At 35.5% G+C, this 61479-nt stretch overlaps 1 protein-coding gene across 1 annotated transcript; it reads left to right on the forward strand.

Annotated features, from left to right (window-relative positions):
* Positions 1-34064: 34064 nt before the first annotated feature.
* On the forward strand, positions 34065-42267 carry LOC149849136 (NADPH--cytochrome P450 reductase 1-like). The gene is made up of 18 exons (XM_089998665.1): positions 34065-34920; positions 35971-36030; positions 36132-36208; positions 36300-36357; positions 36448-36531; positions 36637-36673; positions 37832-37901; positions 38055-38249; positions 38341-38433; positions 38979-39207; positions 39313-39396; positions 39481-39632; positions 39716-39812; positions 40606-40755; positions 40860-40937; positions 41336-41458; positions 41539-41652; positions 41823-42267. Exons 1-18 carry the CDS (start codon positions 34579-34581, stop codon positions 41901-41903), a joined length of 2124 nt encoding a protein of 707 aa, XP_089854791.1. The 5' UTR covers positions 34065-34578; the 3' UTR covers positions 41904-42267.
* The last annotated feature ends 19212 nt before the right edge of the window (positions 42268-61479 follow it).

Consider the following 61479-nt stretch of genomic DNA (forward strand, 5'->3'; position numbering starts at 1 on the left):
AACCAGACCCTGACCAAATCCGGTAAAGTAATAACTTTTGATCTTTTTTATAATTGAAAATTTTGTGAATCTTAATTGAAATTCAGGTCAGGCCTGGGTCTAACATAAAATTTCACAAACCATACCCAGCTTCATATATTAACCAGACCCTTCAGATCCAACCAGATTCTAATTGTACCTTCTTGTTTATCACCAAACCATGACCTATAGGGTATGTTACGGGTCCGATTTGGGTCAAACCCGACTCATTGACACCCCTAGTTATAACCAACATGGAAGCATTTGGCCATCCAAATTGTGGACTAAAACAAATGGCCAGTTTTGAGAGAAGTTGGTTATGTGTGTGTGGTGTGTTTGTGCAGAGAGAAAACACGCCACCACCAATGATTCAACGCATCAGACGCCAACCACACAAGGCTGAACCCACCTAGCAGGTTTGACGACAGTTTCTGGAGATGGAAGAACTGGAGATCTCAGGTTTTTTGAAATTTTCTACTACTATTATTAAATAAAAAAAGGATCCTTGAACTTCATTTTTTTACCTTTTTTTATTAGTATTAATGTTAAATCCAGAAAGATCCTTGAAAATGCTGATTGTGGGGATTTAACCTGTTAGGGATTGCTGTTTATATGTGCAACCACTTATCCTTTGTTGGGAATTAGTTTTTTTTTTTTGAAAGAAAGGTCACCAAGAGAGAGAGACTTTTAATTTTGCAATAAAAAATTTGTTCGTCGATGACATTTTAATGCATATAAATGCATTTTTAGTGAAATATTAATTAAAATTATTAAATTTTAAAATTATTAAAATAATATTCATACGTGTCAATGTCCATGTCGTGTCTCAGTACTGCAATGGCGTGTTCTGTGACAGATTTGATCACCAATCAGCAGTATCACCCAATGATAGGTGGTTGCATTCAAGCACCCCCTTAGGATAGGGTATTGCATGTTCTCCCCCGAACACCCACTGTAGCTACACCTGACTGAGCACCACGTGGCGCTCAGTCGGGACCCCGAACACGCACTGTAGCTACAGTGTGTTGGGGGGTGCACATATAACCTGCCCCGCCCCTTAGTGTCAAGGGGTATATGCTCCAACAGCTAACAAATTCCAAACTTTTTTGAAATACTAAAGTATAAGCTTGATTAGCAGCAGCTTGAGTGGTGCTACGAAACTCTTTTCATGGCACACAAACACACTCTTAGGGCACGTTGGAAGACAGAAAAACTATCATAGAAAAAGAAAGTTTTGCCTACTAAAGTTTTTGATACGAGAAGTTTTACAAAAAAAAAGTGTTTTGCTTGTTTATGTAGCATGAGAAAAGCAGAATGAGAAAATATGAAAAAATTAGAGGATGGTGGGTGGTGGTGATGGTGAGATGGTGAGATGTGGTGAGATGGGTGGAGAGTATCAAAATAAATTTTCTCTTGGTAGGAAACATTCCTCCGTACCCTCTTAAAGAATATTTTTTTATCAAAAAGTATAATTTTCTCCCAGAGAAAATGTCTCGTTTGGAAAGGTCAAAAAATTCATATAGATTTTTTATTTTGCATCACCTTTCCTACATATTTTTCGCTTTCAAATGTGCCCTTAGAGCTCGTTTGATGTGCTGGACAAATGCTAGCCAGACATCGTGGCAGTGTTTTCTCTATAATGCATTAGTTGCGACTAGAGCATCCCTTTAGGGACCGCATTGTCATTGCATTTCAAACGCAGTATACACGCATGCATGCTAGGACCACTTTTCCCCCTTGTGAGTTTGTACCGCGATTCAAACACGACCTTAGCGATAATGAAGGGTAATCTTTCGTGCTGCTGAATATCCGAAATGTTTGAGAGCTTGAATTTATGGTTTTTCAGTTATTCAAATATTCAAGAAGTTCTAGGCTTTTGATGGTATGGTAATTAAAGGCATTCTAGTCACGTTTAACGAAGGATAGTTAAGTTAGTTGGTGTGTAAGACAATGAATGAAGAAGTAAGCAATCTAAGGTCCACATATAATAAACTAAAGTTAGGATCCGGTTGGTAGGATGTGTACCCTTTGTAACGCAAGGTTAAATTTATATTTATTTATTTATTGATTACATAACCAACATGTTTGATTTGATTCTTGGTGGCTCGAGCGAGATCATCCAAGTTAGTCTTTAAATTATGGTTTTTTTTTTAATTTCATGTTCATGCACATTGGACAAACCCCTCCTTTGAAAGCTATCAACACACCCATGCACCACCTCTGATCGCACTTCTTATATATATATAATTTATTTATTTATTTAAAGTCACTAAATTAATTATATGGAACTATTGAGATGAAAATTATATGTTCTAGTTTTGTTTTTTGTAAATTAAATCTTATGGATGTAATCTAAAATGTTTGTTTAGTGGGAAATGATTTTTGAATCATATGATTGTAATACATAAGCAAAGTTTTTAAGGGCTTCAAAAAAATGAATGGTTTATAATGCACTAAAATTTCATGACTCAAAAATCATATTTTCAAATTGAAATAACACAATCCAAATTCATAAGCAAACAAACCTTATTAAACATATAAAGCTTCAACTTATGATTTTTAGCTCGGTAGTTCCATATATATAATTTAGTGTCTTCAAAGGCACCACATATTAACTCATATGTGTGCGTGTGATCTATTCACATCCTGATCCCATCTCGATTTGAGAGAGGATCAGGTGAGAGGTGCCTCTGATTTTTTTTTTTTAGGCAAGCTAGGGTTAGGCAGACCCCTACCAGTTGTACAACTATACCATTAGGTTTTGAACCTGCAACGTCCCAACACAAAGTGATATGCACTGGCTGCTCCTACCAGACAAGCCGAGCCCCCATTGGTGAGAGATGCCTCTGATGGTTACACTATCAGAGAGGCCTTGGATGCCGTTCATCTTAAAAGTTAAAGACACCCATCAATCAGAGAATAAGGCTCACTGTGCATGCAGATGTCGTCCATCCGAAACACGAAAAAATGGTGCCCATGCATCCAAGTGATGGGCATCTCATCCATACATGTTTGGATGTCATTCATCTTGAGATCAACGGCATCCAAATGAGCTCTGGTGGTCACATTGGGAACCAGCATTTCGAATATGCTTAATTTGGGATGAAGAAAAATGTGTATTTTTAAAACAGTAAATTCTGAAATGTTTATGGTCATCAATTTTTTAATCGTCGGAAAGAGCTAATTATGTGTTAGAAGTAAACCTGACAAGTATCAAGTTCACGCGCAAGTTGGTTGTGTTTCCATCTGTGATGAGGTCCAATGGAGCTATTGGCAATTCTAAACACGTTTTCCCAGCCACTTTTCATATGTCAATTAATTAGTGTTTTTTCTGTATCAGCATTTGAACGGATAGCAATGATCAAATAAAAAGTTTTTGTTTATCGCAATAGTTTATCAATTTAATACCTAAAGATGAATGTGGGATTATGCTAAGTTCTTTAAACATTTATATCTTTTTAATTCCTAATTAATATCATGACATTAATATTCCAAACTTCTTCAAAATATAAATAAATAAATAAAATGTCAGGTTAGGTTAGTGACAAGAGTGTGAAAGATTTGGAAACCAATGTCACAAACCTCATTATCTAGATTTTCTTGGTGAGGAAAACAACTTGTGATACTTTCAAAAAAAAAAAACTTGTGATAAATGAGAATTTTCAATTTCTCTTGAGAAATTCTTCAGAAAAGATGGGAAAATATAAAACATCAAAATAAAAAGTGAAAATTTCAAAGTGTTTTCATTGAGTAAATATTGCATTAATACTACAATATTTTCAAAATAGTGACATTTCTCATTTGCCAAATGCCACTTGGCTGGGATGTTAGAGATACAAACTGCACCAAACTCTAAAGATTCTGTTTGGATGCCCTAATAAATCTTCAATTAGGGTGCATTTGATTGGGTTTGTATGTGGGGGGCGGGGCGTAACCTCCCACATGTAAGAGTGGTGTCAAGAGACTAAAAAACGCCCCCATTGGTTGGGCCAAAAGAGCCCCCCCCTATCATGTATCATTGTTCCTGGGTTTTTCCACGACCACCAATTAAAAAAAAATCTACAATATTGTGGTGGGAAATGATCCCTTGGACCCTGGAAAGGAAAAACAAGAAATGTGTGTTGCTTCCTCCTAAGCCTTCAAAAAAACAAAGAAATAAAAAGTAAACAATAAGTAACGGATCGTTTTGTTAATGGGAGGGTCCATCCTTAGAAATTCCAACTCTCTGTCTTACATCACGTGTGCATGTATGTGTTAAGATACCTTTCAGAAGAATTTCCTGAGATAATGATAAACCAGGACTCAAGACTCATGATGGATCAGGACTCTCTGAGAAGGATCGATCAAAAGGAGAAGTCCCTGCTGATGCAGGACTTTCTCAAAAGAACCAGCTATTTGTAAGAGTCCAAATCAACACTCAAGAGACACAAGAATAATGATAAGATTGTAATCAAGGAATCTCATTGTAGAGAGAAGTCCAAAATAATTAAAGTGTCCAAAGATGAGAGTCAAAGAGAGGACTCCTTTGTGTGATCCTGAAGGCTCCTCAAATGCTATATTGTAATCACTATAAATGATAAATAAAGAGATCCATGGCTTTCACGTTGAGTTTGTGAATGAGCTTTTTACCCCTGGATGCAGGCACTTCAAAGTAAGCGAACCACGTTATATTATGTGCACTTGTGTGTTCTTTTAGTATGGTCTATATTTAATTAAAAAAAAAACAGCACACTAGATGCAAAAACTAGGTGCTCTCTAGTACTGAAGTTACCACTATGTTAAGGTTGTTTTGAACTTTTGATATTGAAACTAATTAATCACTCACTAAAAGTTTTCAACTTATATATATATATATATATATATATATATATATATATATATAGGGCAATGTTGTCGGTATCGGTATAGGCCCTGAATCATTTGGCCATTGATTCAGCTCTATCGATCGATATTGATACTCAAGTGAATCATTTTTTATCGACCATAAAATAATAAATAATTTTGATGTGTCAATCATATGTTAAAACTATTAAATTAAAAAATAATTTTAGTATTTTTTGCATTTATTTAAAAATAGTTGATTCTTAGGTAAAGCGTATCGATTTTCTGCCGATACACACTGATAGTGATAACATTGGAAAGGGAGACCATCCAACCAAAAGAAGGTCCAAAATCTATAACCAATGATAATTGATGACATTCATTTTCTAACAATCAAGTTTTTCATTGATCAGACTTGACATATTGGAATTTTATCCGTCCACAGTACTTTGTATTATAAAATTTTAAATGCATTGTGAGCCATTAATTTTTATGTTTCAAAAAACATGCCTATATGTCGTAAAGTCTTTGTGTAAAGCATATTTCCTACTAAATAAATTATAAGAACAAATATATGAGGTCTGATTGATGAGATGCTCAAGCATTGGAGAAGGAGAGTCGTCTGATCATTGTTAATCATAGATTTTAGACCTTTCTTTGGTTGGATGCTCTCCCTTTCTTATATACACATTGTAAATGGAAGGTCCAAGCGCTTGTGCCTAAAAAATCATGTACGTAGATTCCATCTCAATTGCTCATATTTTTAAAACCAGAAAAAATCATCCAAAATGCTGCAAAATTGTTTTCTTATGAAATTTCATCTCATATAAATGATGTCTTGTTTCTCAACCCTTTTTTCCATCCAGATGCCCTATTTTCGCAACCTTAGGGTTCTTGTGGTCCCAATCCTTTTGGTGACATTATGATGACATTCAGGAGAATATGTTGGTGGGCGTTGATTTTACAAAAATACCTCAACGGTGGTAGTTCATCGGCAATGCTTCACTGTTTGTGGAAAACCTCAAATTTTGGCCCCCCTTTGGGTGATTTTTTGACAAATCTCCTATAAATATTTTGGTAAAACCATTGGTAGCAACTTCATCGGCATCCCTCAACCAAGGTTACCGACTGCTAGGTTTTTCGATAAACAGTTTTTTACTATTGTTTTTCTAGTAAAAATAGATTTTTTTTTGTCAATATTTATCTCTATTTAATTGGGGTTAGGGTTGACTGCACAAAAGCATTCAATTAGTTAGATGTGATTGGGGTTAATTGTGCACAATATTGAATAGGGTTTATGGGGGTATTGTGGTTTATTATGGGTTGTTGGTTTTCAGATTTGTTAATTGAGTGATATATTGTGTCGTAGAGGTAGACAGTTAAGATAGTTGTTGAAATGGTATTTGTAAATTACTGTAGCAGTGAACAACCTTTTTGGAGATCTATAGTGGTCTCTAAAAATAGCAGCTATAAGGAATTTGTATCATTAATGTCTCATAAAACCGGATATATAGAAGACTTAATGGCCCTCCAGTATAAGTGCACTACAAAATTAGATGGTGTAGATATATGGATACATCTCTTGGATGACGATGATGCACAATCAATATTATATAGGAGCAACATTTACTTAGTTGCTAGTAAAGCTACACGAATTGACAATGTTTGTAAAGTTAAATAAGAAGTTAAAAAATGCATGATCAAACATCAAGTAGCGATTCGAAGTGATGTACAAGATATGGTTGAAAGTGATGTACAAGAATGGAATGATAAAAATCTTATGGATAATGTGCATCTATCTCAGTCACTAACTATCACTACAAGAAAATTGTTAATTAGCGACAAAAATTTGCGACGGATTTTTCTCGTCGCTAATTAGCGACAGATTAGCTAGAGAAACAATATGTCGCTAATTCGTGATGGATTAGCGAGGAAACAACGTTTATCGCTAATCCATCGCTACTTAGCGACGGATTAGCGACTGCAATTTTTTGTCGCTACTTTTTATTACACGAACACCATTTTAGCGATGGATTTAGAGAGGGAACTCTGTCGTTGCTAATTAGCGACGGCGTAGCGACAGAATATATTCCGTTGCTTTTTTGGTATTTTGATTTACGACGGCTTAGCGACGGAATTATTCTGTCGCTAAGCCGTCACTAAATGTCGCGTAAATCCCTAATCTCATCCCTCTTTCTCTTTTTTCTGTTTCGCTGTCTTGCTCCCGCCCGCCGCCCTCTCCCTCCCGCAGCCCGTAGGCTCTCACCACCGCCCGGCCGTCGCCGCTCCCCGTCCACCGCTCGCCAGCCGTCCACCGCTCGCCAGCCGCCGCTCCCCGTCAGCCTCCCGCCACCACCCGACGACGCGCAGGTAATCATTTCCGATACGGTAAGTCATCTTCATTCTTATTCTTATTCTTATTCTTATTCTTATTCTTCTTCTTATTCTTATTCTTATTCTTATTCTTCTTCTTCTTCTTCTTCTTCCTCTGATTCCTCATCTGCATTTTCTTCTTCTTCCATTAATTCTGTATAAAACAGAATAAATAAAAAACAAAAACAAGATTAGGTATAGTTGTTGAATTTCATACACTAGGCCTGGGTGAACAGCATGTCTTGGATCAAATAGACCCGAACCGTAGGCAAATTCTGCATCCTCATTCAGCCTTGGGTCCATCATCTTTGCTGGAAATGAGAAAGAAAAACGGTTAAAGATATGGTATAGGCACCTTTGAATCTTCAGACATAATGGGCTATCTGGGTTAGCAACTTCCAAGGTTAGGCACATCTAGAGCAGTTACGGTCATGGGTTGTATTCAATCCATCTTGTACATCTCACTTGGAAACCATGAGAATGTTAAAGCGGGGGGCCATACATAGATAGCTCCATCAAGTGAGATGTGCAGTTGCGATGAAATATAACATCATATAAAATAGCATGACAACTGCCCTCGTTGCAACTATTTGTAAGCACCTGCCATGGTTTTTTTTTTTTCCATATATTGGCAAAAATAGGCACCTACCATGTTGAGAATTGAGTATTCATTTCAATGGAGAGAGCAGAGACATTTTGCAGATTATTTTTATGAATTGCAATATAGAACTATTGGCATGTTATTTGGCTAATCTCTAATTATATTTTTGTTTGCAAAAGGCAAATCAATGGATTTCCAAGTTCACACTTTTACAGACCGATGCAAATTAAAAAAAAAATAGAGAACAACACTACTATTTTGATGCAATCTACCAACTATAGAATTCTTTGAGTGAAGTAAAGGATCAAACTTACGAAACCAAAAAGACAGATATATACATCTACAATCAGATACTAGTATGTATTTTATTTGTTTTAAGGCATCATTGTCAATGCAAAATCTTCTTCTTCAGTATTGCATTACCAGCTTTTCAATTAATTGTTGATTAGGTTCTTCTTCTTCTTCTTCTTCTTCCATTAATTCCATTAATTGTTGAATTTCCTGCTTTTCAATTGAGTCGGTTTCTGTTTGCTTTCTTTTTCAGCATTGCATTATCTGTTTTTCTTTTCTGAATTTTCAGTAATTTTCTGTTTGTTTTACTGTTTACATTAGGTATAGTTTTTAGTTTTCTTTTCTGTTGCTAATTGTTCCTGTTTTTAATTTCTGGTTCTAATTTCTTGTTTTTAATTTTTACCTGTTTTCTTTTCTTTCATTCAAAATTTTGTTTGTCCAGTTTTATGTTTCATGCTTTTATCTGATTTTTTTATGTCTATTTCATTCAAATTTTATTTTCCTGAATTTTTTTACAAGTTTATTTTTCTGTTTTCCTGTATTTCAATTTACAATTGTGTTTTTCTCGTTATTTTCTTGTTTCATTTTTCTGTGTTTGCTTTTCATCATTGCATTTCATGTTTAGATAATTCCTTGTCTGCATTTCTTGTTCTGCTAATTTTTGTTAATCTTTTAGTTTTTCATTCTTGTAAAAGTTCTGTTTAGTCTTTTTGCTTCCTTTGCATAAGTGTTTGTATTTTCCTAATTAGCTTCAATATTCATTGCAGTACATTACTTGCACACTTTATTTCATCGCATTTCATCATTAGATATATCATCATCAGTTTAGTTGTTTTTTGCATTGCATAAGTGTTTGTGTTTCCCTAATTAGCTTCAATATTCATTTTAACACAGTGTTTTTTGTAGATTTCTCAACGGAACTCGCTTATGCCCTGCCACCCGTGGTAAGTAAGTGACAAAAACAATGCAAATATGGTAAATACCCGTGGTGAGTAAGTGATGCAAGCGCATCACATGTTATTTAATTTATTGAATGTAACACTTTATTGTTCACACACTCACTTAGTTGTTGATATCTAGGACTGCTTTGTTGGAGTTCGGACATCATGCTGAGCATGATTTTAATGTATGAATATGGAAGTGTTCTTATTTTTGGAGTACGGAGTCCATGCTAGGCATGGTAGTAGTTAGTGGGATATTGAAGTGTGTTTGCTGCAGGTACATGTTTGACATTTGTTTGATATGAATTATTTCGATGTATTGCAATGTTTGATGTGATTGTATTCATGCTTACATGTAGTTACTTTCAATTTGATTATGTCTTCCATGTGAAATTGTATACTGAAAGCATGCTTCAAATGAATGTATCGTGTCATGAATAGTTTGCACATGAAAATATTAAGTTATCAATGCATGCATCATAATTCTTGTGATTGTATGACATTATATATTGCATGATAAATTTGATATTTTCTTCATTATAGCATTCTGATGGTTCTCTTTTAACTAGTTAGGATACTATTCGTAACATCATACGACAAAATGACTGCAAACCGTGAATGGATGTACCGTAGGATAGTGGACAATGAGTTATCGCATGAATATATGGATGGTGTTGACAGTTTTATTGAATTTGCAATGGCAAGTGTCAGTACAATAGATCCCACAGGTCGGATTAGATGTCTTTGCAAGATTTGTAAGAATAATCGATTTGTAGAACCTCATAGTGTTAGACATCACCTATACAGGAAGGGTTTTGTGAGTGATTATCAGAACTGGATGTTTCATAGAGAAGAATTTAGAAACAATTTTGATGCACGGGTGAATGTGGTGCACGATAATCCATATACGAATTTGATATTTGATGCCGCAGGAACAGAACTGGGTTCTGCTATGAGTTCTAGTGATGTAAGAACTGCCGTAGATGAAGAATCACCAAACGATGCAGCTAGTAGATTTTATGATTTACTTAGAGATGCTGATGAGCCACTTTGGAACGGTTGTGAGAGTCACACTATCTTGTCTGCAGTTCTTCAACTAATGAATTTGAAGTCCGAGTATAATTTGAGTCAATCATGTTTTGACCGTTTGTGCATGATTGTGAAGAGTATGTTGCCCAAAGATGAGAAATTGCCACAAAATTTCTATCGTGCGAAAGTTATGGTCAACGCTCTAGGTATGGGTTACAAAAAGATTGATGCTTGTCCAAATCACTGCATGTTGTATTTCAAGGAGCAGGAAAACAACATATCATGCCCGTCATGTGGGCATCCTCGGTTCAAGCCAAAGACAAGAGGCAATGGTAGCACGAGATCAAAGGAAGTTTCATACAAGTCGCTTCGCTACTTTTCTATCACTCCTAGATTGCAGCGATTGTATATGTCTTCAAGGACAGCTAAACACATGAGATGGCATGCAAATAAAGTTCAACACGATGAAAACAAGATCACACATCCTGTTGACACTGAAGCTTGGAAGCACTTTGATCGTACTCATCAGAACTTCGCAATGGAAGTGCGAAATGTTAGACTCGGTCTATATACAGATGGATTTAATCCATTTGGAGGTAGATCAACTCCATACTCATGCTGGCCAGTATTTGTAACTCCATACAACCTTCCACCAAGCTTGTGTATGAAACGTCCAAATCTTTTCTTGTCTCTGTTGATCCCTGGTCCGACCTCACCTGGCCAAAATCTTTATGTATATCTAAGGCCATTGATTGATGAACTAAAAGTACTGTGGGATGACGGTGTTACCACGTATGATGCCCACAAAAAACAAAATTTCAACATGAAGGCCGATGTTCTATGGACAATCAGTGACTTCCCTGCATATGGTATGTTATCTGGTTGGAGCACACATGGGAGGTTGGCTTGTCCGTACTGCATGGAGGATTCCAAAGCTTTTAGATTGAGGCATGGAAGGAAGCCTTGCTGGTTTGAGTGTCATCATCGATTTTGACCCAGCGATCATCCGTTCCGACGTCAAAAGAATGCATTTAAAGCAGGCACAACTGAAACGGAAGGTCCATCCTCAAGATTGTCCGATATAGAGATTCTAAGAAGATTGCGATACTTTCCAGATGTATTAACAGATGCCCGCAGTCCTACACCCTTCCGTGGATTTGGGAAGGATCACAATTGGACGAAAAAATCTATTTTTTGGGAACTATCGTATTGGCCGACCCTATTGATATGACATAATTTGGATGTGATGCATGTAGAGAAAAATGTGTTTGATAATGTGTTCAATACAGTAATGAATATTAAAGGAAAAACGAAGGATAATCCGAAGGTCCGTATGGATTTAAAATTAATATGTAAAAGACCAGAATTGGAACTCAAAGAGTATAATGGCAAAGTACTGAAACCAAAGGCGAAGTACGTGCTCAGACCTGATCAAATAAAACATGTATGTCAATGGTTGAGACAACTGAGATTTTCAGATGGATATGTCTCTAACATTGCTCGGGCTGTGAAGATTGACGATGGACAATTATATGGGTTGAAGAGCCATGATTGTCATATCTTTATGCAACGATTGATACCCCTAGCATTCCATGATATGTTAGACAAACCTATATGGGGGGTATTGTCTGAGTTGAGCGGATTTTTCAGAACATTGTGCGCATCGGAGGTCATTGTATCAGATGTAAAGAATCTCGAGGACTCTGTCATCACCACTGTTTGTCTGCTAGAAAAGATATTTTCGCCAGCATTTTTCGATGTTATGGAACATTTGATCATACATCTGCCATATGAACTAAGGGTTGGTGGCCCTATGCAATATCGATGGATGTACCCATTTGAAAGGTATATGTTTTTTTATATTTGTCTCTTTAATGACAGATATTTAAAATTTGAAATGTATATTCTTGTCAGATGCATGTTCGACTTAAAAAAAAAGGTTCGTAATAAAGCAAGAGTAGAAGGCTCTATTTGTGAGGCGTACACTTTAGAAGAGATTTCAAATTTCTCATCTATGTACTTCGAACCTCATATTCCAACACGTTACACATGCCCGCCCCGTAACGATGATGGAGAACAAGTAATTGTAGCTGACAAGCTGTCGATATTTCAACCACTTGGGCATGCATTTGGTAGTTGCTGATCAAGGCTATTGACAGATCGAGAGCAAGATGCATCACACATCTATATTCTTTTTAATTGCTCAGCGATCGACCCATACATCGAGTAAGTATATGTATATGCAACTCAATTATAAATCCTTTTATGTTCTATATGTGGATACATGGCTCGGTAATATAAGTATTTGTGGTTTGCAGACGATTTGATCTAGAGTTGCAAAGCGAAGTTTTACATCTCACTGATGCAGAAGTACAAAAAGAACGTGAAACTTAGTTTGTGGAGTGGTTGAAACAGTTGCTAAAGAAGCTAACATAAATTTTGTACTTATAAACAACACTAAGTTACTTAATTGATCGTGATCACAATCATTGTTTATGTCTATGCGTAGGTTCGCCATGGTGATGTTAAAGATCAAGGAATATGTGATTTAGAAAATGGTCCGACCAAAGTTGTGCAATGCTACAACGGGTATATCGTAAATGGTTATCGATTCCATACAAAAGACTACGGTATAAACAAATCAACGATAAATAGTGGCATGTGTGTCAAGGGTAGCATCTACGGTGAAAATGAACATGATTACTACGGTGTTATAGAGGAAATAATGGAGTTGACTTACTTAGGCATGAATAACAGGGTTACGATATTCAAGTGTCATTGGTTTGATCCAACTGCAACAAGACTCAACAAAGCTTCAGGCATTGTGGAGGTGAATCATAAATCCATGTTTGAAACATATGAACCATTCATATTAGCCTCGCAAGCTCAACAAGTTTATTATACTTCATATCCGAGTATAAAAAAGTCAGATAGAAATGAATGGTGGGCAGTTTGCAAGGTAAAGTCCAAACTATACCCCGAGTATGATCAGTTACAGGAAGATGAGTTAGCTGAAGACAACGATTACTATCAATCAGATGATGTCTATGACTTCGCTTATGGTCACGATGTTGCGCATAATATGCATGTCATATCTCCATTGGCCGATGAAACATTCATAGAGGAATGTGATCCAAATGATGTACCAAGTGGATGGGCAAACAATGAAGAAGAATAAGAAGAAGAAGAAGAAAGTCAAACTAGTGACGAGGAAGAATTCTCAAGCTAGTGAGCAAAATCTTATACTACAAACATATAAAGTTTTTTTGACTGCCTTAGAACACATATGAGCATGATAGAATCACATATAAAGTTTTTTTGACTGCCTAAGAACATATATGAGCATGCTATAATCACATATTCAGTTTTTTGACTACCTAAGAACACATATGAGCATGTTATAATCACATATTTAGTTTTTTGACTGCCTTAGCACACATATGAGCATGATAGAATCACATATAGAGTTTTTTTATTGCCTTAGAGCACATATGAGCATGCTATAATCACATATAAAGTTTTTTTGCCTGCCTTAGAGCACATATGAGCATGTTATAATCACATATTGAGTTTTTTGACTGCCTAAGAACACATATGAGCATGTTATAATCACATATTCAGTTTTTTGACTACCTTAAAACACATATGAGCATGCACAAATCACATATAGAGTTTTTTTACTGCCTTATAACATATATCATTTATGATAGAATCACATATAAATTTTTTTGCTTTGCCTGCCTTAGAGCACATATGAGCATGCTATAATCACATATTCAATTTTTTGACTGCCTTAGCACACATACGAGCATGATCGAATCACATATATAGTTTTTTGCCTGCCTTAAAACACATCTGAGCATGGTAGAATCACATATAGAGTTTTTCTAACTGCCTTAGAACACATATGAACATGCTATAATCACATATTCAATTTTTTTACTGCCTTAGCACACATATGAGCATGATAGAATCACATATATATATATATATATATATATATATATATATATATATATATATATATATACTATATATATATATATATATATATATATAACTTTTTGTCTGCCTTAGAGCACATATGAGCATGATAGAATCACATATAGAGTTTTTTTATTGCCTTAGATCACACATGAGCACATGATAGAATCACATATAGTGTGTAATTTATTTCATTATATTTTGTTTATCAATACTGACTGTTCTTTTCTTGTGTAGGCTGCTAGCGATAATCAGCGTAGTGGAGCTGAAGGGACAGATAAAGACAATGAACAAGAAGACGCACAAAATCTTGGCGATGATTAGAGAACTGTGTTGAAGAAGTTCCATTTTTTTATGTTTCCTAATTGTAATTGTTGAATTGTAAATAATTAAACTTGTTAATTTTAAGGTGGAACGATTAATTGTTGTAGATTCTTGTTATATGGAATTTTTTGTGTGGTTTGTTTTTTATTTACAGGAAATATAAATTGTATAGGAAATATAAATTGTACCGTTCTCGGTATTTAATTTTCAAATAAATTTTTTTTAATTTTTTTTTGTGTTTGCGACGGATTAGCGACGGAACCATCCGTCACTATTCATATAAATCTAACGACGGAAGTAAATCCGTCGCCAAGCCGTGGTCGCCGTTTAGTACCGACGGATTGGCGACGGAATATAGCGCTCGTTAGTCCGTCGCAATTAGCGACGGACCTGGCGACGGAATAAATCCGTCGCCAGTTAGCGTTGAAATATTCGCGACGTAAGCATATCGTCGCCTCGTTGTCGCTAATCCGTCGCTAACATGCGTAGCGATGGATTAGCGATGGATTAGCGACGGAATGTGGTCGTCGCTAATCTACTGCTTTGTTGTAGTGTATTGAGCTCACTTTTCTGGCGAACATTCCACTATTCCTAGCAGTTAATGTTGAGAGGATTACTGCAAACAATGTGGATCCACTTTGACTAACCAGTGTTAGTGATTTTCATCGCAAGATGTATGACAGTCAACCTTCCAATGCAAATGATAAATCTAGGTAAAGGTTGATGATCTTTCTAATTTATGCTTGAACTGAAGGTATTATTCTTTTTGTTAATCTTAGAAGTTGAGAATGCATGAATGACGCATTTTTTGAAAGCAAAGAGACTCATATATGTGACAAGTCTTTATTTACTTTATGTAGTCATTTTGTACTAGCAACAATGATGGGCGTAATACAAAATCATATAATAGCAATGATTTTGAGTCATGACATGACTTTTATCTTTTGAATCCTTGGCAAAACTTTCCTCATTTTCTCTTATAATGATGATTTTATTAGATGACTCAAGCACAATCTCATTTTTTGAGACTGGATAAGAAGCATTTTGGACTTGAGTCTCACATTCGTAGACTTGAGCGCAGACTATAGTGGTTCTCACCATTGTGATGCTCCTTTCTGATCAGCAAAGTCAATGTAAACTCTGAGAATTATGACAAAAGTTTTTAAAATTGGTTCAGCTTTGCAAATCATGTGAGATTCCTCATCTTAAATGCAATTTGGTTCCTCCTGAGCCTCTTTACTTTTCAAGATTAGTTTACCTTTGTCGATGTGCGCCTGGATTGACTTTACGAAATTTTGGAAGAACCAAATTGTGTCCAAGATGAAGAACCAAGTAGCAACATCGATCAAATCTAAGGTCTCACACCTTTGAGTGACTAAGAGACCCTTGAGGGGTTTATTGAAGGTGTTCATGATAAAGGTGATGGCATGAAACTCCTAGATTAGATTTTTCATGCAATGATATACTGATCTCCACTTTGTGATGAAATCTTTCGCATTCTTATCCTTCTTCTATCTAAGATCATAGAGTTGGCTGATTATTGGCACATCATCTATGTTGTACCATAATAGCTTAATAAACAAGTTCATGAGGGGCTAAAATTGTTTGATCTGATGGATGTCTAGAGTTGACCACCAGGACAAAGCCTCACCTTCAAGACTTGGGAACTATTGGATCAAGGCCCTGTTATTATTGAGTCAATCGAAGCAGGAATCCAGGAATAGAGCAATATAAGTTTTTGGATTTCTTGTCCCATTTAACTTTACAAACTTTTAGAGAGTGATCCTATAGGCTCGTTATCTTAGCCTAGGACAAAGTCTTGAATTTCATAAGGCCTTCTTTCCCCTTTGGCATTCTTTATTTGCTAGGTCATGTTTCTCAATTCTTTTTCTAAATTTGAACCCACTCTTCATACTCATTGGGTTGCATATTCAAGATCTTGACAATGACTTTTGGAAGTCTGATAGACATAGCCTTCTTGGGCTGAATGGTTGTACTTTTGCAATGGTATTTTTAAAATGATATTTTCAATAAAACTTTTGAAAAATCATCAACCAAATTATATAAAAACCGATTTTTCACTTTTGTGGTGAGTACGGATTGAATCCATAGGGAACAAAAGAGGCAACAAAAATAAGCTCAAATTTCTCTCTTTATTAATATTCCAGAAATAATAGAGATTACAATAACTACAATAAAAAACAAATTGAGCAACGACTATAAACAATTCTAAAATATGTTGCAGGCCTTCAATGAATTTTAGAATGTCATTGGAGATTGTTACTTTAAAGCACTTCTCGATGTGCTTGAAAGATCTGTCAACAATCTAAAGGACGCAGTTAATACTTAAACAATAAACTAACTATAACAAACTCACTGATTCATGAAACAACCACTGCATTATGCTAAGACGATGCATAAACTAACAACAACAAAAAAAACTAATCATCAAGTGTTAAATTAAACTAGCTAAATGACTACACTACTTATTACACGTGAAAGGCCAATCGAGCCAGATTCAAGAAAACCATGGATTTGAGTCTGCAACTAAGGTCAGATTGACGTAGAGCTTGGTTGAAACAATGTTGCAGTCCGCTGAAACCAAACCCAAGTGCAGCACTAAAAACTCCACCGAGATTTATAAAAATGCTTTTTGAAATACAAAACTACCCCTTTGATCACAAACGAGAATGTTGTAGAAACATAACACCCTACTACACACTATACCGAGATCTCAAGTCAAGACTTGATCAGTCAATACATAAAATGTTGTGCTCAGGTTCACTGCAATGATGAGAAGCTACTTACTCTTAATCACAACAAAATGACTGAAACAACTACAAAAAATGGTCAATCTAAACCTTGATTAAGAACAAGACTTAGATGAATTCTAGAATTAAGCAAACATAATACACTCGGGACTCAACTAAAGCTTATACTAGACACTACATTAAATGAACATGAGACAAGGAATTACACATGACAGTAGTTGCAACAGAATGCACACAAAATTAACGCTACTTTAACAAAATTACTAATATTACTAATACCACAAACTTTGAATTGAATGAATACACTACTTACCAAAAAACCATGGGACCAATTGAAGAATGCACATACGGTTATGAAGGAGATGAGTTGGAATTTAGATGTTCACGTACACAACCCCATTACTTAACTAGGTATTAATTGTAAAAGGCATTAATCAATAACTAAAAAAATTATATTTAGTCAAAAAACACAAGTCAGCTATTACCATAAAGCTAGGTTAAGCTATGCAAAGGAACTAACTAAGGTAGCCTAAATGCTATTTCCTAAAGAATGAAATATTAAATATACTTACCTAAACAAGGAGATGCTGGTCAACTTCCTAAATGTAAAAGATTTCAATAAAACAAAGGAGGTAATTTAGTTGAGCTAGACTAACCTTCCACTTATGTGGTATTAAGAGAAAAACGTTAACCCTTGGGCCCACACATTTCGTCTTAATTCCAAAAAGGAATCAAAATAATTTCCAATCCAGTGTAAGTTTAGTAAGTTGGCTGAAAATTTAAGCCACTTACCAAACTTAACACAAGATGTCCCCCCTTAGGCTGGCGTATTGAAGGAATAACACCACCATTTTCTTAATTGAGTGGGCTGAAAATCATCAGTTACGACAAGGAAAGATTGCCCACTCTCATGCGTTAAAAAACAAGACTACCCCAACTCAAAATTCACTTTTCTATGGCTAGATCTACTTTATTGCACCAATCTTAACCTCATGACATGCAGACTACCTAACAAATGCTGAGTAATGCATAAAAAAATAATTTACTGATAACAGAAAGCAAAATTAGCTCCTTACTAGACAAACCTTTAATCGGCTAGGCCGAGTAGCCCGGATCTAGCCGATTGAACTTTTTTTCTCTCTTTTTTTTTCATTATGACTGAACTACAATCAATTCTTGATGTTGCAAGAACTTGATCAGACCCCTAAAACAAACCTTATCTGTCATGAAAATTTTTTGTAGCAATACCTACTAAAAAATTTCCAATGAAAATGCAATTCTAGATAGACTATGAGAATGGGGGTTCGAAAATGACGTACTTATTGGTTCATCCAACGAGGTTGGAGGGAGAAAGAGCGATAATCTGCTTTGGAAGACTCACCCACGTGCTTCCAAAGGTCTGCTATGTCTGCAAGTGGCTGCATTCGTGTAGGAGGTCGATTGATGTTAGAGAAGAACGGTGGGTAGAAGAATGATGAAGGTCGATTGGGAGAGAGGCTTGGTCGGTCTTCGGTGATGTAGATGGCACACCAACACGAAGGACACCTCCACACGATCTGCAACCTATACAAATATGACAAACACAAAGAAACACAACCCAAAGAAATAAAAAAGAGAAATGAAAAAGAAAAAAAATAACAAAAAAAGAACAAATTAGAGAGGGGGAGAGAGAAAGGGGGGAAGGAATAGGGGTTGGGCGTTTTCTCCAAAGCAAAAAATGTCAGCCCCTCTTTTTCAATGCTATTTATATTACACAACTAATACCTAATTCAAAAGCCTACCTAAAATTTAATTAACTTCTACTTAAATGCACAATTATGTCCTATTTACACCCAACTACCTAAAGACTTGCTAAATAGGGGGGTTTTGAAAAAGTGTTCAAGGATTACATTATGGATCGTGTGGGATTACAAATCTTTAGGGTTTGGGTCCAACCTATGGTCCATACTTGAGCTACTAGATCAGATTTAGATTCGAATGACCTCAAAATTTGCTCAAGAGCCATAAAATTGCATTATCTTTCTCATTATGACTCTGATTCGAGTGAAATTCAAATCATAGTTCCTTCACACCCAAATACGCAATTGTATGTATTTTAATCCTTCAAACTACATGATTTTGCATGAATTTTGTATAAAAATGATGTGCATTTCATGCATCATCAAATACCCCCATGCTTGAATGTTTGTTAGTCCCTTAACAAACTAATAAAGAAAATCTAATATGCTAAGAGCTATAAACCAACAATGCATGCAATGAAGTCAAATGAAATACAATTTCTAACTCACTTTCGTAGGAATCACGGTTGCATTTAGCACATGCAACAAGCCCTTTGAACCTCTGAGATACCCCATTGGACGAGTAAGGTCTCGTGAGGGTTTGTAGTGATGCTACCCACAAACATCTATGTCATGCATGAATGAGATTTCTTTTTCAAAAAGAATTAGGCAATTAAAAATTGAGTTTAAGAAAATATTTCATGTAATTTTCATTCTCATAACACATTTTGGAATTTTATGCCTCCACAGTAGAAACCTTTTCCTTTCACTTTTCTAAAAATGTCAATTATTTATTATTTCTCCTTAGAAAATCAAGTATTATCATGTTGTTCATTTTTCATCACTTGTATACTTTCTGCACAGTTTTTCATAATTACTCATAAGCAATGAATTTTTGATTAAGCTCTTATTCTTTTTCTTCAGATTTTCAATTTTCATTTCTTTCATTTTTTTTTCAATTAAGCATTATTTTAAATTTTCAGTTTTCGTGACCCATGTAGTGAGCTTTGGGTCAGTGACTCCCAGGCCAGACGATCTTAGGACACTAGATACAGTATATCCCTCAAAGTTACTTGCTCGAGTCACTAGACCTTTGATTTTCATAGTTTACGTATAGTCTCATTCTTGCCACGTGCAATATCTATATCTATTAGGCTTTCTATGAAGTCCATGTAACGAACTTTCAAGTCGGTAGCTCCCAAACCAGATGGCTTTAGGGCACCAGGTGTAAAACACCCGTCAGACTCTACTTGTTCGAACCAAATAGGCCACAGATATTGACTAGATAAAGAAGTGATTTCCTTTGTTATCCTTTTCGTCATGAGACTCAAACACTTCAACTCGTGTCTGAGCTTCAGCTACTGGGAGTACAAAGACATCAACAACTAAAAGTAGGCTCTTTTTTCTTTTAATCTCATATTTCTTTCTATTTTTCATTTGCTTAGTAATTCAACAACATAATGTGCATACTTATACTTTGTGTGTCAAAACAAACTTTCACATTCAAATACAATTTTTGCTTTGAAATTCACATAAATAACTACTTTTTTAAATTAGTTTAAAAAAAAATTCACATGGGGCTTAAAATTTTCTAAAATGTCAGATTATGTCAAAAACATTCATATATGCTAAAAACTTGTTTCTTAAAGGCCTAATTTTATGAGTCTTTAGCTACCTGGACAAAAAAAAAATTGTGTGTGCATCTAATCCCATCCCCTAATGCTTCAATGACAATATCCCTAGTGGCATACAAAAATATAAACATACAATGCAGATGCGCACTATAGAACAATAAAATAAATATGGGAGAAAAGAAAGATACAACCTGATTGTGCTCAATGCCTCTTGAGCTGATGATTGCCTTGACTTCACACCACCACTATGCATGTACAAATGAATAATTTTCTATTGGTCTGGCCAATGGTATGCTTCTGAATCCATGTCCTTTTTCTGGTAACCTACAACTCATACACTGAAGCGTCAAATATACCTGCATGACAACAAAGAAGAACCAAGTGAAAATAGACTCAAAACAAATAATGAAAACACTAAAAACTAAAAATTATATTCCTACTATATACATATGATACACATTCTCTGCTCAGATCTTATCCTATTCCTCTCTTAGGCACACTATGCTCGAGCACACTCCCCTCCTCTAACACAACAGAAGACATCTTAATAAAATCAATATCTAGGCTATCTTCTACTGTATAACCTACATCAAACGGATCTCTAAACAACAACAAGTCTGAGTCTTTTTCCAATAAATTTTGAACAATATCTACATGGAAACAAGACTTATCTCTGGCAGGTCCCGTCACAGCATTAAAGATATTTAGTCTCACCTTCTTGTTGCAAAAGGATAAATCCATCGCTCTGGTATGACATTTGATACATGCTTTGGCCATTGCCAAAAATGATTGGCCAAGAATGATTGGAGTCTAATGATGGTTATTTATGCCCTCCATATCTAGGATGATGAAGTCATCTGAAAAATAAAACTCATCAACCTTGACTAGCACGTCCTCTAAAATTCTTCTCGAAACCTTGACAGTACAATCTGCTAGTTGCAAGGTTATAGGTGTCAGCTTCATTCCTCCTAACCCAAAAGAATCATAGAAATATGCAGGTAGGATATTCACACTGGCCCCTAAATCCAACAATGATCTCTTGATTTTGATATTTCCAATAACACCTGAAATGATCGGGGTGCCCAGGTCCTTGAGCTTAGGTGGAGCTTGGTGATGAAGCACCGAACTCACCTGCTCGGTCAGAAGGACCTTGGTAGGAACTTTTCCTCTAGATTTAGGATTCTATTTACATAGTTTCTTCAAGAATTTGACGTACGCCGGCACTTGCTGAATGGCATCCAACAAGGGAAGGTTGATCCACACTTGCTTGAATACTTCAAGCATGCCCTACATCTTAACCCCTTGCTTGTTGATGCCAATGAGCGATTCTAATGCTTTAGGATATGGTGGTTTAGGGATGTATTATGGGGGTTCCTCCTCTTGCTCAGGAGACTCACCTCTATCCTTTTTCTCATCAGGGGGGAATGACTAAGCATAAGTAAATGGCATGATCTCTCCGAGCTCATCGGTCATCTCTCTCGGGGCTACATGATACTCGTGTCCGCTCCTAAGGGCCATAACTACTTTGGCCTGCTGTTCATGACTATCAATCATATGAAGGACAAACATGGGTTCCTTGCCCTTGGGGTTTATGACAGGTTGGCTAGGTAAAGTACCCTTAGTTCTCCACGTTAAGGCCTCTGCTAATTATCTCATTTGCATCTCGAATTTGGTAATAGACTGCGTATGGGTATTCAACACTTGATTGCACTTCTCGAAGGCATTTTGATTAGAAATTTTTACCTTCTAAAATGATTCGAGAAGTCTTTCCTCAAAAGATGACTGCTCTGGAGGTTCTTGAGGAATAACTGCGGGATAAGTAGGAGATGACTGAGGGTAACTAGGTCTCTGGTATGTCTACATAGGAATATTAGGCCTAACCTATTGAGTGGGAGAAACAAAAATTGATACTTGTGGATTTCTCTATGATAAATGAGGATGGTTTCGTCAACCCGGATTATATGTAGAAGAATATGTGTCATTAATGGAGTTGGTGAACCCCTGAAAAGCATGAACTTGTTCATGAACAAATTCAGGGTACTGAGTTGTCGAAGGGCACTCAGTGACAACATGTGCCAGACTAGCACGCAAAGTGCACACCTGATGTGGTTGGAATGGGCCCGCGAGAAGTTGATCTAACTTTTTGAGAAAGCATATCAACCTTGCTTTGCTGCTCAGTAGTCAGACCAATCTCTAAGATACCACCCCGCTTTGCTCTGCTAGGTGTGACTCTCTAAGAATGGGAGGACGAGACATGCTGCAACAAATTCTTCGCAAGAGTATCAAATAAACTCCATGCCTCGTCCTTGCTTTTTAGCATGAATGTCCCACCACATGAAGAATCTATCATGTGACGATTCTTGTCAGATAATCCATCATAGAAGCTCTACACCAGCTGCCATTTCGACACATGATGATGGAGACATTCATCCTCTCCCAGGTCTCATGAAATTGCTCGTCATCCAGTTCAGAAAAATTGGTGATGGCTCACCGAAATTGATTGGTCCTACCTATGAGAAAATACTTTTCCAGGAACTCCTTCTGTAACTGATTTCATGACCCTATCTCTATAGTGTCTACGGATTTCAGTCAATACTTGGCTTTATCCTTCAATGAAAATGGGAAGAGGGTCAACTTCAATGCATCATCCCAAAAAATTTGAATCTTTGTTGTGGAGCAGATTTCGAGGAACTCGTCTAAATGCCTATAGGGATCCTCGTGACTAAGGCCATAGAATGATGGCAGCATCAAAATAACACTGGCCTTAATCTCATAATGCGGCTCCCCGATATTGGGCCTCCTGATGTAGGACGTCTGGGTATACTTCGTGAGAAGAAAGCACTTCCTCAAAGGACGAGTGGGAACGGGTGGATCAATATCACCCATTTCTCTTGAACGCTAAGGAGAATGTAAAATTCTCTTTGGGTCATCGACAAAAGGGTGTAAAGGGGTCACCTAAAGCTCTTCCCCCTTGCATACACTGGTACTAGGTTCAGATGTACGCACATGAACCTAATCTATCTAACTAAATCACATAAAATAACAAATAAAAAGAAAACATAAATATGAGCGATAACCTAGTCTAAGCAACTTCAGACTACTTTAACTATTCTAAGAAATTTCGAATAACAAAATAAATCTAAATCACAAAAATAGCATAAATAAAGGAAGTCACAAACTATGTTCTCTAAAACTCACATGTCTAATCACTCATTGGAATGAACATTCAGTGAATCCTTGAAAAACAGTATGTGAATCCTATATCTACTAACTAAGTGACAACCTGAATCTTTCTAGCTATGTTAAAAGCTAACTACACATATACTAATAAAGCAAGAATTTGAACTATTTGTCATTCGTCATTTTTCGGCAACGATACCAAAATTTGGTTGTACTTTTGCAATGGTATTTTTAAAATGATATTTTTAATAAAACTTTTGGAAAATCGTCAACCAAATGATATAAAAACTGACTTTTCACTTTCGTGGTGAGTACAGGTCAAATCCACAGGGAACAGGAAGAGACAACAAAAACAAGCTCAAATTTCTCTCTTTATTAATTTTCCAGAAATAATAGAGATTATAATGATTACAATAAAAAACAAATGAAGCAATGACTATAAACAATTCTAAAACATGTTGCAAGCCTTCAATGAATTTTAGAATGCCATTGGAGATTATTACTTTTATGCACTTCTCGATGTGCTCGAAAGACCTGTCAACAATCTAAAGGTTGTAGTTAATACTTAAACAATAAACTAACTATAACAAACTCACTGATTCATGAAACAACCGCTGCATTATGCTAATACGATGCATAAACTAACAAAAAAAAACTAATCAGCAAGTGTTAAATTAAACCAACTAAATGACTACACTACTTATTACACGTGAAAGGCCAATCGAGCCAGATTCAAGAAAACCATGGATTTGAGGCTGCAACTAAGGTCAGATTGACGTAGAGCTTGGTTGAAACAATGTTGCAGTCCGCTGAAACCAAACCCAAGTGCAGCACTAAAAACTCCACCGAGATTTATAAAAATGCTTTTTGAAATACAAAACTACCCCTTTGATCACAAACGAGAATGTTGTAGAAACAGAACACCCTACTACACACTATACCGAGATCTCAAGTCAAGACTTGATCAGTCAATACATAAAATGTTGTGCTCAGGTTCACTGCAATGATGAGAAGCTACTTACTCTTAATCACAACAAAATGACTGAAACAACTACAAAAAATGGTCAATCTAAACCTTGATTAAGAACAAGACTTAGATGAATTCTAGAATTAAGCAAACATAATACACTCGGGACTCAACTAAAGCTTATACTAGACACTACATTAAATGAACATGAGACAAGGAATTACACATGACAGTAGTTGCAACAGAATGCACACAAAATTAACGCTACTTTAACAAAATTACTAATATTACTAATACCACAAACTTTGAATTGAATGAATACACTACTTACCAAAAAACCATGGGACCAATTGAAGAATGCACATACGGTTATGAAGGAGATGAGTTGGAATTTAGATGTTCACGTACACAACCCCATTACTTAACTAGGTATTAATTGTAAAAGGCATTAATCAATAACTAAAAAAATTATATTTAATCTAAAAACAAAAGTCAGCTATTACCATAAAGCTAGGTTAAGCTATATGTAAAGGAACTAGCTAAGGTAGTCTAAATGCTATTTCCTAAAGAATGGAATATTAAATATACTTACCTAAACAAGGAGATGTTGGTCAACTTCCTAAATGTAAAAGATTTCAATAAAACAAAGGAGGTAATCTAATTGAGCCAGACTAACCTTCCACTTATGTGGTATTAAGAGAAAAACATTAACCCTTGGGCCCACACGTTTCCTCTTAATTCCAAAAAGGAATCAAAATAACTTCCAATCCAATGTATGTTTAGTAAGTTGGCTGAAAATTTAAGCCACTTACCAAATTTAACACAAGATGTCTCCCCCTAGGCTGACGTATTGAAGGAATAACACCACCATTTCCTTAATTGAGTGGGTTGAAATTCATCAGTTATGACAAGGAAAGATTGCCCACTCTTATGTGTTAAAAAACAAGACTACCCCAACTCAAATTTCACTTTTATATGGCTAGATCTACTTTATTGCACCAATCTTAACCTCATGACATGCAGACTACCTAACAAATGTTGAGTAATGCATAAAAAAATAATTTACTCATAACAGAAAGCAAAATTAGCTCCTTACTAGATAGACCTTTAATCGGCTAGGCCGAGTAGCCCGGATCTAGCCGATTGAACTTTTTTTCTCTCTTTTTTTTTCATTATGACTGAACTACAATCAATTCTTGATGTTGCAAGAACTTGATCAGACCCCTAAAACAAACCCTATTCAATCATGAATTTTTTTTGTAGCAACACCTACTAAAAAAATTCCAATGAAAATGCAATTCTAGACAGACTGTGAGAATGAGGGTTCGAAGAAGACATACCTATTGGTTCATCCGACGAGGTTGGAGGAAGAAAGAGTGATAATTTGCTTTGGAAGACTCACCCACGTGCTTCCAAAGGTCTGTTGTGGCTGCATCCGTGTAGGAGGTCGATTGATGTTAGAGAAGAATGGTGGGTAGAAGAATGATGAAGGCCGATTGGGAGAGAGGCTCGGTCAGTCTTTAGTGATGTAGAAGGCACACCAACACGAAGGATACCTCCACATGATCTGCAACCTATACAAATACGGCAAACACAAAGAAACACAACCCAAAGAAATAAAAAAGAGAAATGGAAAAGAAAAGAAAAAAATAACAAGAAGAGAACAAATTAGAGAGAGGGAGAGAGAGAAAAAGGAATAGGGGTTGGGCGTTTTCTCCAAAGCAAAAAATGTCAGCCCCTCTTTTTTAATGCTATTTATATTACACAACTAATACCTAATTCAAAAGCCTACCTAAAATTTAATTAACTTCTACTTAAATGCACAATTATGTCCTATTTACACCCAACTACCTAAAGACTTGCTAAAGAGGGGGGTTTTGAAAAAGTGTTCAAGGATTACATTATGGATCGTGTGGGATTACAAATCTTTAGGGTTTGGGTCCAACCTATGGTCCATACTTGAGCTACTGGATCAGATTTAGATTCGAATGACCTCGAAATTTGCTCAAGAGCCATAAAATTGCATTATCTTTCTCATTATGACTCTGATTCGAGTGAAATTCAAATCATAGTTCCTTCACACCTAAATACGCAATTGTATGTATTTTAATCCTTCAAACTACATGAAAATGCATGAATTTTGTATAAAAATGATGTTCATTTCATGCATCATCACTGAACATTCTGAAATGGATTACTCCAGATTTTTTGCTTATAACTCTGCTTGAACTTTCTCAATTGAGTGTCGTTCTCTTGAAACCTCTACTGTATCTATTGCATCAAGGTTCTCAAGGTAGCATTTGAATTCCTTTTCTCTTCCAAAGCAGATCTGTCTAAAAGTTTATAGGCTACTCTTTTGCCTTGGTCTGTTTCCATATATTGGACCCCATCATCTTCCTCTTCTTCTTGATCTTCAGATTTTACTTCTTGTCTGATTAGCTGATCCAATTTTTTATTCATGAGATGACCAAGGGATCTAAGCAGAAAGGCCCCCTTAGTTTTTAAAATGCATCGTCCCCAATCAAGGATGGAAATTCCTGAGATCCTCTAAGTAGCTTTTCTAGATTTCTATACGAATTTCAGGTTGCATACTCAGGTCGGTTAGAGTTCTGAAAACCTTGACCTATCTCAGTGTTCAGATTTATGTTTGGATTCATAAAATCCTTTTACAAAACCAAGGATTAGGATTTACAAAAAAGCATAACTCCAAATCAATCAAACAATACACAAATCAAGATTTCAAAAATAAAGTCCTTAAATCTCCTTGAAAGCTCTGTGAATTTGTGAGGTTATTCCAAATAGGATCTAATAAGATAGACTTTCTCCATACCAAACTTTTCGCGATATACCCAAACTAAGATTCTTGATAGAGAAAGCGGGTTCGCGGTCTCCTTGATCTACCACCAATATACCCAAGCTAATAACTTCTAGTACTAGTGGAGGGATTCGTAGATCCAAAATGTAGGACATTGATAGGGTTTTGAAAAACCAAATAGAAAACAATGGCTCTACAATCAGAATTCTAAGACATAGAGAATAAAAATAAGAAAGAACAAGCATGAAGCATGCAATATCTCAATCATGTTAAATTTCTTAACTTGTCGGGAGTTAAAAAAATTTCTATAAAAAAGAAACTAGATGATATTTCATTCTTCGACAAAGATTTCTATGTTAATCACACTAAGAATCTAAGATAGAAAAGAAAATACCAAATCTACCTAAGGTTTCTTCCTAAAATAGAAAAAAAAATCACAAGAGAAAATATTGTGGTTTTGTATTGAAAAGGGGTTTTATGCACAAAAAAGAAAAGCATATAGAATCTTGGATTTAGATATAGATCTTATCCAAAAGATATAATTGAACCCAACGACACAAACAACACACAATGACAAGGTGAAAACATGGATTTAGGAAATTGGGGCTCCGAAATCCAAAAAAAAAAAATTGACCCAAGAAAAGAAAAATTTTCATGAAAATCTCCTAAATTTGAAAAACAATAGCAAACGTAGCTACTTATTTTCAACCCAAAAAATGGTAGATTCTGGAAAAATTCCCAACAAAGGAAAGACATCAAATTAAAATACCTTTACAATGGTGTATGAAATGATGAAAAATGATAGGAGGGTGCCGAGATATGGCCCCAAAAGCGATCCTAAAACATGCACTGAACATGTGCGGAATGCCCCTATTTCAATTGAAACTAGCTATTTTTAGGCACTTATGTCAGAAATCAGAAAAATAGTAAAAAGAAAAGAAAAAAAAATCATTAATCACAATGATCTTATGAGCATTTGAGGAGATAAGCCTCCGAGAAGGCAAATCGGCAGACTATTTCACTTTATAGAGAAAGAAATTGTACTCTTTTGAGTTAGAAAAACAAAGGCTCCAAAGGAGGATTCTGCTCCGTCCCAAAAACTAATCATACTTAGATCTATTTATGAGCTTTCCAACAAGCCTAAAAATACAGATTTTTATTGTCAGATTGCTGAGAAACATGAAAAAGAACAAACCACTTTGATGAAAAAACAATCGCATAAATGATTGTTTTTCAATGTTCATGCCTATTTTCAGAGACTATAATGACATAATCTAAAAACGGGCCAAACATGTGAAACCAAGCCCTGCTTGTTTACTTTCAAACGATCCTAAGAATATAAAAATAGACTTAAAATGAGAGAGATACACCCTTGTCATCGTGATATGGTTTGACAGGATAAAAACAAAATGACTGAATTTGGATCCAAGGTGAATTCATATATGAAAAGACACACCAAAAAAAATAAAGGTTCTGACTTCGTAATGCCTATTTTTCAAAAACTCAGATCTTCAAGTTAATTGAACGTTTCACCATGATGTCCATTCTATGGATCCTTTAATATTTAAAAGGTTTAAAAACACAAGTTTTTTGCCAATAAAAATATTTTAAGATAAGGGTCTGGAAAACCGGATACAAATTTAAGAAAATATGGGATATATTCTTCAAGGTAAAGAGCCTTTCCTCCTCCATTGAGCAGGGATCAGCCAAACCAAAAAATTTTGATCTTTGTTTTTGGTATGACAACATTGTGAAAGCTCGTACCTTGTATGCAATCCTATGAAAAATATGAGTTTGGTGGTGGAAACTACCAAAACTTGAAAATCACGTGAAACAAGCAATATACGAATGTTAAGGCTATCAAAACTTAGGAAAGCGCATAAAATAAACAAATTACAAATTGAAAATAAAAAACCAAATCTTATATCGGGCTTAGGTAGACCTTTCTACAATCGACAAGCACGAGAGAGCATGAGTGACACTTCAGCTAGGAGCGAGCTTAGATTGAGGATCTGGGTCCTAGGCTAGGACAAACCTTGTAGAGACTTAAGCAAAATGATGATGTATACACAAATAAACTTCAGATGCTGAAATAGGGGGATGCCTCCCTATTTATAGTTTTTTAAGCAGATCTGAATATGTTTCCTTCATATCCAAGATCCATCTAGATGGACGGCTCCTAAGTTGTTGCCTTTGAACAAAAAGGCTGAGATTGCATGGCTTACCCTAAAGAATCATTTTGAAAGATTAATAGGTTTATCCTAACATTTTGGAAGTCCTAAACTCGAGAATCCATGCTTTATATAAGTTGGTTTGGGTCAAGGCATATTTTGTTAGGCGAAACAAGTTTGAAATGACATGTTTAAAATTTATGGTTAACCTTAGACAAATTTTACTATTTTGGCAATAAATATGTTAAGAGCATCCATTTCGACCCAAATTTGTTTTGTTTGAAAGGTAAGGCATTATAAGATATTTTCTCTTTTTAGTAAAATGTCAAAAATATATTTTTGTGGGTAAAAGTCACTTTGCAAGTCAATTTTGTCTTATTTTGAACATGAAATGATCCATTTAAAAAATCTAATCCAAAATCTAATTTACCTCGAATCCAAATGGATCAAAATTAGGGTGTCTACACCATATGAACCGGAAAGGACGAGTTCAAAAGGTAAATATTGGCTACTAATAAGGCATGAAACTAATGAGTAGAAATCACTTTTTTCTTCAAATTTTTCCTTAGTATAAAACTTGTTTTGAATCATGTAATTATGATAAATAATTAGATTTTTAAAAGGTCAAAAAATCAATGGCCCACATTGTGTCAAAATTTCATAACTCAAAAGATCACATTTTTAAACCCAAAAAGCACGAACACGGATTGATACATAGCAAACAAACCATGCCTATCCAACTCGCATCTAAGATTTCTAGCTTATTGGTTTCTTACCTTGATTACTAGCAAATATTTTTCTTATATATATATATATATATATATATATAGAGAGAGAGAGAGAGAGAGAGAGAGAGAAGTGGACTGACCATGAGTCAATGTGGTTTCATTATCGTCTGCATCAGTCACTAATGGCATCAGAGTTTTTGGGTTGCATGGTGGCAGAGATGGGTCCAGATTGAGCTGGCCTGCCTTCCCGGACCTCTCCTGCCAGTTTCGCTATCTTTTTCAATTAAGATGGCTTACCTCATCAATATGTCCTTTTTCTAACAGGCTTGACTTGAACGAATATCTGGTCAAAAAGTAAACACAGGCTGGGCTCTCGGCCTGGCAGTTAAAACTGGATTGACCTTCAAGCTGGGTCATAAGTCCATGCCCTCGCAAAATCTAATGTGGATGTGGGCCATATCCGGATTGCCAGTCAAAACCTGGTTGACCTTCTGGGATCCCTCGACCTACCAGGAGTTTAATCGGACCACCCGAGTCAAACCATGGTGGGTGGGCCTGGGTTAAACCGTGGCATGAAAACGCAAGCTTGACCCAACACTATATCCAACTTTTAAACAATGGAGAGAAAAAAGATCCAGATCCAACTTGAATCTTATAATGGAGTCCTAAATGGACCAAATGCTGGATCTGATGAACGTAAGCCAAGTCCAACGATCTTCATGCGAAACGTAAAACAGATCCAACTATATCCAGCCGTAAATAGTACTGGATCTAACAACATGGTCCTGGGAAGAGAGACAGCCGTAAACAAGTTTTTTTTTTTATATTTTATAAAGACCCGAGTCACTTAATGGACCTCCCTGCAAGGTAAAACTCCCGCTTATAAAGAGCCGGCTAGAAGTTGCAAAATAGGCTGAGCAGTAATAAATAGTCTTAAATGTATTTTCTCTTATAGTATAGCTAGAATAAGTGGTTGAACTCTTAGTTTTCCAAGTAGGAGGTAAAGAGTTCAAATCTTTTTGGTTGCTTTCCAAGCTTGGGTTGGACTAGCCTCAAGCGTGAAGCTAATCTCCAACAAGGTTGTTAAATGCGATGAGGCGAAGCGAGGCAGTTAAAGCGTAAGCTTCACGAACAAAATAATAAAATATATAATATTAATAAAATAATAAAAATTTTAAATAAAAACTACTAATCAACGTCAATATACAATAATCACCAAAAGAAATAAGAGACAAAAAATGAAGCACATGAACAACCGTGTAAATTTCAATCGAAGATGAAAAACTACAAGCCGTTCCCTCAATTTAAGCATCAAAGTAAATCGAATTCGGTCAATTACACAAAAACAAGAGGCTCGTCTCCGATACGATACCAAAAGAACACCAAGAACTAACTAACGCTTACAGAGAAGAAGACAAATAGCAAGAAAGAGGAAAAAGATAATTGCCTGAAACAATTTGCTGCCCTCGTTAGTGAATTGGAGGAGGACCTTGGCCGATTCGAACGCCGATTTGAGGGTGATGAGGCCAGCTACGACGTCTAGGCCGATGGTGCCATCCCTCTCCCTTAGCTCGTCGAAGAGAGGGCTCAACAACTTCACCCTCCCCGACAGATCGGAGGCCTGCTTCTTCGAGGGGCCGCGACAACTTTTCGACACGGCTTAGATCTCTCAAACGAGGTCGATCAACGACTGCACCACCTCTCTCGCCTCCGATTCTGACTCTAACGCCTCCAATCTAGAGGGAAACATTTTCCCACCTCCCTTTCCTTCCAAACGAAATCAAGCGACATGTTTGGGGATTCCTTCCTCTGCTCCAAAAGGGGAGGGAGCAAAACGAGGGAAAAAGATCAAAGAACTCTTTTCTTTTTCGCTGTTTGAACGGAGTAGGGGGATGAGTTCCAGGAGGCCTTGCTGATGGAAAAAAAATAGAGGTATGAGAATTGGGAGGAGCGAGGAGAAGGTGCAGGGATATTGTTGGGCTCGCACCAGACTACATGATGTGCACACCATAGAAGCGAAGCGCGCCTCGATGTGAGGTGTGCACTTCACCCATGTGAAGCGTATGCTGCAAACGCCTCAGTACCTTGAGCTTGCGCTTCGCCTCTGAGGCGTACACTTTAAAGGCATAAGCCTCTCACAACACAGATCTCCAACTACATTAATAGCTCAGCTTATTTACCAGCCATATCTGTGACTGAACACCATCTATTTTTAAGGTTTGTGTATTTAACCGGACAAAAAGTGCGTTAATGTAATACTTTTGAATTCTGGTTTTAGGATTTTGGTATGACTTTGTCTTTTTTATCAACTCTTCCCCTATGGCTTTTTCTCCTTTTGGTATATTTAAAAGCCCGTAACATTTTTCATTGGACTTTTAAAGATCATGGAAACAATTATAACGCATAAATAACGTTAAATTAAACCTTCGTGATAGTCCCACTTGGCACCACCACTCCCGCAGGCCTCTTCCTGGCTCTGCAAACGCCAAGTGGAATAGTTGAAACGACAAAGGATGACTCGTGGGCGGAAGGTTCTACAGACTTTCCGGGGCTAATACCGTCCAATAAAATTTACGAAGGAGGTCCGTTTGACATTATTAACGTGAGAAGAGGTCAACGAAACTTCCGTTAATAACCTTGACAATTTTCAATATGTCTTACACATCCCAACTCGCCCTCAAGGGTGGCAACGGATCGGGTTTGGTTGGAGACCTCCAGCCCCTCAATGAAAACAAAATGCAGTATTTGAAACTTACATTTTAATTTTAAACCCTTTCCATGACACAAGCAATACGTGCACACGCAAAAAGATTTTCACCGTCTCAAAAACAGAAAAGCAAAACGCGTGATGAATATCACAAAAATATCATGATCCAAACTTTTCTAAAAATATCATATTTTTTTCGAAAGTTTCATGATTTTATTGTTTCATCAGCAATATCTCGGGATAAAAGCAACACTTATATTGTTTTATACTTTTAATTTTATTATTTTTCAAAATTTTATTTAAAATATATATTTTTTGACAATATATTCTGTATAAAAATGAAGAATCATAAGAAATTATAAATAAGCCACTTAGTAACCGTTTTATACTTTCATCGTCGTCATCTTAATAATAGTAAAACTGACTTTAATCGATTGGTACGTGGACTTAGAATTGAGGTAAAGCAATGAATCAGTCGGATTCATGTCAAAATCCGGGTGGATATGGGTCCAACAGGACAGGATCAGTTTCAACATGGACCATGATGCGGATCCCACATGTAAAAAGAGAGAAGAAAACTGCACAACGGTCAAGAACGAATGGGCCGGATCCCGGTTGGGTTACGATTGACGATCCAAAAAGAATTTTTCTGAGAGGGGACTTGTTCGTCATATGTAAAAATTCGAGGAGCAATCTTGTAATTCTCTTTCCGTCCTGCGGAACCTGCACTTTGGGAAGATGTCGCCGTGTTAGAACAGGAGGTCCGGGAACAGCCAATTAACCCAAGGGCGGGGATAAGCACTGCATAAGATGATGCCACGTAGCTAACCATGGTTAAATGGTTGGGTGGGTTTGACTGGTCAGGTTTGGTTGGTGGGGTTGGCTCCACTTCGGCATCCGCATAAATACACCCTTCTCCCCCTCCCCACCTGCCACGCCCTCTCTTTCAGTCGTCCACTCCGTCGCGTTCGCTTCTCGTCGAGGGCTTTCCGGTGGGTGTCGCCGGAAAATTATCGGGACACTCCAGAGACCCCGTTGGCGTATCCTTTTCTTCCGTAGAATATCCTCATCGGAAATCCCGCCGTCGCTCTCTCTCTCTCTCAAGGAAATTTCCGGAAGGATCTTACTGGAATCCTGTCCGGGTATCTTTTTGCCGGAGAAATCTCCACCGGAAACCCCTAAAACCGCTGTCTCTCTGTGTCCCTCCGCAAATTTCAAAGTGATCGTGCCGGAATCGGTCGGATCCTCTCTCTCTCTCTCTCTCTCTTCCGGCTTCTATATAGAATTTTCTGCAGGAATCTGCCGGAATCGGACCGATAAGGATCCCTTTCTTACTGCCGTCGTCTACGTCGGAGAGACTGGGTTTTTCAGTATATTGAGGTTTTTCCTTGTGGGATTTAGCTCGATTCTGGTCGGTTTTTTGGGGTAAAAAGCCCGGGTGGATCATGCACTCAGAGGCCGTGAAGAGTTTACTGGAGATCATTCCCATCGACCTCATGTCGGCTATTTTCTCCGGCCGGGCGGATCTGCCGGACTCTTCTGGTCGGAGTCTTGGCGACGACCCGAAGATTCTCGCGATCCTCACGACTTCGATCGCTGTGCTTCTCGGCTGCGTGTTCTTGCTTGTGTGGAGGAGGTCCGTGGGGAAAAGCGGCGGGAAAACTGCGAAGGCAGTGGCGGTTGTGAATCCGGTGGTCGTGAAGGAGGAGTTGGAGATCGATGTGGGGAAGAAGAAGGTCACGGTGTTCTTTGGGACGCAGACCGGCACTGCCGAGGGGTTCGCTAAGGTAATCCCGGTGGCAGTTTTCTTGTTTCTATTTTCCATTTCCTAAATTTGTGATATAAATGTTTTTCTCTGTCTGTACTTCTGCTCGAAATGGGTCGGCCTTCTGATTTGTAGCCTTACTCCTCTTTTGGTTGTGAATAGCTGGAAGTGGAGCAAATTAGTGTCACGGAGAGGGTCATGAAGTATTGTTGATGCCTTAACCTTTTATTAGTTTGTTGACCTTTTAATATGCAAAACGATAAGATGTACGCATGTAATCTTCATCGGCGATTAACTCATGCAATTAGGTAAGTTATGAGCAATCCGTGTGGTATGAAGGAAAACTGCAAGAAAAAGTACCCAAAAAAAATTTTTAAGGTTCAAACACAGATAAACGGATGAAAGGTGGGAGAGGGCGCAAGTCAATTGCAAATTGTCTTTTCAAAATGAAGAAGTTTGGGAAACGGTGGCCATGTACCATCAATGCCTGCTGACTTGATGGAACTATTTTATTGTTGCTGCCTATTCCCCTTGGAGTTTACTGCATAAAGTTTAGTGGTACTTCTCTAATTTGTTTATGTATTCATGTTGGTTTCTACGGTGCTTCGAATTTCCACTTGGATGGTGAGTTGTCTGTATTGGTTTTCAGAGTTAGATCACAAATTTTCATGTGTTGGGTTCACACCCGTATTCATAGTAAGCAAGAAGTTACAGTATAATTATCAGAGTTTAGAGATTACAGTATGAATAAGAAAAGAAACCATCTTGGTTCTCAATTTGAATGAAAAGAAATATTGATAGTTGCTATCCGATGCAGATAGAAAGTGGCTGGTTAAAAGAGAAGACTGAAACAACTTAAATGGATAAATACTTGATTTAATTTTTGGTACATTGGTGAATGCTATGTTGTGGGGGATAGGAAGTGGTTGGTCCAAAGAGTGAGGTCAAGCAGCTTAAACGGATCAACTGCATCTTAATTTAATTTTTATTTACCTCTATGTGCGGAAAGAACAAGAAATTATATTAAGAGTATCATCTAATGTCTATTCTGATAATTTGTTCTGGGATTCAGGCACTAGTAGAAGAGGCCAAGTCACGATATGAGAAAGCAGTTTTTAAAACTGTTGATCTGGTATGTGTAATTTCTCCTTTGGCGGCTTTTAATTATTTGGTTTTTCTTTTGTATTTTGGTGGTGGTTATTAATTTCTAATCTGGTGTTTTCATCTCTATAGGATGACTATGCAGCAGATGATGATGAATACAAAGAGAAATTGAAGAAGGAAACTTTTGCATTCTTTATGCTAGCCACGTGAGTTGATAGCCTACTTATTTTATGGCTGAACAGAGGAATGGAACGTTGAGCAACATTCTAAGAATGGATTTCTATTCTGATATTGCAGGTACGGTGATGGAGAACCAACAGATAATGCTGCGAGGTTTTATAAATGGTTTACAGAGGTGAATTTCAAAGTGAACTCCAAGTCTTAGCAATATCTTGTAGTCCAATTTTGCATATATTTATATTGAACATTCTGATTACTTGTTCAGGGAAAAGAGAGGGAAACCTGGCTCCAGAACCTTCAGTATGGTGTTTTTGGGTTGGGCAACAGACAATATGAGCACTTCAATAAGGTCATTCTTTGCACATTACTTTTTTTGCTTAAGTTGCTTTGTAAGTGCTCTTCCTGTTGCCAATTTATTTAATTTTTCCTTTCTTTAAACTCTTAAACATAACAGGTAGCTAAGGTGGTCGATGAGGCACTCATTGAACAGGGTAAGTTCCTCTAGTGTCTCAGACTCGGTTCTTAAAGCATATAGCAAACTGATGTGCACCCTGAATTATTCTAGACTTTCTTTTTTTTCATCAATTTTTTTGACTTCCAGTGATGATTGTTTGTGGCAGTGTATGTGTCATCTGGAATAGGACTACTCGAATGCTGTACCTGTACTCTCACTTGTATTTGGACTATGAGCATTTTGTGAATTTTATTCAATTTATAGAATCACATTGTAAGAAGCCTGCAAGCTGTATATAGTGCTTATAGAGACAGAAAATGTCATGCATTACATGATATACTGCCACCATAATAGCTTAGCAAAATTTTAGTTTAAATGTTTCTTATATGTTTGCTTTTCATAACTAATTGTAGCATGCCCTGCATGTTTTTGTTTTGAAATTTTTTAAAAATGTCCATTCATGACTTACAGTTTTATCTGAATGGAACTTTGAATGCATTATTGTCACGTGCTTGTGTTGTGAAATTGGTTACTCAATGCCATCTCAGTTTGTGCTTTTTTATTACTTTATCTTTTACATAGCAAATGGTAGTAGTCTAACAAGTTCATTTAACATAAGACTGCTGAAGCATGAAGTCATATAGCAGAAGATTATGTTGAATTCAAGGCATTCATTTTCACTAGGAAAAGTTTTAACATAAATTAGGTTACTTGATGGACAGACATTGTTGGAAGTTATGTCACAGGGACTCGCCCAACTGGGTGCCGCACCCGCGTCGACACGGCGCGGGTGCGCATGCGGCACCCTGTGCGGTCAACCTGACCCTGGGTGCATTGACCGCACCCGCACCCAGGGTCATTTATGTCCAACTTTTGGACTATATATATATATATATATATATATATATATATATATATATTTTTTTTTTTTTTGCCACACCCCCACACCCAAGTTTTTTGAAAGTGCCCCGCACCCATGTGACATAGGTTGGAAGATATATTTCTTGATTGTCTACTGGCACAAGTCTCTGTCATATGACAAGTTATGACATTATGTTGGAAGCCTTTGTTTTTCCACTTCCTTGTATGAGGAGCAAGATATTTTTCTTGATTTTGAGAGTTGATGAAATGTCTGTTAGAGTGCTCTGAATTATGTTTTAAAGTCCTTCTCATAGCCATTTCCCCCTCTGTTCAGGTGCAAAACGCCTTGTACCAGTGGGTCTGGGAGATGATGATCAGTGTATTGAGGATGATTTTTCTGCATGGTATGTGGGAATATCTTAAGTTTACTCTCACTTATTATGTTTTCCTTGGTTGAAAGTTGTTTCTCATGTGATTTATTCTATCAATTTAACCAATTTGAAGTTTATAGTCTTATAATTAAGCAGAGTGACTGACTTTTTGTTCTGATATTATAGGAAGGAACTTGTCTGGCCTGAGTTGGACCAGTTACTTTGTGATGAAGATGACATCCCTGCAGTTTCCACTCCTTACACTGCTGCTGTCCCAGAATATCGAATAGTATTTCTTGACCCCGTCTCTTCTCCACAAGTGGAGAAGAGCTTGAGTTTTGCAAATGGACATGCTGTTCATGACATTCTTCACCCTTGCAGGTATTTTCATGGTTCCATTGGCCTCTTTATTGAATTTGATTTGGTTTCCTTTTGTGGTTCTTATGAATTTCCAAATGTTTTCTTCTCACAGGGCTAATGTGGCAGTCCGAAGAGAGCTTCACCAGCCAACTTCAGACCGTTCTTGCATACATCTTGAGTTTGACATCTCAGGAACCGGACTGGTGTAAGTTGCTATGCTGACTTTTTTCATTAGCAATATCTTGTCTTGTTCTTTTATCTAGATGCCATACTTCTATGTCAAGAAGCTATCCTCAGATATCATCTCTGCTTTTCTCATTTCAATTGTACTTCCATTGAAGTCACTGTTTATGTTGCCTGTGCTTTGGTTGCTACAAGCTTCCTGTTTTCACCTTTTATTTTGTTCGAGGTACAATAATGTGAAAAAACTGCCTTTGAACTGGCGTACTTTATGAAGAAATCGATAAAGGGGGGAGGAGAGAGAACAGACTCTTCTTGGGGAATTGGCAGCCACTTTCTTTTCTTAATGACTGCACTAATACATCATTAAGTTTAATAGGGTTACAATATTTTACATGGACAAAATTGCCCTGTATTAATAATACATATTACATTAAAGTATAAAGCATGCATGTGCTGTATCGGATATGGATCCTCTACTGGATCCATATCCGTTCCATATTCTAATATAATGTATATGTAGGTTTACACTAATTTCATGTATATTCATGTCCCAACTTTGACCCCCAGATATGAAACTGGAGACCATGTTGGTGTGTATGCCGAGAATTGTACTGAAACTGTGGAAGAGGCAGAGAGGTTGTTGGGATATGCACCAGATATCTTCTTCTCAATTCGTGCTGACAAAGAAGATGGCACACCCCTTAGTGGAAGCTCACTGCCACCACCTTTCCCATCTCCCTGCACCTTAAGAACTGCACTGGCTCGCTATGCTGATCTTCTGAACCCTCCAAAGAAGGTAATTGTTGTTTCCAGATTCCATCATATATTTATAGTAGATGCTCTTATTGATCCTGTTCTCATGTTTGACTCCTGTTTATAAAACTGTATCGTTTTCTTGCAGGCTGCTTTGGTTGCTTTGGCTGCTCATGCATCTGATGAGACTGAAGCTGAGCGTCTAAGGTTTCTGGCATCTCCTGCTGGAAAGGTATGGGATTTAATGTTCAGGTTCCTATATTCATCATAAATATTTTATCCTCTGATGCTGATAGTTCTCATTTTCTCGGTGCAGGATGAGTATTCACAGTGGGTCATTGCCAACCAGAGAAGCCTTTTGGAAGTAATGGCTGAATTTCCCTCAGCAAAGCCTCCTCTTGGTGTTTTCTTTGCAGCAATCGCTCCGCGATTGCAACCTAGATATTATTCAATCTCATCTTCACCGAGGTGAATGTTCAGACTAAAGTGAATGGATCGCATAAGTCCCTTTTTTCCTAGTTGTAAGTAATGGTCTGTATGCCCTTCTACAGAATGGCTCCATCAAGGATTCATGTTACCTGTGCATTAGTGCATGGACCCACACCAACAGGAAGGATCCACAGAGGTGTGTGTTCAACTTGGATCAAGGTACAATTTTCAATCTTGATATCCTTTCTTTCAATGGCAATACTATGACTGTTTGCTTTTGTTATTGAGCTTTGTTCTGATTCTATTGGAAGGCAACATGTATGTCTTTCTGTGGCATGTCTCTGGTTGTAAGCTGAACCCGTTGCTTCTTCAAGAAAAATGCATCCATAAACAGTTTTGTATTCTTATAATCTACATGGTAGTGGTATAGTTGTCTGAAAGAGCGCCAAATGTGTGAGATGGAGGAACCAACTCTCCCTATCCAACGATTGGGAACTTCTTAGATGATTGATTTTGTTTTCCTGTGTTTTGAACTCTTTGATCGCCTAAGTATCACTGCTAGGTTGATTCTGCTTGGCACAAGGCAGTGGAAGATGTTGACATAAAATATAAGCAAATTTCTTATTCCTTTCATTGAGAAAACCAGGCTTATTTGGCAGTGTTTAAGAAGTTTAAGAGCTTTTGCAACTACTAAATATTTCTTGAGACCAACAACAACAACAACAACAACTACGCCTTCATCCCAAAACAATTGGGGTCAGCGATATGAACCAAAAAAGAAATTCATTTTGGGTCTTCCACATGAATCCTTTTCCTCCAATCATTTCTATCCAATGCCATGTCCTCGGTCTGCTATATTTTCCCTTGATATTTCCTTCCTGATGTTTCTCTGGTAACAATTTCCTACTATACTGTGCTTTGTTTTATGTCAGCATGTGAGCATTTTGCTACCATTGAGGTTTTCCCCTCATTTAGTATCATTAGGTTCATTACTTTGTTTGCCTTTGCACAGCATTCAATTCCAGTGGAGGAAATCCATGACTGTAGCTGGGCTCCCATATTTGTAAGGCAGTCAAATTTCAGGTTACCAGCAGATCCTTCTATTCCCATTGTCATGGTGGGCCCTGGAACTGGGCTGGCGCCCTTCAGGGGATTTTTGCAGGTTTCTACTTTTCTTGTTTCTATTTATGTGTCGGACAACTTATAAATCATGTTAAGCACACTTGAAGTGATCTCCCATCATTAATCTATATGCATTTCTTACAGGAACGATTAGCAATGAAAGAAGCTGGTGCACAACTTGGCACAGCAATCCTGTTCTTTGGATGCAGGAACCGCAAAATGGTATGCTTCTTAGTTAATGATTATGAACATGAATGAACAAGTGTTATAAGCACACATACACATGCACGGGCACACCCACATCATCACGAAGTTATATTGGGAAATGTGGGCGTTGTTCAGCCTTTTCTGAAGGAACAGATGCTGCTTTTTTATATTATACATGAGCTCTTCCTGTTTAATATGCCAAGCAAATTCTTTCAGTAATCAAACTTTCACTTTCCATCTTTGAACTGGAATTTTCAACTTAACGATCTTCCCTTCTGTTTGGTTTATGAGATCCTCTTCAATTCAATGGCGATCTTCTTATTTCTTACAATTCCATTCAGTTCTCTACATTGGTCATTTGCTCGTCCAGTTTGCTTGATTTTCTGTTCAATGTGGTGGTGGGTGCAATGCAGGACTTCATCTATGAGGATGAGTTGAATAATTTCATGAAAGCTGGGGCCATGTCTGATCTTATCGTTGCTTTCTCGCGTGAAGGACCTACCAAAGAATATGTGCAGCACAAGATGATGGAGAAGGTTAGATAGTAAATCGCATCACCAACTTCCATATTTTGTTACTTTCAGTCTTTATACTGAGCCAACTCGTCCTAGTGCAGGCGGCAGATATCTGGGAGGCCATATCCCAAGGAGGATACATATACGTCTGTGGTGATGCCAAAGGCATGGCCAGGGATGTTCACCGAGCATTGCACACCATTGCTCAGGAGCAGGTATGTTTACAAAATCACCTATAGCAGGTGCTTGCCTAATCAGTGTTTGCCTTTTCTGCTTGGCATAAATGAATATCCATATTGTAAGGATGAAACACTTTGAACTTTCATCTGCATCCAATCGCATTTGAGTTAAGTTCTGAATCATTATGCCCGACTTCCGTTCACAGGGATCGTTGGACAGTTCCAAGGCTGAAAGCATGGTGAAGAACCTGCAAACCAAAGGGAGGTACCTGCGGGACGTATGGTGATCTCCCATTTACTGGTCTGAAGGTGTAGGACGAACTGCCAACCTTCCAGGATGCCTCCTGAAAAATGGGACAGCACCGGACTGACCCACTTCATTAGGGCTTAAGGAGAGGGTTACTACATCGCAACCGTTAGTAGTAGATCTCCAACAGGGGTATTTTGAGAGTTTGGGAAATCGATTCTTTTGTCAATTGTTCGAAGATTTTTGGTTTTGTATAATTTATCTGTTTATGAGTTAGGGAGTGCGGGGGGTAATAATTGGCTAATACTTTGATGATGCAAGTTACAACAAGAACTGAGACTCTCTTTCATAGGCGTGTAAACATATTGATTTTCTTAGTAGTGATTCTCTTTGAAGATTCTGCAGCTGCCTTTTCGCATCGTTGCTGTAAGATAATGAGAGAAAAGACATTAAATTTGTGTTGTAATGGAAAAGAGGTGAACGCTTTAAATTTTTAGGGTAGATCACGCCCGGAACTTATGGTTCTATCTGACGGAGACAGTAAATTTTTTTCTTGATTTATAACCCGAAGACACCACACCCGACTAGAAGACCTGATCGTGCTGGTTCAGCCTGCCATAGCTATGATCATCATGTCGGCAGCATAAACCTTGTGAGGCCAGGACCCCACCTCCGGGGCGTATGCTGAGTGTCAAATTGTGCAACGGGGTGATGTTCATGAGAATTGAACCTCGACCACTTGTCTAGCTACTAAGGCACCGCCCTGCTACGCCAAGCCCCGTTGAGGTTGGTGACGGAAATTCAAAATACTGGATTTATCGATATATGAGTAGAGGTATCAACGGGTTGGGTTTGGTTACCTAGGTGGAACCAGACTTGCTCTGATTTTGGGGTATGGTATCGAGTCTGGATCTGGGTTTTTTGTACCCACCATAATAGAAACCATACCTGGACCCCTATAAGAATTACGTGAACCGGACGGACTTGGGCCTTACCTGGTAAAATCATACTTTTTTTTATCATTTTTTATACTGAAAAATTTTGGGTCTTATTCGAAACTCAGATCGGGCATAAAATAAAATTTCACAAACTATACCTAGCCCAATGTATTAATCAGACCTGACCCGGGTCTTTTTTATTTATCACCGTAACTGAATCCTATAGGGTTTGGTTAGGGTCTGGGTAAACCCGACCGGATGACACCCTATGAGTAGGTTTGAAATTTCTATCCTTTTGGAATTGGAGCCCTGTATCAGCATGCTTCCATTTAAGAGGATCAATATAGCAAAAATGATTATATAACTTATGGCCTATGTTACAATGACACAGGTATGTACCTTTAGGTGTCTCGACTTAGCGACATGGCGCGTGTGTATATATATATATATATATATATTTATTTAATACTTATAAAAGCATATTGATATTAATTATAATATTAATATAAAATATTTAGTCAGCAATTTTCTAATATTTATTGAGTTCTCTTTCATAAATCATAATGCAACCACGTGATTGATAAAATAAAAGAAATTTTATTAAAAGGGCAACCTTTTGCTCTTAATTTCAAATATGGGCTAACTTTTTTTTGAAAACCGCCAAACAAGAGCCTGCATTTAATATTGTCCGTTTAACTGTTATATCACAAGCCAAATTACCACAGTGACCATTTTTAATTTAAACTGACTTTAAAAGAAAAGAGTTTAAATACAAAATGGGCACCATGCTAAATGAAACATGATATCAGACTTTCATTTTTTTTTTCGAAATTCCGACTCCATAAATGTGTTCAGCATCATTGATTACATTTTTGAATGAATAAAATGGTAATTGGAGTCTAAAAATTTTATGAAAATTGTAGGTGGTTGATCTTTGAAACCTTATAAACACCTGTCCTTTCATCGGAATCAAATGCTCCAAGAAGTTATTTCTATAAAACCAAGCATACAGATATGTATGGTCAGAATTTTAAAAAAATACCAAAAATTGAATAGCATGTTTCATTTAACATGGTGCTCATTTTGTTCATTTTCTCTCTCTCTCTCTCTCTCTCTCTCTCTCTCTCTCTCTCAGTACTCTGCTGACCCTTCATCCCAGGTTCAAGTCCTACCGATTGTGAACAGGTGCCTTTAATTAGTGGGCTCCACAAGTGCTTGGGTGTCGAGGACCCTACCCCGGGTTCACCTTGCAGAGGGTAGACCCATTAAGTAAGCCAATTCTGGGCAAGGGTTCCTCGCCATAAAAAAAGGTTTAAGTATGTTTGCTAAATGCTAGCGATCTCTATACTGATGAAGTTTTCTAGAGAAGGTCAACCTTCATGACCCTGTTTGGGCGCAACTAGTTCCCCACCTACCTAGACAGTAATCAAACAAAACCAGACTCTCTTTATATATTCTGACCCACATATACCCGAATTGGTTCTTATATAAATAGTCAGGGAACTAGCCCTCGAAAGTTGAAAGCCAGAACCAATATGTGTCATATCAGTTCGGGTTTGGGTCTATTTCCAGATCCAATTTACAAATGGGTCTCTTGAAACCTCATCACAAGTGGACCCATTCACACCTCTAGATGCGCATAGAATGGTTTCCTCCAATGCGTGCTAGTCCTTTTCCAAGGGAATCGTTCTTTCATTTGAGGCTAAGCTGAAGTTTCTTTGATTGAAGATTTAAAGCCCAGTAATTGCTATTATTTAGGTGAAAAAGAATCACTGTACGGTAAAGCTATGTTTTCCTGAAAAAACCCACAATTTGCTAAAATCTGCTCAATGACCAAAACCGTAAATAGCCAACTTTGTTAGAACTTTTTTACCCTTTTCATGTGTGAAACTCACAAAGTTTTCATGATATATCGTTCTGCTCGTCGAAAGGAGGTCCACAAGTTTTTTTTGCGGATCTCATAAAGCATGAAAAAATTATGTTATTTATGTGATCTTCTCTGTTAATCGCAAAATTGCAAATACCTTAAGAAAGTTGCATATTTTATATCAAAGTTGAAGAAAACCATGAGAACTTTTTTTCTCCTTTCTCCTTTCTTTAACCATCACTTAAATATAAGTTTGCACATATTTTTTGCGATCTTCAAGAAGCATGCAAAAACAAGTTTTGCGAACATCCTTATGATAGTAACTTCAGAAATACCATAGCAAAATTGCATATATCTGGTATCTATAAAATGTGATTTTCATGTTTGCGATTTTTTGTAGTATAAAAATGATTATCTGCACCTAGGGCTATTTTCACATTTTGTAGGGTTTCTTCGTGGTCCTTAACTTGTTTGATCTTTCTCAAAAAAAAAATGGTGACTTTTTCAACAACTATTTTCTGGCAATTCATCGACATCACTTCATCATTGTATTTCGATAAGGTTGGGCCCCGATTAGTTTGAAATGTGAGTTTCATACAAACAATATTGCTTTATTTTCTTTTTTTTTAGAAATGATCATCATCTAGGCTCATGTGTATTTGTGTGTGGTTGATTGTTTATCTTGTATTTTATTTAATATTTTTCACATGATTTAGGTTTTAAAGTTTACTATGTTTATGTTTATAGATTATTTGTGTGTTTGTTTGTCCTTTATTTAATTTTTTGTGTGAAAGGGGTTAGGGTAGTTTGGTATTTTTTTTATTTAGTGATGTTTTATGTCTTTTTTGTATCTTAGATAGTTATAAACTATACTAAAAATGTCGTAGCAAAAAATCGTTCAAACCTCCGTCCCCAACCTTAAGTAAGAAAGCAATTGTAAAGGTTAGTGAGAAAAATCAAAATGTGCCAAAAGAGTAAATTTTATGAGATACTTAAATGGCAAGTGACGTAAATGTTAGGTTGTTCTTTTGTTATGTCCATATGTATACTTAAATGAATCTAACATGAAATTATCATATATGTAGCATTTAGCACGATTCATAGAAAGACTAAAAAAAACTCACCACTAAGACATTGAAAAAAAATAATCTACCAATGACCATTTACTTTACCTCTTATTTGTAACATTTGTGATTTTGCTTTAAATTTAACTTTTAACATTCTTATTAAAATCAATCAATTCAGGCAATATTTGAGAGTCTAGGTTGACTCAACAGTGTTTTGGACTCAAACTAGGGTCCATGAGAGGCTCAGAAGGGTCACGCCCAGCCCAGTGGACTGCCAGTTATGGTTAGAGTGGCTCACAGGGGTTCAGGGATGACTCAGGGTTATTTGAATGTTGAATGGTTTAGGTTTGGATCCAGTATTGTTTTGGATCCTATGTTTGGATATAAATCTTTAATTTGGTTTTGGTTTTGAATCTTTTTGTTTGATTCTTAGATCAAACCCAACTAGGTTTTTGGATCTAGATCAGGCTTTAGATCTGCATTAGGTTTTGAATCTGGATCGAGTTTTTGGATTTGAATCATTTTTTTATTTGAACCCAAGTAGAATCCACTTTAGACTTTAGAGAGTCTTTTTAAAACCCTAGAAGGCTCTAGAGAGGGTGGGGCACCTCTCCTTAATAGATCAATAAGTAATTACTAATTAAGTAAGATTAGAATAGTAGTTAATTAAATTAATTACATAATTAATTTAAAGGATTAGTTAGAATAATTTTTATTGGACTCTTAGAGATCATCTCTAGATAGAATACCATTTGGGTTGAAACTCTAAGGAGGGGGATGCCCTCCCTCCCCCCTATTGGGTTTTCTATTATAAAAAGGAAAAAAAGAAGTAGGTCACTTTCTTATTTTCTTCTTCTTCCTCTTCTTTTTTTTCTTTCTTGGAGCTTTTCCAGTAGGCGTTGAAGCTCTGCTAAGGTTCTAAGATGGGAGACGAAGGTCAATCTATGTTTGACAAAGATCAATCACGCAAGCATAGATTTTTTCAAACGCATGAAATATGCGCAGGACGATTTTCAGATCTAAACCAATGATGGATTAAACCTTGAAACGCCTTTCTAAGATTGATTTTCAATTTACAAAACACATTTTTAAGAATCTATGTTATCAAAGAATAAAAAAGAAAAATGGTTTTTGAAATAGAATAATTTTTGAGCTTTTAAAGAAAAAAATGATTGGAGAAAAGTTTCTTTCTTGTTCTTTGCGAGATATTATTTATTACAGTATGTTTAATATGTTAATCTTAGTTTATATTGATGAAATATAGGTTTTATAAGCTCTGAAAATTTGTTATATGCTTGAATACATGTTCTTGTATGTGAAAGGTTGTTTTAAAGAAGGTTTTGACAAAAATGTTTTTAGGGTTTTGATATTTTTGATAAAGAAAGTTGATCTAAGCATGTATGATGGATTATTTCATGTTTAGTATGATTAAACATCATATTAATGTATAAACAGTTCATATTTCCATGACTGTTTAGGGTTTATTATGATTCATGCATAGATGTAATCTTATTGGAGGTATTTCTTGATGGTTTTGTAATTTATGAATGATGTAAGTTATTTGTTTTAGCAAGATTAACATGGATTTGAGCAAATATTTTTTGTATGATGATGTAAACATGTTTAGAGCATCAAAAATCATGATTGTATGGATCTTTACCTTGAATCTTGTTCTTTCTTGATGGATCTTGCATGAGTTTGAATCTTGACTTTTTTGTCCTCATTTTTTATCCCAACCTATTTTATAAAAAATTTGATAACTCTATCAAAATGAAGTTAATAAATTAAATTAAAATTATTTGAGTGTTCTAGGGCTTAAATTTAAAATCTTGAATCACTTCATTTGGAGCAATATTGCGGGTAAAATGTCTCTTGCAATAGAGCACTAGTTTTCTGCCATGTCTACAGGATTGTTCCGACTCATGATTTTGTTAGTTCAAAAGATCCAATCAAGACTTATCAAAATAAATTGCGAAAAATCTTGGTAAAGGTAATAGGTATAAAAAGATCCTGTAAAAAGGGTTTTGTAAAAAAAAAAGTATGTAGGCCTGGAGAAATTTTCCAATCCGAAATAAATTTCTGCAGATGACAGGATCTGACTTATATTTTTCCTGAATAGGTTAGTCCAAAAAATTTCATGATTTAATTACAATAAAATTTTTAGTTTTATTTCTTGGACTGTTTTCGTGCGATATAGGGGTATTGCCAGTAAAATTGAGAAAGTGTAATTCAGTTTCTGTAATTTTCAATGGGTTTTCCAAAAATGGGTTAATAGGGATTTAAATTTACCCATTATGACATGTATGAATGTTTAAGTGTATTTTACATTATGCAGAATGATTATGGATGTTTATCTTAAAATTTGAGCTTACATATATGAAAACTGAATGTATTCTATATTATTCTTGATTTATAACCATTTATATGACATGCATTGTAATGAATATTGAATATCATAAGGCATAATCAGTATAAAGTAAATTATTACATATGTTGTTGTGTGTTTAAGAATGATCATGAATTACATACAGTTGCAGTCTTTATGTATGCATATGGACATATGACATGATGATAATGATGTGTGATATGAGCATGTGTGTGGCTCGAGTGTGAGCTTGGATTTGGTGAAACCTATGGGTGTTTGTGGTGCAACAAAGACAAGAGATATCCATGCACATAATCACATAATCGCCTCATGGAGGCCGTGATCGTAGTGTTAACTGTGAGATCTGGATGCGTAAAAAACAAACTTGCTTATGGAATCTCCAGTGGAGAGATTGGGTTGGTGACCCTGAGTGTGTGTGCAGTGTGTATATGTAATTTAATTTATGAGCCTAATAATTAAATAACAGCTATGACCCATTCAGAGTAAATCCTTTGGACTGTGACCCACTTTCGAAAGAGTGAGGATACACACAACCGGGTGACTGTTGAGTTATTTTGGAGAGCGACGACATCTTTTGGTCCCCTATCTCTGGTCATAGGGAGCCGAACTACCATGTGTCCTAAGTGGTAGGTTCAAAATATCTGCAGAGTAAGTAATGATTTTGCATAGGACCACTGAGAGTTTCTCTTGGTTAAGGACCACTCCAATGGGACCTCGGTGAGAGGTTGGCATGTCCTTTAAGTTCAATAAAGTTAAAAAAAGACATGAAATAATACAGACCTCATTTGATTGGTTGAATCGAAGTTAGAAACCCGAACATGTACCATCGATTATAAGGAAAAGTGACACATAAGAAATCAGAATGGAATCATTGCAATATTTCAGTTGTGTATAAATTATTATTTCATTGGCATGATGCATTGTAGTATGTTTATTTCTGTAATATGAATGTAAGCATGATTAGTTATGTAATTATGAATTGTGCTTAATTTTGATATTGTGATGTTGCATGACTTAGTTGTTATTTGAAAATGTGACAATATTTATTTATATGGTTGGAATATTTGTGTTCATATGTTGGGTGATTACCTACTGAGGCTATAAAACCTGAGTTTTTTTCTCGATAATTAATAAATAAATGATGAATTATCGGTGCATTTATAACTATAATTGTGAATTCTTGATTTTTTTGATATTCTTGATTTTCTTGATTTTTTTTTATTTTCTTGATTTTGATTAATTATGAACCTTTGTCTCAAGTTATGAAGATTATTTTAAGAATAATTTAAAAAGCTAAAATATATGAACTAAACAAGAAAGTAAATTATTTTTATATTTTTTTATTATGAATTTTGGATTTGGATCTAATATCATTGGATTGGACCCATAGCGTAGGACGCTCCGAACAACATCATTATTGTTTCAACGAAAATTTTGGTCGATCAGTGACTCACTTAATAAATTGAATTTAACTTTGACATTCCTCATTTCTAGGGCATCGAAATTGACAGTTTGCATGCCCAAATTGGTATTGATTTGAGTGTTTTATCATCAATCGAAGTTCATGCCTAATTATAGGTCAAAAATTAATATTTTTTAATATCAACTAAATTTTCTTATCAATCCGTATGTGTATGATTAAATCTAAGACTACTACAATGATCTACGTTTCAAGGGCTATCAAATCAATTATTTAAATGTCCAATTTTGTTGAGTTTTTAGGTCTGTAGGCCTCTCGAAAGGTTATCATGTCACTAGAGCCCAAACCAGGGTAAAAAATCCCCAATATTCTTTTATAGCTTAAGTAATTTCAAAATTTAATTAATTAGGTCCTATAATTTATTTTTTATATTATTAATAAAAAAATAATAAATATTAACTTCTTATATTAGTGACGAGACTCTTGTCTAAGCCCATCTATAAATAGAGGCCCTTATGAGAAGGATTAACAAGGTTATTTCTCTCTCTCTCTCTCTCTCTCTCTTTCTCTCTTTTTTTTTCCTTTTATTTTTTATTTCTTCTCTCCTCCAAAATATGTAGGAGATTTGGAGAACCCTTGTACAACCATTAGACCTGCACTTAGTCGTTTGGTGATGGTGGAATAGGAGTTGAATCGTCTATTTTTTCGTTCTAACCGTAAAAATTGATCGTAGACAAGTAACATTTATATAACCGATGTTTTTACACCCTTGGAGTATGTATGATTGAAGTATTTTGATTTCTAGCAACTTTTAATATGTTCTTGATTTGTTCTACATGTTTTCTTGGTTGAAGAAATCCTTTCTTGAATCAAAAAATACAATTATTATATTTTTTTCCAAAAATGATTTTGAGAAACATGCAAAATTAGGCCTTTGTTATTATTTTGTATTAGATCTAATCATAATATGTTTCTTTATGGTGTTATTTATGTATTAACCTGTATTAAGTTATATTAAACAAAAAATAATCAGATTTCAAAGGTTTTATAATCTTAAAAAAAGGTTTTTATAAAATTATTTTCTGAGAAACCTAAAGCTATAATGTCTGATAAATTTTTTTCAACCCGTTTAAAAAAAATCAATAACTCTATGAATACTGGTCCAAAAAATCTAAATAAAATTACTATGACCATCTACACATATTGATCTTGAATTCAGAATATTGTTTCGCTTATTTTGGATCGATATTGATGTAGATATGCTTGTTTTAATAGAGCCCCAATTTTTGGCTCTATTTACAGGATGATTTTAACCCATCTTTGATAAACATTGTAAACACCTATGAAAAATGACTCCAAATATTTTATAAAAATTTTGGGTGAATTTTAATACCTAATATCAGACTATGTAAGAAGGGTTTTGTCAAAAACATTCTAAAAAAATTTAAGAAATAGCTTAATCTGATTAAAATCCTGCAGATTACAGATTCTGGATCAAAACTCTGTCAAAATAAGGTTTCATAAATAAGTTTTAATTAATTATGTATTTATTTGTTTTGTGAACGGTTTATTGGGTTGTATTCTTGATCATGATTTTATCAATGTTCTGCTATTCTTGACAGATTTTATAAAACTAGGTTACCAAAGATCCGAATTTCTTTCAACAACTTATATTTGTTTTTAATTAGCAACATGTTAGAAACTTATGATTTTGATATATTTTTGACATGTATTACACATTAATAGTGATTTTATATCATATTGCATCAAGATTAATGAGTTAGACATGTGAGGAGATTTGATTGTGATGTTCATGTGAATTGTATGTGTAATACATAACTCCCTTCGCATTATTTTGTAAATATATTATTCTAATTGACTTCGAAGGCATATTCCATTGAGATATGAATTGCTTATAGTTTGAATAGCATAAACTGAGTTTAAGTAATGTGTAATATGTATGCAATATGTGTAATCATACTTTGGTTTGCGCATACTATATTGTTTTATATGTTTGTATGACTTTGATACATGATGCACATATAACTACTATCGTCGTGTCATATATTGGTCAATGAGATTTTGATCTACCTTTCTTACACAATTATATCTAAGGTATGATACGACAATGAATCTGTACATGACACTTCAAGTACAAGGTTTTGATGATGAACAAGTGAATCAACTGCATTTCAGCTAAGGCAATGAAGAAAGATAACAAAAATTGAAGATTTCGATGAAGAATCTTTGAAGACTATTATGCAAATGTAAATTTCCTTAAATGTCTTAGATTCTTGTAAGAGCCTTACTTAGAGTGCGTATCTCACTTGCATTACACCTAAAAATTCTTTTAAAAAAAAATTTCTAAAAGAACCCTCGACAAAAATCATTTTAGAAAACTCTTTACTTACATTTTCATGTTTATCAGTCGACCAATAGACTCACCAGTCGACCAACTTTTTTGCGCCAATTTTTTAAAGCAAAATGTAAACTTTCTGATTAGTCAACTAATTGACTCTTAGTCGACCAAACAAAATGTTTAATTTCTAAAAAAATTAGCAGGAGTCGACTGAAAGTTTTTTCAGTCTACTAATGATTTCATCGGTCGACTAACTTTTTCTTTAGCCGACTAATTTTCAAATTCTAGAATTCAAAACTGTTCCGTTAAAAACAGTAATCAACTGACGATAACTGTCAGTCTGCTAATGTTTGATTTCATTCGACTAACTATTGTTCTAGTCGGCTAATATAACTGTTTTATGGAAACTTTTAAAAGGCGTGTCTTTTCATTTTTCAAATGAATTGACCGTTCAAAAGTGACTGTTTTGACACCCTTTCATACTACCAATGTATAAAATCTTTCAACTATAAATAAAAGTGAATTCTACACTCAAAAACAAAAAATCTTATTGAATTACAAATATCGAATTCTTTGTTTTTCACTCCTATTCATTCAAGTATTCGTTTTTTCACTCACTTGATATTTTCACTCTAGTTTTTCACTCAAATTCTTTTGTGAGATGGTGAATTCGTGAGTTGAGTATTTCAACAACCATATAAGTCTATTCCACTCTATTTGCTTTTATAAGAAAGGCTCGTAGGTTGATTGTAAGTTGTTTATTTCTTTTTCTCTATAAAAAGAAAAAGATCACCTTGGTTTAAAGGAGGTGTTTGCTTTCAGTAGGGTTGTTACTGAAAGTGGGACCAGATTTGGTTTGTATGTTCTTGTAGTGACACAAGGTTGATAGTGAAAATCTCAAATGGGGTTTGCTTGGGGACTGAAAGTAGGTCAAGAAGACAGAACCAAGGTAAAATCTTGTGTTCTTTGTGTGATTGTTGTGTGAATTTTAAAATCCTTCAAAATTCCAAGGACGTTATTTAAAAGCACTATTCACCCTCCCTCTAGTGCTCGTTGCCTCAATCCTACAACACTTTCATTTGGTATCAAAGCAAGGTTTGCTATATCATGATTTTACCATCATCTAGCATGACAACAACATCGTCTTCTCAGCACAAAGAAGGATGCTCCTCAGTTTGTCATCCTCTCTTCGACAAAACAAACTATGGCTATTGAAAAGTAAGAATGATAATATTCTTACACTTCATGGATCTTGAAATTTGAAGAGTCATTTCAAAAAAGTACCATGCACCATCAACGGATTTCATCCTATGAACCAATGAAGCAAAGACTGCTTCACTTAACGTCGAAGCTATGAATGCGCTATATTGTACCGTTGACAAGGTAAAGTTCAATTGTATCTCTCAATGTTCTACTAAAAATGAAATTTGGCATACTCTTCTTGTGACTCATAAAGGTACATCAAAGGTAAAGGAATCTAAAATTGCCTCTTTAGTTCATAAGTTTAAGTTATTTAAAATAAAGCAAAATAAGTCAATTTCTGACATGATAACTAGAATGACCGATATTACTAATACTTTCAAATCCCTTGGGAAAGAATATTCGCAAGTGGATTTAGTTAGAAAAGTCCTGAGGTGTTTAACTCCTGAATGGGAGAGAAAGACCACAACAATAGAGGAAGCCAATGATTTAAACACTCTTTCTCTTAAAGATTTAGTTGATAATTTGATGGCATATGAAGTTCAACTTCAAGATAGACAAGAAGAAGAACCAAAGAAGAAAGCTCTTGCATTCAAAGCTACTTCAGACTCCGAAGATTCAGATGAAGATGAAGATATTGCCCTTATCACTAAGCAATTCAAAAGATTCATAAAAAATGGGAGATTTCAAAGAAAGGTGAAGAAAATTAAACCATTAAATTCTGATGAAGTCAAGTGTTTCAACTACAAAAAGGCTGGACATATCAAAAGAGATTGTCCTCTTCTCAAAATCAAGCCTAAGGACCAATTCAAGAAGAAAAAAATATTTCGAGAAAGTTGGGATGAAAGTGACTCTTCTTTCGATAAAGAATCAAATGAAGAAGTCTCCAACATGTGCTTTGTAGCACAAGAAGACTTCGTAAGTTAATTTGAGTATGATGATTTATTAGAAGCTTTGAATGATTTATATACTAGATTTAAGAGTCTAAGTTCTAAAAATAAAGTGTTAAAAACTGGAAACTTAACTCTTGACTCTAAAAACAAAGTGTTACTTCAAGAGATAGAAGATCTCAAGAAGGAAAACTCCTGTCAAGCATGTGAGATAAAAGAAATTAGAATTAGAACCAATGTCTTACAAGAAGAAATATCAGATCTGAAAGAAAAATCAAATGATCTTCTTTCTATAGTGACTAAGTTCACTAATGACCAAGAAAATCTAGAAAGACTTATTGGTTCTCAAAGATGCTCGATTAATAAAACCGGTTTGGGATATAGTTTCTTTGATACTCAAAATAGACCAAATTATGTGGTAAAAAATCAAAGTCAAAATTCTCAATCATTGGTTCAAAGAACTCAGTTTTCTAGTCATAATAGAAATGTATCTAATCATGGTACTTATAAAGCTTATAAGCCTAGACATGATTATTCTAGAAATGCTAAATCTTTTTATAGAAAGAATATTTATTCTCAAAGGAAACCAAAATCCAAATGGATATGGGTTCCTAAGACTAACGCTCATAGACCCGAAAATAAAAAGGGGTCAAATGTTTTGTCTTATAATTTTGTTGTAGGTACACAAAATAAGGAGCAAATGGATCTTGGACAACGGTTTTTCCAAACATATGATTGGAAGGCCAAAGTTATTTTCTACCCTCTAAAGTAAGGATGGAGAAACTGTCACCTTTGGTGACAATAACAAGGGAAAAGTAATTGGTATTGGTAACATTGGTAATCCAAAATTTTCCTTGATAGAAAATATTCTTTTAGTAGATGGTTTAATGCATAATTTATTATCATTAGTCAATTATGTGATAAAGGTTTTCTCGTTTCTTTTGAACATGATTTATGCTTAATTTCTGATTTTTGTTCTAAAAATATTATTTTTAAAGGTAAAAGAAGGAATAATGTATATGAACTTTATCTAGATGAGTTACCCACTTTTAATGAAAAATGTCTTATCGCTTCAAATAAAATTCAATGGTTATGGCACAAGAGACTTAGACATATTAACTTTAAATTAATTTCTAAGTTATCCAAGAATGATCTTGTTAGAGGCCTACCTAGAATACCATATAAGAAGGATCACTTATGTGATGCTTGCCAAATGGGTAAACAAATCAAGAGTTCTTTCAAAGCAAAAGATATAATTTCAACAAAGCGTCCTCTTGAACTTTTACATTTAGATCTATTTGAACCATCTAGAATTCAAAGTTTGAATGGTAGTAAATATGCTTTTGTTATAGTAGATGATTATTCATGATTTACTTGGGTGATTTTTCTAAAAAGCAAAAATGATGTTTTTTCTGAATTTTTTAAACTTTGTAGAAGAATTACAAATGAAAAATCTACATTTATTATTACTATTCATAGTGATCATGGTGGTGAATTTAAAAATGAATCTTTTCTAAAGTTTTGTGATTTACATGATATATCTCACAACTTTGCTTTTCTTAGAGCGGCTCCACAAAATGAAGTTGCTAAAAGAAAGAATAGAACTTTGCAAGAATGTGCTAGAATCATGCTTCAAGATAAAAATTTACCAAAATACTTTTGGGTTGAAGCAATAAATACATGTTATGTTTTAAACCGTGTTCTTATTCGGCCATTTTTACATAGAACATGTTTTGAAATGTATTATGATCGTATACCAAAGATCTCATATTTCAAAATTTTTGGTAGTAAATGCTTCTTGTTAAATACCAAAGATAATCTAGATAAATTTGATTCAAAATCAGACAAAGCAATATTTCTTGGATATTCTTCTAGAAGCAAAACTTATCATGTTTTTAATAAAACAACTTCTTGCATTGAAGAATCTTTACATGTTGCATTTGATGAGAATGGTGAGCAGGTTATACCTCTAAGCAAAGGAGAAGAAGTCATACTTCAAGGCGAACCTTTGATAAAAAGCATTTCTCATGAAAATATTCCTCTTCCACCGGTTTGAAAAGAAGTTCCTAATCATCCACATGAGCAGATTATTAGAGAAATAAAGAGTGGTGTCCAAACTAGAAGGCAATTGAAAAAATATATTGCAAATATTGCTTTCATAAAAAAAATAGAACCAAAGAATATCAATGAGGCTTGTGGTGATGAATTTTGGCTTTTGGCCATGTCTAAAGAACTTAACCAATTTGCTAGGAATGATGTATGAGATCTAGTTGATAGACTAAAGGATCATCCGGTAATTGGAACAAAATGAGTCTTCCGAAATAAGTTGAACGAAAATGACGAAGTCATTCGAAACAAAACAAGGCTAGTAGCACAAGGCTATAATCAAGAAGAAGGCATAAATTTTGATGAAACCTATGCACCAGTGGCTCAATTAGAATCAATTCGAATGATGCTTGCTTTTGCTAGCTACATGAATTTTAAATTATATCAAATTGATGTTAAGAGTGCATTCTTAAATGGATACATCAATGAAGAAGTTTATGTAGAACAACCTCCAGGCTTTGAAAATGAGAAATATCCAGAAAAAGTCTACAAATTAAAAAGAGCCTTGCATGGGCTCAAACAAGCACCAAGAGTGTGGTATGAAAGACTACAAAATTTTCAAAACTGAACTTTTCAGTCGACTAACATTTATCGATTAGTCGACTGACAATTGTTTTTTTTTTTTTTTTAAATCGGACCTGATAACTTATGTGTTTTAAAAAGGGGGCAGTCGACTTATGTTCTCAGAAACCCCTGTGTTTCTCTCTTTCTCCCTTTTCTATACTGCCCTTTCCCTTCTTCTAAAAAGCCTCGGTTCCCCTTCTTTCACTCGTCGGACCATCTCTGCCGCACCAGACAACCTCTGCAGCGCCGGACGTCGCCACTGCAATGTCGGATTTCTCACAGCTTCTCGTCCTTCACTACGACAATGCCATCTTCTGTAGGTTCCCACTTCTTCGTTTCCTCTTTCTTGATGATTATGCCTCGTCAGAAAATCATCTTTGAACATGCTTTCCCTTCCTCATCCACACCCATAACCAAGGCACGACATGGATTCTCTCTTAACGTTCTTTGAAATCCTCTTCTGTATGATAGGTTTGGATCTATATCTGCCATTCCGATTTTACCCGGTCAAAATTTTCTTTTTCATGTCTATAAACAATATAATCTCAAGGCATTATTTACAGGGATTTCACATCTTTTTTATGCTTCTTCCGATTGTGATTATTATCCTTTATTGATCCATTTGTTTTACATAAATTTGCAAATAGATCACGATAACGATTTTATTTCTTCTCTTGTTCGAGGTATTGAAATTGAATTTGACTACAAACTTCTTGGAAAAATTCTTAATGTTTTATCTTCTGAAACTCTTTTCAATTCCATTGAACTTAATGATGAAAATATTTTTGAACAAATACTAATTTCAGGCACTCCTCATTGTCCTCCTTTCAAAAATACAAACCTTCAACCTTGCGCTCGAATTGCAGGAAGAATTCTTGCTCATAATATCCTTCCAAAGTTAGGGTCTTTTGATTATTTTTCCACTGATCTTTCTACTACTCTCTCAGTCTTATTTGGAAATATATCTGCAAACTGGGCACATGTCTTCTTTACTACTTTATGGAAGCAAAAACCTTTTCTTCTATATGGCTTAATCCTTACTCGAATCTTTAAATATTTCAAAGTTCCTCTGATTAATGAAAAGTCTATTACTTAAAAGAAAATATTTGATGAAACTGTTTTTAAATGAATGAAACTTTTCCCTCTAGTACCTTCATCCTCTGGATCTCCTATATCTCTTGAATCATCACCATCCCCTCTATCGCCTCCATCTCAAAGCAAAAGGAAGAGATTCTCTACTAGAAAAGATGATGATGTAATTCTCAAACACATTGAAGCTTTGGAAATTCAGCAACATACATTTCGTGAGGATGTTACTCAACAACTTTCATCCATTTAGTCTGATATTGCTGAACTCAAGGAGATGATCAAGCAACACTTCTCTTGAGCTTTGTTTACTATTATTGCTTTGATAAAACAACATTTCTTTTCCTGAATATTGATAATTTTTGGAGTTGTAATATTTTGAACTTGAATTTGCATTTTGCTTATGCTATGCCTGTACTTACTCCTTTTGATTATGACAAAGGGGGAGAAGTAATAAACAAATGCATGAGTAAACCATATATGTGATATATGGGGAGAAGAAAAACAATTTGCATAATAAAAACAATTTGCATAAGAACCATATGTTATATATGCTTTGATATTGCTAACTTCTTATGTTTTGACAGCATATTGATAGGGGGAGTAAAATCTTCATTTGTGTATCATTGCTTTGTTTGTGACTAGTTTGTCATCATAAAAAAGGAGAAGATTGTTACGACAATGAAGTTGTACATGACACTTCAAGTACAAGGTTTTGATGATGAACAAGTGAATCAACTACATTTCAGCTAAGGCAATGAAGAAAGATATCAAGAATTGAAAATTTTGATGAAGAATCTTTGAAGACTAGTGTGCAAATGTAAATTTCCTTAAATGTCTTAGATTCTTGTAAGAGCCTTACTTAGAGTAAATATCTCACTTGCATTACACCTAAAAATTCTTTTAAAAAACTTTTCTAAAAGAACTCTTGACAAAAATTATTTTAGAAAACTCTTTACTCACATTTTCATGTTTATCAGTCAACCAATAGACTCATCAGTCGACCAACTTTTTCGCACCAATTTTTCAAAGCAAAACATCAACTTTCTGATTAGTAGACTAATCGACTCTTAGTCGACCAAAAAAATGTTTGATTTCTGAAAAATTTAGCAGGAGTCGACTGAAAGCTTTTTCAGTCTACTGATGATTTCATCAGTCGACTAACTTTTTCTTTAGCCGACTAATTTTCAAATTCCAGAATTCAAAACTGTTCCGTTAAAAATAGTAGTCGACTGACGATAACTATCAATCTGCTAATGTTTGATTTCAGTCAACTAACTACTATTCCAGTCGACTAATATAACTGTTTTATGAAAACTTTTAAAAGGTATATCTTTTTATTTTTCAAACGAATTGACCATTCAAAAGTGATTGTTTTGACACCCTTTCGTACTACCAACATATGAAATCTTTCAACTATAAATAAGAGTGATTTTTACACTAAAAGACAAGAAATCTTATTGAATTACGAAGATCAAATTCTTTGTTTTTCACTCTTATTCATTCAAGTATTCGCTTTTTCACTCACTTGATATTTTCACTCTATTTTTTCACTCAAATTCTTTTGTGAGATAGTGAATTTGTGAGTTGAGTATTTCAACAACCATAGAAGCCTATTTCACTCCATTTGCATTCATAAGAAATGCTCGTAGGTTGATTGTAAGTTGTTTATTTTTTTTTTCTTTATAAAAGGAAAAAGATCTCCTTTATTTAAAAGAGGTGTTTGCTTTTAGTTGGGTTGTTACTGAAAGTGTGACCAGATTTGGTCTGTATGTTCTTGTGGTGACACAAGATTGATAGTAGAAATCTTAAGCAGGTTTTGCTTGGGGACTGGATGTAGGCCAGGAAGACTGAACCAGGATAAAATCTTGTGTTCTTTGTGTGATTGCTGTGTGAATTTCAAAATCCTTCAAAATTTCAAATACATTATTTAAAAGCACTATTCACCCCCCCTCTAGTGCTCGTTGCCTCGATCCTACAACACTTTCAATGTAATATATCAATTCATGTGGTGAAAAATGTATATATGACTTTCATCTTGTGTGCATAACTCAAACAACGTATGAGTTACATATGTTGAGGTTTAGTTGCTTCGTAATATGAAATGTGCATGTTCACGTATACATGCATAGAACTCATGTTTTATTTACGCCTGCTTTAATGTTCAATTTACAAAAATACAATATTCCTTGTGGTAATGATTGATGTGTAGGATAATATTCTTCTATATTATATGATTTAAATGCCATGTGATATGAAATTATAAATGCATGTGATAAATGTTTAGGTTCAATAGTGAACTATGGTTTATAAAACCTTATTTGGTTAAATGTGTGATTTTATAATTTTAATGCCATATAAAGTGATATATGATGTGATGTTTATTGATTGTATACATGCTTGTGCCCGTGTTGGTGGCTATAGACCCTAAGAGTGGTCAATTACATTGATGCATGTATGACAATAGTTTTTACTGGATATGATACCCATTAAGAAACTGTTCCTAAAGAATTCTCTTTAAGGGTATATATAACCAAATCAAGTAATATGCTAGAGCGATAAGTCCTTGTGAGAAAGTGGATTATCTAAGAACGGGTAGCCCGCGAAGATGGTATATTCTTATGAAAAAGTGCATTGTCTAAGATCAGACATGCCATCCGTCAAGAGCAGTAACTTTTTGTGAGGTCGTACATTTCTCAAACCAGGTGATCTGGTGTGGGTCTTGTAAATCTTTATTATGAATAAATGAAATGTTATGATAAATGGTGATGATCTTCTGAGCTGATTGAGATAGCTAGTTATGAATCTATAGATTTGACTTTTCTATTATAGCATGATTATATGTTGAACTCAGATGTGATAATCAGATCCTTATTGGTTTTAGATCTTGATATGAGGTTATGATTGTGATGCTTATGTTAGCACATAGATGAATGATATATCACGCCTATAAATGACTAGGTTGACTTATTAGATGAATGACGCATCACACCTACATAGTTTTGTTGCAAATGATTGCATTATGATTGTCTGATTCAAATATATCATACCTATGTATCATGATTAATGTGTATCATGAATATCTAACCGATTTACTTAGAAAATATATATATGTGTTTCATACTTGAATGACCAAATATGATTTGACCTATTGTTTATAAGAATTATGAATGCATATAAAAATGATGCAATGATTTGAATGTATGAGAGCAGAAGTGAGTGATCATGATCATCATTGTGGCGCAAGCATCATGCTCCCGAGTATTGTTCTCTTGGAGCGGCTATTTTCTCTTACAATTTTGGGTTATGTCCTTGGAGATGCGACTCAGAGGGTTACTTGGGCATAATAAGATACATAGCATAATAAACACCCGAGCTAGTCAACCTTTTTCAGGTTGGTCTATGTCATACATAGATAGACTGAGAAATCAAAATAAAACATAAATTATTTGATCACATTACTTTATTGCACTTTGCTTTACTTTACTTTATATTACTGCAAATTATTCTTTTTCCTAAAAGTTGGTGAATTCATGCTCATTGATATATGTCTTATTCTCATTTGGAGGTTGATGTTAGCACATTTAAGATTGTTATTCCATACTTGCTTATGAATTCTGAATTCATGAATAGTTTGTAGAAACTTTATATCTACCTTGTTGATAGTTGATGCAAATTCTAAGATACTTATATCATGCAAGGTTTATGTGTTGTACATTGCATTAGATGTGTG

The sequence above is a fragment of the Nuphar pumila genome, chromosome 1, assembly GCF_984573655.1.
Source record: "Nuphar pumila chromosome 1, dmNupPumi1.hap1.1, whole genome shotgun sequence".
Classification (NCBI taxonomy): domain Eukaryota; kingdom Viridiplantae; phylum Streptophyta; class Magnoliopsida; order Nymphaeales; family Nymphaeaceae; genus Nuphar; species Nuphar pumila.

What these genes read in the sequence shown, in the direction of transcription:
- LOC149849136 (XM_089998665.1), top strand. Translation starts at nt 34,579, where the DNA reads ATGCACTCAGAGGCCGTGAAGAGTTTACTGGAGATCATTCCCATCGAC. An exon ending in AATATGAGCACTTCAATAAG is followed by an intron (nt 36,532 to 36,636) that starts GTCATTCTTTGC and finishes TAAACATAACAG; the next exon opens with GTAGCTAAGGTGGTCGATGA. An exon ending in TGTGTTCAACTTGGATCAAG is followed by an intron (nt 39,813 to 40,605) that starts GTACAATTTTCA and finishes GCCTTTGCACAG; the next exon opens with CATTCAATTCCAGTGGAGGA.